This window comes from Erythranthe guttata, chromosome 12, assembly GCF_056151865.1.
Source record: "Erythranthe guttata isolate IM_541 chromosome 12, IM_541, whole genome shotgun sequence".
Lineage (NCBI taxonomy): Eukaryota > Viridiplantae > Streptophyta > Magnoliopsida > Lamiales > Phrymaceae > Erythranthe > Erythranthe guttata.
The window spans coordinates 3715082-3776029 of record NC_142544.1 but is presented as its reverse complement, the minus strand read 5'-3'; the positions used below and the strand labels follow the sequence as shown (position 1 = coordinate 3776029).

Genomic DNA, 60948 nt, shown 5'->3' with positions numbered 1-60948 from the left:
TTTCTTCTTCCAACACCTAAACCCCCTACTTGTCTCCTCCTCCTCTCTCCACCGTAGCAACATCACCACCTCCATTCTTCATCTCCTTCCACATCAACTCCCATTTTTTAAAGAAATCCCAAAATCACTTTAAATTTCCCCTATTTAACCACGGTCATGGAACAACCTAGATCACCACTCATTTGAAAACCCAGACAATCTCTTCCACAATCAAAGTACCTTGGTTAGCTTTTGGTGTTTGAGTGCATCTCTTCTTTCGGTTGTTTTCTTCTCTTCGATTTTAAGATAAGAAATTCCGATTTCTTGCTGGAATTAAATGGCATCAATAGTATTAAAATGGTTTTCAAAATTTTCTAAAAGATTGGGAGTGATTTCGAAAAATTTAGAGCTTTTTGGGAAAAAATGGAAAAGAGGTTTTTAATGTTGATTTCTTGTTCTTGCATGCATCATCTATGTTGGTGTGGGTAGATACAACTTTTATTGGCCAAAAGCATTAAAAATTTCGGATTTCAAAAAGGGGTTTCAAGAAAAATGAATTTTTGAACTTTTATGGGGTTGCATGTGTAAATCGAAAGATTTTTGGGTCAAATCTGTATTTGAGAATACAGTCCTAAATATGTTTTAAAACTGTTTTCCAGCATTTATTGAACAAAAGTTTCGGATTTAAAGATGTTTTGTAAGAAAAAGTGATTTTTGGACTTCTAGTGGTCTTGCATGTGTAGATCTAGAGATTTTGGGGTAAAATATGTAATTTCCGAAATTTCTGCATAAAGTAACTTTTTAACTTGGTTTTCTGCATTTATTAAAGTAAAATTTTGGATTGTAAGGGGTTTTTCATGCAAAAGTGATTTTTGAACTTCTAGTGTGGTTGCATGTGTAAATCTTGAAACTTTGGGGGTGAAAACTGCAATTTCCGAAACATCTCTCATTTCTAAAGTTTGAATCTGTTTTTCCAGCAAGTATTAAATGGGGAAAAAAATTATTTACAAAGTTTTCAAAATAATTAGAGTTATGTTAGAGTTTTGGATTTTTAAATTAAAAAGGGGTTTCTAGTTTTTAATTTCAAGAAAATTCGAAACTTTGTGAAAACTTGAATTAATGTCAGAATCTGAAACTTGGATCAGTTAGGAGTTCTAGGATTTAATTTGGAAATTTTTGAAATTAGTTTGCTATTATTTTGAAATTAGGATAATTTGCATGCCATTTATTATGTTTTGTGCTTTTATTTTAATGTCTTTGATTTAATGACTATGAATGATGAGATTTGAGATTTTATACTTTTAATTGCAGCCTGGATGTGGATTAATTGCTGTGAGAATTTATTGGAATGAATTATTACCTAGATGTGGTAATAAGTTCATTTAATGAAAGGTGAAAAAGTGGTGTTTGCTTTGCAAGCATGGTTTAATATTAAATGGTGATGTTTAATGTGTGACTACATGTGTGTGTGCTGAATATGTGTGAGTGTGTGTGCTGAATGTGCATGTGGTGTGTGCCGTGTGTGGTTGTGTGTTTATGTGTGTGAATTTTGGGGAATTTTGCCCAAAGATATAAATATGTGGTAAATTGTGATATTTGTGTGATTTTGTGGCACTTGATTGTTATTTGTGATGTTATGTGTGGGTCATAGGCATGATTTCGAAAAGTTGCATTAAATGGTTTTCAAATTGAAAGATTAATGGAATACCGGGTAATAAACAACTCGGATATAGTGGGCCGGTATCCAACTAGGATGATGTGTTGTGGTTTGATTCCACTTAGTGAAAACGGGCTCGTAACAGGTTTATTATCCAGGTACATAAATTAATCTTTCACGGATCCGATAAAACGAAAAATATGTTTTTTCATGATTTTCATAAAAAGGGCATTTTAGTCATTTTGCATAAGTACATGATTATGTGCGAATGATGTGTTTCCGTGAATTATGTGATTGTACCATTTGGCTTGTGTTATTAGACTGTGGGTAAGAATGGGTATATAATATTATATATTATGTATAACGTATTTTCAAAGTTCGATATTTCATCGGATTTCTTACTGAGCTTTATAGCTAATATATATGTCTTTTAATTGTAGGTAGTAGTGCTAGTAATCCTCAACCGGGATGGATCGAGTAGCGGATCGAGGTCTTGCCCGGAATTTTGGAAGTCGTACGAGGACCTATGAACGATGCTAAAGTCTTTTGGTTATTTTCTTTTGGTGATGTGACGTTAAAACCTAATTATTTCCTTTTCGTGCCTTTTAAACTCGTTACCGATATGAATCGTACTCAACCCCTATTATAATATAGTAAGTTTCGTAATTTTGCTATTTTAATGCCTCCATTAGTGATTTCCGAATTATTCACCAAAATAACCTTTCCGAACTCTGATTGCTTTTCGAACCGAAAATCGATAGTGATACTGTAGCACTCGAACAAAATACCTCCCCTCGAAACTTGTTTCCAACGAAACCTTTATTCGGCTAAAGTCACCTAAGAAAGTTTTCGAAAAATGCAAAGTTTTAATATTTGCATTTTGGTCCCATTTTCAAAGTTTTAAAAATTACAAAATGATCCTTTGCTTCCGCTAGTTTAATGAATATTCAGATAAACCGGTTCGATTTATCGCCCGTCTAGAAGGGAATGCTACAATATTTACAATAACTAATTAGTTATATTCTCTTACGCCTCATTCGGTTACTATTATTAGATTTTATTGATCAAATATTTGGGCTAATAAAATATTCGGTTGATCATATTTTTATTTACTGAAATTCATTGAAAAAGTAAAAGCATTTGATATTCCTATTAGGTCATTTCAATGGACCTATATTTATTTATTTATTAGGCCACATACCCAATTTAAAAGTTATTACTACGGAGGTCCAATCACCCTCAAATAAGGTTTGGGCCCGATAAATTGGTTTCGGCCACATCAAAGAAGTACAAATAGAACTTAATTCATTTAATCAAGGTAAACCTTATTATCTGAACAATTGTATAATTCGTATTCTCTCAACTACTTCTATAATCCGCACGTCTGACTTGGGCACAGGAGTGGTTTCTGCCGGATCAACCCCCGACCGAATTCACGTGTTCTCTGTTCGGAGGTATCTCAGGACCATCTAGCATGTGATCTAGTTTGCTCTGTCAGCTCCTTATATCTCAACTACTTAAGGTGATCTAATACTAGCATCATCATAATGGCGCCGTCTGTGGGAATACTTACAAGAACGTGATAATGCTAACAACCTCCCATCTCGAGTAGGATCTGGCTTGCCACTTCCTCCTCGAGATGTCCAGATAAATCCCCCGCATGATTCACCACTCCCCGCTCCTCGAACGGTTCAGATAAGCAAAGAGGCCCTCCAACACATGATTGCGGAGGCTTCAGCTCGTGCTACCACTGAAGCACTGGCACAATACATCGCCACAGCGGGAGTCAACGCTCCCCCTGCATCTCCACCCGTGGCACAACGACCTCCACTGCCACCGTATAACACATGCACCTCATATCCCAGGTCTCGGACGCAACAATCTACTCATCGCCATGATGTACGAACTGGGCAACAAGACCCACGTTCACCTCTAAGAAGCAACGCCTCTTGCCAGTGAGCTTCTCCACACAATGGTGGAGAGGATGAAATTAATAGTCGGGTATCTTACTCGAATCACCTTCCCCATATGGGTAATCCTATTGGTGGAAGAGCAATACCTCCAATAATGCGGAGTCCCTTCACTGTCGCGATACTCAATGAGATTCTACCCTAACGGGTAAAGGTATCGATTCTTCCGCAGTTCGATGGAACTAGTGACCCACATGAGCACCTTGAAAAGTTTTACGCAATGGCAGATCTATATGGCCCAACTGATGCGGCGATGTGCAAGATATTTCGCGCAACGCACTCCGAGCGAGCATTGAGCTGGTTCAACTCCTTGCCCATTGGGTCAATAGAAGCTCTCTCCAAACTGACGGATCGCTTCACCCACCATTTCGCTATTAATAAAGAGTACGCTAAGACTCCCGCATACCTCTTCACTATCACCCAGAGAGAGGGCGAAACTCTCAGCAACTACATTCAAAGATTTGTAGAGGCAGCTCATGAAGTTCCTAACGTGGGAGGAAGCATGCTCTCTGGAATGATTCAACAAAACTTGAGGTAGATTCAAGGTATCTATAGCAAGAAGACCTCCAGCCACTCTGGAAGAGTTATTAAGTCGCGTTGGGAAACACGTGCGCATCGAAGAAGCTTCGGCCCTTGCTCCTCCCAATAGGAAAAGAGATGAAGATCACTTCGATACCAGGCGACGAGATGACCGACGACAATTGTCGACATCTCATGGACAATCTTATTCTACGTCTCTGGACTTCCAATGATGTCAATGACACTTGGAGCCTTTCGAGCCCATAACATAGTTAGTGATCGCATCATCCTAAACTGGGTGGCTATCATATCCTATAGGGATGGCAATATTGCCCGACCCGACGGGTACCCGCCCCGCCCCATTTTCGACGGGTAATACCCGCCTCGTTAAAGATTGGGGCGGGTAAGGGTTTTACAATTTATACCCGCAACGGGTACGGGTGTAGTAAAATATTCCCCGTACCCGACCCGTACCCGCTCCGTTTACCACCCATATTTTTTATTTACGTATAATACCCTTATATGTATATTTAATATAATGTATATTATATTTTATAAAATGATTGTTGATTTGCATTTATATTTCAATCGTATTTAGTAATTAGCAAGTATATATATTTGTAATGGAAAAATACAAGGCTATTTTTTTTAAGGAACATAACTAGAATTGATTTTTATATTAAAGTAAGAAGGAAAAGCCAAAATAGAAGAGAGAAAAAAACGGGTCGTCAAACAGGGCGGGTACCCACAGGTGCAAAATGGGGTGGGGGCGGGTTCTACAATTCCAACCCACAACGGGTATGGGGCGGGTGAGGGTTGCTTGATTTTTCAAACGGGGCGGGTGCGGGTATTGCGATACCCGCCTCGTACCCGCCCCATGGCCATCCCTACCATCCTACCCTATGGTGATGCATCATATCACCCCTCTACATCAATTGGACAATGCATCATCCTTAGGGTAGGATAGCCTCCAGTTTAGGATGATGCGATCACGAACTATGTTATGGGCTCGTAAGGCTCCAAGCGCCATTGACATCATTGGAAGTCCAGAGACGTAGAAGGAGATTGTCCACGAGATGTCGACGATTGTCGTCGGTCATCTCGTCGCCTGGTATCGCAGTGATCTTCATCTTTTTTCCTCTTGAGAGGAGCGAGGGCCAAAGCTTCTTCCATGCTCACGTGTTTCGCAGCGCGACTTTAGTTATTTCGAGCGATTCGCTCCCTAAATGTTTATTTCCCTTCGCCTTCAATCAAAAAATATGAGGTCTAACAAGGGGCACGATCTCGACATACTTACGACCTATGAGGTCTAACAAGGGGCACGATCCCCATCAAAAAATCTTGAGAGACTGATCCCCTCGTCAAGTACATCACGCACAATGCTAAATGTATACACATACAAGCAACGAGACAAACCAGTGATATCAAACAATATCAACCCCAGACAAAAAGTAGTGGACATACCCATCTACTCAAAGTATGACGATCTGGAAATACCATCTACATCAACATCATTCTCTACATCGGTGCCCGCATCATCGACCTCCTCTACTTTTTCTCCTTCGTCGAGAATGCTCGGCTCCATCCATCGGATGATACCCTCATCCATCCCACCCGCGTCGCGACGGCGAGACAATTCCCACGAGGAGATAACTCACCCAACATCGCTATCCCATGTCAAGAGAACTCCCACGAAGTGACAACTTGCTTAGTCCCTTAGACTCATTCAACGAACTTGACTTAAGTGATTCTTCACTATCATTCCCAAAATCTACAAATTGGGGTCTAAGACGTCGCCTACTAGTACCAACTTCATCGATAGTATTACAAATATCAACCTTCAATACCAAATTATCACTCCAAGTAGCAGCACGTTGTTGCCCCTGAAAACGCCCGAAACTGCCCTACCCACACGCCCTGGATTCAGCCCCAAACGCGTGGTCAAACGCGCGCACGTGTGGCTTAGCAGCCCTAATCGCGCGTGCACTTCCCTCCCCAATATCTAACATAAGGAAATGAACATCTTACTAATTAACTAAATAATTAGTTAGTCAATAAAAAATTAATCCAATATTATCTAACCCAAATTAATTCAATATATGTAACCGAAAGCCCTAATAATTTTATTCACGAGTTGTAAAGATTTCTAAAAGCTCCATATATTTACATCCTAGAATATAACTAAAATATAAAATGTTCTATAGAGTTACTCACAATCGTAGTATCAAATTATTTTACTTCATCAATTCAAAAGGTGTAGTATATGTAGGAGTAGAATTTTATTTGAAAATCAACCAAATAAACTTATTAACACAGTAAAGCGGTTTAGTGTATCTAAATAAAAAGCATGTGTCAAAGAGATATCTTTCTAAACATGCTTAGTTAGGGCATTAGGAATATCAGGACCGACTATATTATTATTGTTTACTAGCTAGATTTTGAAAACCACCACGAAGAATCTCATACAACACATTTGTCATTATTAAATAAAAAGTATGGCTCAAAGAGATATCTTTCTTTCTAAATATGCTTAGTTAGGGCATTAAGAATATCATGACCGGTACATGGTGCACCTAGTGCTTCTAAATTGAGAAGAAGCCTATGTATTGTGCTCGATTTTAATTATATATATAAAACATAACGAAGTTATGACTTGTAATTTTACATTTCACTATTTAAATTTTCATCTATTTATTTCTTTTTCTTTGTCTATTTTCACGTTTTCAATTAGAAAATCGCATTTCAATTTTGAGATAATATATATCATACATGTACATATTGGACCAATTAACTCCGTCTAGAGATGATCGATTGTCCTCATTATATATATAAAACATAACTTCGTTATGACTTGCAAATTTAAATTTCACTATTTCAATTTAATTCTATTTGTTTCTTTTTCTTTGTCTATTTTCTCGTTTTCAATTAGAAAATTGCATTTCAATTTTGAGATAATATATATCATACATGTACAGATTGGACCAATTAACTCCATCTAGAGATGATCGATTCTCATCATCGACATCTAAAACTAATACATGGTGTATGTTCTTTTAGATCACATCCTTATATAACACCACGAAAATTTAGGCCAAATGTGAACAATGTCCCAAGTCTAGCATACGTTAGACCTCCAGTTTTGATGCATAACAATACCATTCAGAACTATAATCAACCCCCAAAGCTTCAAACATTATAATCTATATTTAACATCACATTATGTTACGTCTTTCGTATGGTTTGCGAGATATTATAAAAAAATGTATATTCACCCAGTGCACCTATATGGTTGGTTGCGGGTTCCTTCATTATTAAAAAAAAAAGTAACATAATATATTTAAGTTGCATTAATGTGTTAACTTCATATCCTAATAACGAATAATAATACACATAAATTCGAATGCAACACCACAATCCGACAAACCCAAAAAAGGCTTCTCATACCCGGTGCTTTTAACCTCAATCACATAGAATCATTTTTAACTCAATTTATTTTAATCGAAAAGTAGAAAAAGAATTTATGTCACAATCTGTGCACCGGCTGCTGCAAGTGATTTCTTCCGCATGGTCCAGAACGCAGCATAATAACGGTTCTGCATTTACAAGAGAGAACTAAGTTATATGCATCATGATGCAAAATACAGCAGTAATATTTGTAGCAACGGCAGTGAAAGGTAGAGTGGTAGATTGTTAATAACAATAATATAATTGTAGTGAAGATTACCATAATAACAATAATTACAATCAACCGTGGCAGAAGTAGTCAAGTTGGACAAAATATAACGAAAACGAAACAATCTTCAAATAGTAAAACCTCATAAAAACATGCGTAGGTACTAATTTTAGGCTACAACTTGATAAGCAATGAAAAAGGAATTGCAAGATTCAATCTACACATTATCAAATTTGACGTGTAAAAAAATATATATATGCACATGAACTTTGATTACAACAGAATCAACCAAGTTAATAATAAGTTGTACATCAATGGCCAATTCTGGACTCGTGATTGGCCTCTTTAGTGTCTGTACGTTGTTCACAATATAGCATTTAGAAAAAGATTTCAATCCTAACTATGCAATACTGAAAATCAAGTTGGTCGATAAATTTGAAAAAAATCACAAATGTAACTTCGTGTGTTTCAAATACATTTATACTATAGATCAGACTATCTAATTGTAAAGACATTGATGTGTAACCACTACAAAGAATTTCAGAGTCAATGCTAATCTAAATCTGCCTCATTAATTCGCTTCAATATGAATTCATCAACCGCTAGAAAAACGTGAATCATTATAGCAAACGAATCCTTGTTGTTTATTTTGGTTAATATATGTAAAAAGAAATACAGCATCTGTTTTCTTTTTCTTCTTCGCTATAAATTAACAGTTTTTTATCATTAATCTGTACTTTGGATCATAATGATATTCATTTCCTAGACCACGCATTGCAAACTTAATAATAACTGTAGCTAGACGACCCTAACCCTAAATATTTAAACATAATCGGAAAACATAAATAGATATATAAAAGCTTACCTGCATCATTGATCTTGGATTCGATGTATAAGTTGTCGCAATTGTTGATTCTTTCTGAAGGAGAAAAGGTTGAAAAATTAAAATATGAAATTGTGAAAAATGTCTTACATAAATAGATAAAATTTCAGAAACTAAATCAGGGACCTCTATTTCAAATCCATAATGATAAGCAACATTCTTTACATCTTCCAAGCTCAGCTCAATCGACATCTCCTAAAAAGCAAGTTTCCAGGAAAGCACAAGCAGAAACACATTAAAAACCCAACTATCGGCTATTTTCTCAGCTTATAAGGAGTGTACGAATTTATTTAGGGATCTATTTAAGGGCCAAAAATCTTACATCTTCCTGATTATACGAATCTGCAAAATGATAAAGCAGGGGCCCCAAATTTATCCAGACCTATCAACCATTTGAAATAAGAATTGCAGGCGGGAATATATTAAATAAGTGACAATGTAAAAATCACTTACACCCCCTGCTTTGAGAATTCTTGATATAATCTCAATATATTCAACAATGTTGTGTGCGGTATCAAGAAAGAAACAAGTCACAACTGCATCCCAAACTCCTGCGAATAAATTACGAGTACAAGATGAGCAGAAATGTAGAAAATATCAAACAGGGAGGTCATTCAAGTTGCTTAAGTGAACGGCATCAATTCTTGACCAATTTTGTACTCTAGGAAGCCCTTAAGTTGTTACGGATTTTTAACTTGGTATTAAAGATCTCACATAGAGTTCAGAATTGGATCGCTAGTGCAACAACAAGTTCTATAAATACTCCAACTATTCTCATTGCATACAAAAATAGTTTCATAACCATAATTAGTTATAAGGAAACAAACAACATTATCATATATATATATATATATATATATATATATATATATATATATATATATATATATATATATATATATATATATATATATATAAAAGAGAACAAGAAAAGCACTTGCTTACCTACTTGACTTGGATCATTATAGACTTCAACAAAATCACCTCCACACATTGAGAAGCCTTCAGTAATCCCTGCACTGTTCAAATGGATTTCATCACAGTCTAGTCTCATAATAATGACAGGAGGTGGCTCAAAACTTATGAGTAGCGACCACGTTGCTATTTTTCTCAGCCAATTATGACATATATAAAAATGTCAGTTGCATAAATACTCAAGAACCACCATATAGTAGCACTCAAGACTTTTTCTAGCCAAATTTAGCATATTTACAGAAGCAAATAAATAAAACATCCTGAGCAAAGCACAAAGAAGTTATACGTGTGTGCGCGCACACACACACACACACAAAAGTTTCAAATTCATTTAGGACAAAGCAAACATCCTGGTCAAAATAAATATCAAAACTCATTCAAGGTGCTTCGATGTACTGTTCAGTCTTTTTCTTGATATATAGAGGCAATAAAGTATCAGTACTATCTTTTTTAAAACAGAAAAGGATTAAAAAAAAAAGTTAGCTTAACGAACCTCCAAGGAAATAAATGGTTACAAAGAGAACAAATCAAAGAAATCGGAAGAATATCCACATACAAAGCAAATAAAATAGTTAGCCAGTACCTAGCTGGATGAATATCCGGAACTGAAACAGGGCGAAGCTGATCACTGTCTGAAACTGAATTACAATTACTGTGTATCCATGGATATATTGTCCACTCATCCGCAACTTGAGAGCTAATGAACTAACATATTAGTAACAAACCAAATCAAATATTTATAAAGAACACAAATTCTAATATCGGAGTATCTTACTGGTTTAGTATAAAACTGGAGCATATCATCATGTAGTACGAAAATTCATTTCCTTGGCTTATAAAACCTGAGATGTAATAAAAATATCAGGATGCTGGCAAATATTTTTTTTTTTTAATATTAGAGTTACTCGACAAGGAACATACCCAGGCATGAGATTTCTAATGCTAACCTCCCAAGTCCAGCTCCAGGAACTAAACATGCAGGAGGACTGTTTGACAAGAAATATGATAACAGCATTTATCATGAGAGAACAACTACTGGATCAATATTCCTGTAAGAACTTGCTATAGTAATGTTCAATAGACAAAAGTATTGCCAACATGATCTGCAAGCAAATCCGACTATCAAGTGATGTTGATATAATAATATCACAAATGAATTACCTGTCTCTAGAACGATGTGGAAAAAGTTGTTCAAGTTCTTGAAGAATTGGCTTATAGCACTCATCACGTTCCTGCTGACCCTGAACATAAGGAAGGGAAAGAAGTTAAAAAAATAAAATACTTCTATTCTTTAAATCTATTTATCCACATATTACTTTTTACTCTTCATTACTTTTAATTTTGAGTGGTGATATTATCACCCTCCGGGGTGGTTAAGAAAATACGAAGCTCTGAGTCAAAATCAAGTTTTCTTTTTGGTAGATGACAAGAAGATGTAGTAAATACCTCTGCTCCCCAGTCTCTAACAATGTTCCTTATGATGCATCGAACCTGGAAAAGATATGATTAATTCAATGGATTAATAAATCCTTGCGAGCAGTAAATTGAACCTCAATAATCTCAAGAATATGTGAGAAATTAACAAAAGATATTGCAAACAATGCGATCCTGATACCTTCCTACAGAACCATACCAATTGTGAGGTGCAGAGTACTAACATCTCACGATACTTACTTAAATGGTACAATTACCCAAACAGTACAAAAAGATCAACCGTTACCTAAAGAAGGAACTCTCACATTTGACGACTTTGAAACTACTATTGGAGCAGTATATGAATGCTCTTTCACCGATAAAGTCAAAAACCATATATTATTCTATAATGGAATCCACCCCAAACCAACTCAGGCCAAGTCCTGACCAAATAAAACATTTGAGCACCACCATCTCATTCTTCTCATAATGATGAATTATATTCAAACAAATTTTATTACCACTCTGATACAGCAAAATAACCACTTCTTTATATTAAATGAATTATTTGGTCACGATCTTAACTCTATTAAGAGGATTATCTGCCAACTATTCCAAATTCTCCCAATCACTGTTTCAAAATTCCCCAGTTGGTAGCCTGGCCACAACAAAACAAACCTCTTCCTACAAATATCAGCATATCATCCTTCTCATTCTGCAAAATTTGACCTTTCCTTTGCCATTTGATACAGCAAAACCACCACTTGGCCGAACTCAGCAAATTAGATGGACATGACCATAGCTCTAACAAGATTGTATTCCAGAGTATGTGTAATGTTCATACTCTATTTAGCATAATAGATCTAATTTTTTTCTTTCACTGAAATGTGTAAAAAGATAGCATACCTTATCTACATCAACTAAAGGAACATGAAACTGCAATGATGGGTCCAACCAATCAGGCGATGATGAGGATACCTGAAAGACGAAGATAGGAAGTGCTTAAATATATAATATAGTAAGTAGTGATGCAGTAAAACCAAATGCGTGTCGTGGTTAAATCAAACAATAAAAAATGATTGTTTATTATTTTTATTCTATAATTTGTTTAGCTTATGTATTATTACCTACAATTTTTTTACTAAATTATACTATGAATGGATGCTTGCAAATAAATACTGGAAAAAAGGAGATGAAGACGTTAATGAGAGAAGATAAAGACAAGTGAAAGTTGGAGAGAAGGGAGAGAGAAGAGAGGCTAGCATTCTTCCCCTAGGAGTCTAGTTAATTGGGCCTTTCAAAGTGCAAGCTTTATGTTTTATTCCAAAATTTTATAGATAGCAAAAAAGACTCGAGCCAACTGCAAACCCTAGACCTGCTTCTCATACAGTAATTTAAAGAAAATTATGTTGCAACAACATGGTAGCCGTTAATGTTTCTACAATGAAAAGAAAACATTGGAACACGAAGACCTTACATGTCTATCACAGTCATGCATAGAAGATGAAGGTGGAGAATTTTTTTCACTCTGACAACAATCAGCATCAGCATTCTCTACCTTTCCGTTACACTCGGAGTCTACACAGCAGTTCCCCGCATTGTTTTGTTCAAAGATTCGATTTTTCTTCTCCTGTTGTTATCTACAGAGGTCAAATTTTCATAATGAAAATGAAATAAACAGATCGAACCAAATGGGCAATGTGAACAAGTTTTTCAAATTAAGATGAAAATGCTAGTGAGACCTCACTGATGGTTTCTGGTTTGAGAATGGCTCCTTCCCTAGAGCTAAGTTCACCAGCATTTGCAAAATTCAGGTCGCCACTTTTTGAGCCAGATTGACAAGGAAGAAGATCCAGTTCACCAGACAAATGACGGTTATCAGAGGCACTCTCCGCCGTGGTTTGATTTTCAGACATATAAATGCCCGCACTCATATCAAGAGGAGGTTCGAATGTCTTGCAAAATCAACAGCAGATATAGCTCTTAGAACAGAATACTAGGTGCATATAAGTTTATGCTCTAAATAAACAATACTAAATAACTAGAGAAACATATGTAAAGCGAAAAATCACCTTAAGCATTTCAAATATGAAATAGGAATTTTGCGAGACACACCTGCGAGAAATGAACAATAGCGAGAATTAGTTCGGATATTATAGAGGCAAAACCTTGGGCCCAGTTTCATTCAAAATCTATTTTGGCATATTTCTTTGTCATAAATCTCCATACTGCATATCCGTATAGCGCATATTTTGTTTTTGCAGTTAATTTCTTCAACCAGAACACCATTATTTTCCTTGTGGAATTTGTGTCCCAACCTCCCAGAGCTCCAACTGCCCTCTTGGGTGAAAGAGGGTTATTTTCCAAATTGAGTTGACTTCGATGAAGTACAAGGACAGAAACGTAATATCCTAATACTAATCATTCTTACGTAGAGCTTAATCTTAGAAATCATACTACTATACAGAATATATAATGCTAAATTAGATTTACCATCTATATTTCTGAAATTTCAGGGGCAGATGCGACAACAACGCCTGCAAAAGTCCAAAACCATGATCAGAGGAACTAACGCTACAATTAGCAATAAGAATTCTTCAAGTAGTAACAATTTCAAAATAACATGATTCCAATACACATTAATCACCACTTAGACTGAGAAAATGACGAAACTAATAACTGGACACAGTAAACAAACACAAATGCAACAGAGATAGAAAAGAACTTAATAAATACATCTGATAGCTTATCTCTAGTAAAACTATCTCAATGAGATTCTTCACAGTATTCATTGCCATCGACATGCAAATCATGAAGATTTTTTTACTGAGCTTCTAAGTTAAAGAACTACTTTCAATTAGTGATTTCTACAAGATTGCATTAACCCTATATGAGAAACATATTCTAAATGTGATTCTTCATGATATTCATTTCGTTAGATGTGCACATCATAATATTTCATGTGGACCCCTTGATAATAAAGAAAACTCTACAGTATTTACAGGACCCATGTTTTAAGTTATGACAACAATAACTAGAAAGCGACCTTGTGGGCGTGTGGAAGCCTTCTAAAGCATCTTTCATTTCTTACAATATCCTCCTCAGCAGCTTCTGGGTAGCTGCATTGACAATCCAACAAAAACTCAGACCATATTACTAGGGATTATTTTTCATCCAGTAATGCTGAAGTATGGACTTGAACAAATAAGGATAAGGACAGGAAATGAATTAGAAATGAAATAACATAAAAGTATAGTTATACTGTGAAACATCACAGCAAAATGTTTGTCAAATCAGGCGCATGTAATGGCTAATCTCTATATACCAACATTTGCGTTGTTATGGTACCAGACATCACATATTATAGATGAAATTAGGTTCAAACCCATTTCCCATAAATTGTTCATGATTCTGGTGGCAGAATTCTGAAATTCGTAATCCAATCCAATAATTCTAACATTTTATTCAGAAGCCCGAAAAGAAATAAACATTCAAGAAGAAATTATGTTTCTCCATGGTGAATGCTCCGGGTTTATAGTCTATACTCATATGCTATTTCTTTAATTATTGGAACCACTACTTTCAATTCATAACTCGAGCCATTAATTGACATTCTAATGTATTGAACTTGAAGGAACGAGTCTTTGTACTCTTTGATTAATTCAATTTAGATAACGGGTGACCTTTTCTCACTTGCTAACTACTACGAGAATATGCTTCTATTAGATTTCCTCGTCCAATTGACAAACTCATTACCTGAGAACGTTCTAATTTGTCAATCTTGATGTTCATCAGCTTCTAATTACTGACTACATCTTCACCGGATTTCCTCACTATTTTATATTCATGTAAGTCAGTCAGTCATACAACCATCTTTTTACGTTTGATTATTAGGGACTCTAGCAAGCTGAACTCAATTAACTAAACGAATACACTCTACAACATCTTCACAAAAGCCCCGCCTCAGAATTCAAGGACGTGTTTCGCATCCAAGATTTAACAGTACATTACAATTTCCTCTCAGCAATTTCCTGAATCAATAGCTAGTAGCTACTCATCCAATTTTTATTTTACCCAACACTCTACTTAACATTTAAATTCACAACAGTTCAACTGCCCCAAAATCAGTATTATAAAAAATGTCAATGTTCACTCACAACAGTATTAGCACAATTTTCTTAATTATAAAACTCCATGATGCATATATTTGCAGCAAATAAAAACTATAATAGAGCAAAAACATCATCGGATTTTAGCAATAGTCGAAATCATGAATCAAATTTCACAGAATTAATCACATAAGAGAGAGAGAGAGAGGCATGTATGTGTATACAAACAAATATACACGCAGCAGATTGTGTGAGTGCGTGATAAAAAAAAAACTAAAATATATATGCATATACTTGAGATAAGCGCTGATGATACGGCGGAGGGATTTGATTTCGAGGGCTTCTTCCAGCTTCCGGCGACGCAATTCCTCATCGACGATTGACGACATCTTTTTTCCCCTTGCGTTTTCTTTCTAATGATTTGAATTGTCACAGATTATATAAAAATTTTATAACTAAATAAATTAAATTAAAATAAGAAGAAATTTATAAATGTTTTGCAGTGTTAACTTTGTAGATTTGGGTAAGTCGAAAAAATGGGCTGTCCACCTGTCAAGTAAATGGGCTGTCTTGATATGGATCAGATCCGTTGGCTGAATTCTTTAATTTTTATAGTAAAAATGAATAAATGAAGACTTTTGATTTATTTTGAAAAACAATTAGGCTCTGATTGAGTATGGATTTCAAAATAGGGGTTTTTTGAGAAAACTCTTTCACTATTTTTTTTAATAGAGGAAAAGCTCACACCCATTTTCAGCCATTATGTTTTCCAGCTTTGTCCCCGCCCGCCACACATCACTGGATCACGCGCTCAGCGATTTTTTTTTTTTCCGTTTTTTTTCCCGTCTTTTCTGTATCAGTTTCCTTAATCAACTAGGAAGCATAGTCGATTAGCCTTAATCGACTATGCTTCATAGTCGATTAAGGAAATTATTTAATTATTTAATTTTTTTTGTTTTTTAAATTTTTTTTTCTATATCAGGTATATTAATCGACTATGATGTGAAGCATAATCGATTAAGAATCTGCTACTAAAAATAACAAATCACAATTGCGAAAAAAATAAAAAACCAACTATATATTACAAAAACAAAAAATATACAAATATTATAAATAATTTATACAATTGGAATCAATAAACAAAAAGTTCAAAAAAAATAAAAAAAATTGGAGTCGATCAACCTTAATCGACTGCAAGAGCATAGTCGATTAGCTTAATCGACTATGAACATGTACATAGTCGATTAAGATTTCAGCATGCGCGAAATTTTCTACCGGCGCCGTCCTCCGCTCGATCCCCCAAAACACCCTAAATCTGCCTCCCCATCGTCACCACACCGCCGCCACAATACACCATCACCACCTTACTTTGACATTATGACGGTTTTTTATTACAAATAAATAAATAAAATCACAACTCACACCACCAACCAAAGCGGAACCACCAACCATCAAAATCAGACTCCGGCGACAAATCGACAATCTTATCTCTATTCGCCTCCAATATAGCATTCCTGGCATTCGAATTCAGAATCGCTATCAAAATCATTTATAATGTTTGATGGGTGCTTCATCTTCTTTCTTTCTCCATCTCCCGGCGGCGACGGCGGCGACAGTGGCGGGGAAGTCACGGAGAAAACAGATGAAAAAAGACAAAGAAGAAGAGAAAAGAGAGAAGAAGAGAAAAGAGAGAAGAAGAGAAACGTGTGAAAACGGCGGATGAAAAAATAAAAATAAGATTAGGGTTTTGAAAGAGTATAATAGACAATTAAGGGTAATTTTGGAATTATGAAAATATCACATGGGTGGAATATTAGGTAAGAGGATTTTCTCTAATTATTTTTTGGAGGAGGTGTTTTCCTAACTCATTTTCCTAGATGAGGGGGTTCTCGCTAATTATCCATATATATATATATATATATATATATATATATAGATTAAGCCGTTACGTACGTGCATGGAACTTCGTTAAGTAGTCTCATGATAATATATAAATGATGTATCAACTGTGTTAATATGTTATTTTGTGTGAAGGCTTGTGTGGAAATTTGTGTAGTTCAAATGTTAATATCATTGTATTTCCGATTCTACGTTGCAAGAAAACTTCACCTTAATGTTTCCACGTTTTGGAAATGTTTCAGGTCGGATATTTGAAGACACGTGCCGAACACTTTTGTGGGCTATTTCGCAATTTCTAAAAAGTTTGAATAGTAAAATTTCAAATATTTTTGTTGTCTTCCAACTTATTTATATGACTTAGTAATCAATTGAAAATTGATAGCTTATAGTAAAATATATTTTGAATATGTTTGTATAAAAATAAATAAAAAACTTATATATACGTTTATATAGAATATTTATAAATATATCCCTATACTTTTAATATTTACACGTTTTCCTAAAGTCTCGTAACCCAATTTTTGGAACATGCCGATTCCACGTATCTGTTCCCCTATTTTCCCGTATCGTCGTTTGTGTGTTCGTGCTACATACATTTTCCATTTATTAATGAAAAATGTCATCTTGTGTGTTCTTGCTTTTAGTGCCGGCTTTATTAATTTTTTATTTACTCAATTAAATAAAACAATTAGTAGACAGACGTTGACATCCTCAATTAATAAAAACACAAATTCCATATATTTAATCTTTCATCTCTTGTTCCCTCTTTATCTTGTGTCTCCCTCTTTCTTTCCGATTCTATTTATTTATTTCCGATCAGCATCTTTTTGATTTTTTTTTTCAGTCACCTTCTTTCTTTCTCTTTCCCACCTTTCTCGATCAACATCTTTCCGATTTTTTCCTATCTTGTTGAATCCTGCCATAGCTTGAACCTTCAACAAACTCTAGCCAAATACTTTGTTTGTTGTTTTGTTGTGGGACCTATTTGCTGGTTCTTCATTTGCTATTTGGAGACCTTGTTTGTTATTTGTAATTTCAACTCTAGGTTGCAATTTCTACTTCTTCTAGTGGTTCAAACACGTTTGAGTCTCGGTAAGCAACATTCAACTAATTTTTTTGACCATGAACGCGCTCTATACATATGATTTTCAATTTTTTTCTCATAAAATCAATTTATTTCCATCGAAGCGAACAAAGATGATGGTTCCAAATCATCAAAATCAGGTACAAATTTGAGGTTTGTTGATATTATAAGTCTGTTTATGTTATAAATTTATTACCTTATTGTTTTTTTTTTCATTTTTGTTGTTATTATTTGCATTTAGATGATGCATATCTCATTTTCATTTTGTTATTTGTAATTAGATGATGTTGATTTGTTTTCTTCACTTTGTTGTTTGCATTTAACGAAGTTATAGGTAGTTTGTTGTTTGCATTTTGCAATTCAACAATACAAGTCTAATTTTTCAGTTTGCTATTTGCATTTCACGGACTCATAAGCGGTGGCGGGACGGCTGCCGGTGGTGGTTTTTTAGGGCTTGAGAATTGTAAAATAAATAGTATATTTTCTCTTTTACGAATTAATTTTAGTTTTTAGTTAAAATTTGGAAGAGAAAGATTTAGAGGAATTTGATTTGGTAGAGAATTTTTAGGAGATTTGATTTGATCTTAGTGCGGGTATTTCTGCCACAATAAATACATTGCACTCCAAAAATAGTTACACTTTTAGAAACTAATAGCCATTTTTCTTTGGGTAAATTACAAAAAACCCCTGAGGTATGGTCAAATTACAAAAATCCCCCTCTTGTTTGGATAATTACATTTACCCCCTCAACTATGATTTTTTCTTAGACCTCCACCTTTATGGTGCCAAATTCAACATATTCATCTAGATTCCGTGAAATGCGCTCTAGTTTGTACTCGTTTTGTGTAAAAAATACAGTTTCCGATTCACCACAAACTGATATATACAAGCTAAAAATCACATATTATGATCATCTTGCTTCATAATGTAGAGTTTGAATGGGATAAAACGGGTACAAAAGTGATAATATGCCATATAATCTCGAAGATTCCACTAAATTTGAGGAGTTGAGGGGTGGTTGTAATTATCCAAACAAGAGGGGTGTTTTTGTAATTTGACCATACCTCAGGGGTGTTTGTAATTTACCCTTTTTCTTTTAATCTTAACTTGAAACTAAATACATTTATTGAAATATGCATAGTCCCAACTCTCAAGCACCCAAACAAGAACATGTAACTTTCTTGAATAAAGGTTTACATACCGAATTACATGCACTAATAATTCAAAAAAGAATAAAAAAAGAAAAAAAAATCTCTAAATGGACTGACAATATTAAAACTTTACTCAAAATTCGTTACATGGTCTACGCCACTGCATATCCAATCGTTCAAATAATTTCGTGACGAGCTCCCACATTTCGCACCTGGTTAGAATCGATCATCGAAGCTGAAAACGATCTTGATCTCGACCTCCCAAACTTACTATAATTACCAAACGCCACCGCATCCCGTTTCTCCACCACCAAAACATCCCACAACAACTTATTACGGGTGTTTGGCCGATGAGGAATATCGTGCGTGACGGAGTTCCTCCACGGTGGAAGTCCCCCATTGGGCCGTAAAAAATTTCCCCAAAATGACCTCAACCTAACCTGATCAAACGTAAAAGGTAGTCTGTGGGTAAATACCTAATTATAACACCTACATTATATCTATATACAAAAAATTACAGTTTCCATCCCTCAAATTTGCACCGATTTCACATTTGATCCCTCATGTTTCAATAATTTAACACTTTTGGTGTTTTCCGTCAATTTACCGTTAGTCCGTCAGTTAAAGCAGTGATGGCCACAACATTGATTCCGTTAGTACTAACGAAAAATTGACGAAAATGGTTGAATTTATAAAACACAAGGAACCAAATGTGTTTTTTTGCAAACATAGGGTGTCAAATATGAAATTAATGCAAACTTGAGGTATAAGAACTCTTTTTTGCAAACATAGGGTGTCAAATATGAAATTAATGCAAACTTGAGGTATAAGAACTCTCTCTCTCTCTCTCTCTCTCTCTCTCTCTCTCTCTCCACAGTTTTCACATTTGGTCCCCATATTTAAAAAAAAAACATATTTGGTCCCTTATATTTAAAAAAATCAATACTTTTAGTCATTTTCGTCAATTTTTCGTTAGTACTAACGCAATCAAGCTTGTGTACATCACTGCCTTAACTGACGGACTTACGGTAAATTAACGAAAATGACCAAAAATGTTATATTATTGAAACGTGAGGGATCAAATGTATTCTTTGTGTAAACATGCGGGACCAAATGTGAAATCAGTGCAAATTTGTGGGACGAAAACTGTATTTTTCCATATACAAAAATTGAATTCTAACCTGCATTCCATCTCTGAGGGGCTCCCATTCGGTGGCGGGATCGCAGTAATCAGATGGCGATTTTTGGACAACTTTTTTGCCGGTGACTCCGGGAAGAAACGGCGAGTTTGAGGCCGTTAGGTACGTGCCGTAACAGCTTTTCAGGCGGATTAAATTATCCTTATTCTCGACTAATTCGACTGTCCAAATCGATGGTGACGATTTAATTTTGTTGCTTCGTTCTTGTGTGGTGATGGTTTCTTGGTCGATTTGGATGATGGTTTCTTGGTCCGACTCGGCTACTAGGTATTTGTCCTTGTAGCTTATGAGCCTCACTGAGTTTGCTTTCTGGAAAAATTCCATTTCTTTCTTTTTCCTATATATATATATATATATTTTTGTTTCGTGTTTCGTGTTTCGGAATTTATCAATACACGTACCGACGTACGTGATGTGATACGTATCGATGATTTTGAAATAAGAGACGAACAAAGTTTACAAGAAGATCTAAGTATTTGGTCTGAATTCTTGCAAGATAGTTTCTTACCTGAAATCAATCAAACAAATTGAGGGATTCTTCTTTCAGGAAAAAATGGAGGTCGAAAAGCCAACATTCTTGGGATGACGATCGTTGATAAATAAATATTTATCAAAATATTTTATCATATTTTTACATTTTGTTTTTGTAGTTCATTTGTTATACCATAGAAAATAGAAAAAAAAATAAAAATAGAAAAAAATAGAAAGGGAGAGAGAGAATAGGTATCAACGAAATGTGAGGGCAATCCTACAATCTTTCTGGTAAGTTGTTTAAAAAGAATGTGTATAACTATTAATTTCAAATTGGGATGTGATAAATGTCGTTCGAACTTTAATTTAATAATACCGTTACGACTTCAAACGTGATTTTGATTATTTTTAATTCCAAATTTTGCAAAACCCGAAAAATAGAACTTGTAGTATTATGAGTTAGTTTTCTAATCCAACTTGAATCACCAAAATTGGATGTCGGACGAGAAACATATACATGAATCAATGGATACTGCCCACAACTTCGATGCATTGAGGTATCTAAAATTCAAAATGTGACTCATTCATGCGTAACTTTGTCACACGGCATCCAATCTAGCGGATTTAAAATGGATTAGAAAGCTAACCTAAAGGGCTACAGTTTTCGTGTTTCGAATTTTGCCAAAATCAAAATAGAAACACGTTAAAATCAGGTTCGAAGTCAAAACAACATTAGTAAAATTGAAACGACGACATTTAACATTTCAGTTTCAAATTTTGACTAATTATGTAAAAAAAAAAGGGGGGGGGGGGGGGGGGGGGGGGGGGGGGGGGGGGGATTAAGGGTAGTTGTATAACAGTGCGTGGTTTTTTAAACCATAAAACCATAACCATAATCGATTTAGTGAGTAGTTCTTCCACGGATGTTTTATCCTATTCTACAATAACCTAGATATCGAGTAGTTAAATGTATATTGTTGTCTACGGGTAGTTGTACAATAGTTGGTATTTTTTTAACGTGAAAACCACAAGTATAATCGATTTAGTAGGTAGTTACTTCCGAAAAGTTCTATTCTATTCTACTAATAACCTAAACATTGCGTAGATATGATTTTTTTTCCCCTGTGGGTAGTTGTATCGTCTGTGAATCCATGGCCATTTTTCGTGGTGTTTTACCAGCAAAATAGCCCAATAAACAAATGTCAAATGTTTCCTCGATTTCACTTTCATCTTCGGGCTGAAATATCATGTCTTCTTCCACTTCGTTGGAGAAGTCGGGGAGCTGGATTCCGTTCTTGGGCACTCTATTCTTGGCGAAAAAAGAATTATATGCAGCTTTGACAGGTACTGCATGTTTTTTTTTTCGGAATTGGTTCAGACATTTTGTCGAACACCTTCTGGGCAGGTTCTGAAACTGCTGAGTTGGGTAGAATTTGTGCCGTCTCCATCCTTGTGCTCGCTTCATCGAGACCACAAGGGGCACAAGCATCAGCAGGTGAAGAATCACACGACCCCAACGTTCTAGACACGGAGTTGGGAGATGAATTAAAGCTTCCTCTAAAATCTTTTTCAGAACCAGAAGAGGAGTCGCGTTTACCTTCTTCCTCTCGATTGCAGGCTTGTGTTTGCACGTGAATCTGCTGTTCTTTGAGAAGGGAAAAACTCTTCAAATGTGAGAATGTTTGGATTTTTTATGGGTTTATGACTTCGATTTTACTATGGGTTCGAGCAAGAATGCAGATTGGATTGAAAATTTGGGAATGTGAATGAAACGTGATTTGGGATTTGGGATTTGGGAGATTGAGTTTGAGGAAATTAGTATATTCTTGTGCCACGTCAACATTTAATATTCAATATATTATTCCACGTCACATTTAACGGCCACATAGATGTCAAGTGAGCCACGCGTGCTATTTCCGTCGAAGTTAGCTGCCGACGTTAACGGCAGAACATAAAGTGATCAAAAGTGGCAAGTTTGAGGACATATTTCGTGGATTGAAATGTTTGAGGACATAAATCGTTTTAGTGGTAAAGTTTAGGGACATAAACTGTAATTTTCCCATTTTTAACTATTAAAAAAAATGGATTTCCCTTTTGGTTATATTGGAGCCTAAATTAATCTGAAAATTATTATCAAGCAGCAACGGATTTCCCTTTTGGTTATATTAGAGCTAGGGATGGCAATTTGACCCGCCCCGATGGATCCCCGCGCCCCCGCCTTGCCCCGAAATTTTCGGGTATTACCCGCCCGAAAAAAAATGGGGCGGATGTTGGAATTGAATTTTTTTTTTACCGGGTACGGGTACGGGGATGGGTTTACCTATACCCGCCCCGTACGCGTCCCCGTACCCGCCCCGCATTATTTATATATATATAATATATATTTATTAATTATTATATTAAATATAAATAATTAAATAATAATAATATATTAAATATTAACTATAAATGGGGATTTTTAGGTTTCGATTATATAATTAAATATTAGTATTATATTTAAATATTATTTTATTTATTGAAATAAGCCTTTAAATTATAAGTAGATTGCATATTTATTTATTAAAAAAAAGGAAAAAAATGGACGAGGATTTTTACCCGCCCCGATACCCGTGGAGATTTTATGGGGCGGGTATGGGGATTCTTTTAATAGCCGTTGGGACTTTTGACGAGGACGGGGATGGGGATTTCCATAGCGGGACGGGGATGGGGATTGCAAAACCCGCCCCATACCCGCCCCATTGCCATCCTAATTAGAGCCTAAATTACCTTTCTCAAAATTGAAGAATTTTGCCTGAAAGTTAGTGATATGCCTATTGGCCCAGCCCAATAGACTCATGTTTACTGGGCCACAGGCCCAACTTAATAGCTATTTACTCGAAGGCCCAATCACACCCAAAGAAAGTGGGGTCCGATAAATTGATCTCGGCCCAATCAATAAAGTATAAATACAACTTAAATTCATTTAGTAAAGGTACGTTATTATTATTCAATCAATTCTTCTTGAGGAATTCTCTCTACAATTACCAACTATCTTCACGTCTGACTTGAGCGTCGGAGGGGTTTCCGCCGGATCAACCCCCGGCTTAGATTACGTGTTTTCTGTTCGCAGGATCCTAGAGCAAATTAAAGTTCTCAGGACTATCTAGCTCGTGAGCACGTGAGCACGTGACCTACTTTGCTCTCCCAGCTTCAACACATTAGGTGATTTATTTTTTACGTCATCATTTTGGCGCCGTCTGTGGGAATGCAGACCAGATCACGTAGCCAGCAAGATCCTCCTGAGTCCACTCGGAGAGAGAATGACACTGCTAACAACCTCCCAGTTCGAGGAGGCTCTGGCTTGCCACCTCCTCCACGTGCTCCGGATCCACCACGTGAGGTTCAGGTGATTCCCCCTCGGGATCCACCACTCGCTGATCCTCCACTACAGGCTCCACCTCTACCTGCTTCTCGAACGGTTCAAATAACCGAGGAGGCACTCCAACGAATGATAACATAAGTTTCTACTCGCGCCGCCACTGATGCGGTGGCGCAATATATCGCCACGATGGCAGCAAATGCTCCCCCCGCGATTCCAGCTAACGCTCCCCCCGTGATCCCAGCTAATGCTCCACCCGCAATGCCACCCAGGGTACAGCAACCGGCCCAGAACAATGACGATCGGATAAGTGTATCCTCATCCACCTCAGATCCAAGATCCCGGATGCAGCTATCTACCAATCACAGGGAGCCACAACCCAGACAACAACGCCACCATTCGCTCCAACGGGGTGATGCGTCTCTACGAAGAGCTCATCTCTTTAATGAAGGGGAAGACGAGATAAATAGTAGAGTATCTCGCCAAAACCAGTTCCCCAGATTGAACAATCCAATTGACGGAAGAGCGCCAGTCCCAACAAGGCGCAGTCCTTTCACCCTGAACATCCTCAACGAGGTATTGCCTCAAGGAGTGAAAGTGTCAGGCTTACCTCAGTTCGAAGGAACTACCGACCCGCAGGAACACATAGAGAAGTTCCACGCTATGGCAGATTTATATGGCCCAACAGATGCAGCAATGTGCAAGATGTTCCGCACCACTCTTTCCAAGAGAGCCATGAATTGGTTCAATGCTTTGCCCACATGATCAATTGACACTTTCGCTCAGTTATCATTGCGCTTCACCAACCAATTCGCCATCAATAAGCAATATGCTAAAACACCAGCACATCTCTTCTCTATCGTACAGAGAGACAATGAAACACTCCGCAACTACATCAGGCGTTTCGTGGAGGCTGTTCATGAAGTTCCCAGTGTAGGACAAGATATGCTTTCAGGGATTATGCAGCAAAACCTGAAATCGGGTAGGTTCAAAGAATCTATCGCAGGAAGACCTCCTGGCAACTTAGATGAGTTGTTAAATCGAGCTGAAAAATACATACGCATAGAGGAGGCTTCTGCCAATGCTCCTCCCAAGAGGAAGAGAGAAGATGACCGCCCGGATATTAGGAGACGAGATGATCGACGTCCTCCACCCCCGCCTCAAGGCCAATCATCTTCAACTTATAATAGATTCACTCCACTCAATACTCGCCTCACTGAAATACTTCATGTGATTGAACAAAAAGGTCTGGCAGAGCCTCCATGCCCAATGCAACCCAATGCGAAACGAGAAAGATCGGATCGCTATTGTCGATTCCACAAATATAAAGGGCATACTACCGAGGAATGTGCGCAACTCAAATTGGCGATTGAAAGGTTGATCAAGCAAGGCCACTTGAGCGAATACATTGATAAGCCTCGAAATAAGCGCCGCGATGATCTTCCACGCCGAGATAACAATAGAGATCAACAGCAACGACGAGAAGATGGGGGTCATCGGCGCGACCCAGATAACAATGATAACCAACCCACCCGAGGAATCATCTCCTTTATCTCCGGAGGACCGGCAGGTGGCGACTCACAAAATGCGAGACGCACCCTCGCTCGATCAGCACGTATGAATCAAGAACATGCTTCTCCATCCGCATCCGTCTATCAAATACGAAGACCTGATCATGGCATAGTCTTCAACTCCTCGGACCTTGAACGTCCAGATGAAGATCATGTCGATGCGTTAGTGATAACAGCAACGGTGGCCAACTTCATAGTTAAAAAGATATTAGTGGACGGTGGAGCTCAGCCGACATTATGTATCTCCACACATTCAAGCAGCTAGGCATAGACAACGCACGGTTCAGTCCCATCACTACACCACTGAAAGGATTCACGGGAGAAGGTGTTTTATCCATGGGGGAAGTAGAGTTACCCATCTCCTTAGGGGAAGATCCTTGTCGAGTGACGAAAATGATAAAATTCCTTATCGTCGACAAACCATCCCCTTATAACATCATCGTGGGAAGGCCCGCGATCCATACATTCAAGTCTGTGCCTTCATCTTACCACCAAAAGTGGAAATTCCCCACTCCTTACGGGATGGGAGAGGTACTTGGAGATAGGCGTCTCGCTCGAGAATGTTATGCAAGAGCTCTACGTGAACCATCTAAGAGACCTATTCCTCTAGGGAAAGGAGACGACACCCCGAGACAAGATAAGCGAAAATGGGTCAACGCAGTCATCGAAGCTGATAAAGAAATCCTAATCAGCGTACCCGACGACACCGCCAAGCTAGCCGCGGTTGAAGAGCTCAAATCAGTAGAACTCATACCCGGAGATAATTCTAAGCTTCTCCGCATTGGCTCTGATCTAGATCAAGAAGTCGAGAATCAGCTAGTTAACTTCCTTAGGCAAAATGGAGACGTATTTGCTTGGAAAGCTCAAGATCTAACGGGAATTCCTCCGAAAGTAGCATTGCATCGACTAAACGTTGACAAAAGATTGAAACCGGTCAAGCAACGTAAAAGGACTTTCGGTCCTGAGCGCAACAAACATATCAAAGAGGAAGTGGCAAAACTCTTAGATGCAGGCCACATTAGATCGGTTCAGTATCCCGAGTGGTTATCCAATGTGGTATTAGTACCTAAACCCGGAGGCAAGTGGAGGCTATGTGTAGACTTCACCGACCTCAACAAGGCATGCCCGAAGGATCCATTTCCCTTACCAAGGATCGACCAGCTCATAGACTCAACCTCAGGATGCGAACTTCTCAGTTTCCTTGATGCATATCAAGGATACAACCAAATATTGCTCGCCCCAGAAGATCAAGAGAGAGCTAGTTTCATTACTGACCAAGGCATCTACTGCTATCGAGTTATGTCGTTCGGTCTCAAGAATGCAGGAGCTACTTACCAACGCCTGGTGAACACGATGTTCGCGGACTTGATTGGTAAGAACATGGAAGTGTACATTGATGACATGCTAGTCAAGAGTATTAAAGTCGCGGATCACCTAACCGATTTAAGTCAATGCTTCTCCATCTTACGTAAATACAAGATGAAGCTCAATCCCCTAAAATGTTCTTTTGGAGTTCGAGGCGGAAAATTCTTAGGGTATATGATATCACAACGGGGAATTGAAGCCAACCCAGCAAAGATTGAAGCTATCACCTCCATGGCCCCTCCCACATCGATTAAGAAGGTCCAACAACTTAACGGTTGCTTGGCAGCCCTAAACCGATTTATATCTCGATCAGCTGATAAGGGCCTTCCTTTCTTCAAGGTACTAAGAGGTGGGAAAAAGTTTGAGTGGAATGAGGACTGCCAAAGAGCCTTCACATAATTGAAAGCATATCTCACTTCCCCACCTCTACTAACGAAGCCCCAACCAAGAGATACTCTCTTCCTCTATTTGGCTATTTCTGCTGATGCCATTAGCGCAGTGCTCATTCGGGATGGTGAAAAGGGTCACCAACCAATATATTACATAAGCCGAGCTCTCCAAGGCCCAGAGCACCGTTACACCAATATGGAGAAACTTGCTCTCGCGCTCATCAATGCAGCCAGAAAGTTACGTCCGTACTTCCAATCGCACCAAGTGATAGTTCTCACCAACTATCCCCTTAAACAAATATTGAGAAGTCCTGAAACTTCCGGACGATTAGCTAAATGGGCTATAGAGCTGAGTGAATATGGGGTTGAATTCAGACCACGCCCAGCCATCAAAGCTCAAATCCTGGCAGACTTTGTAGTAGAGATGACTACATCGGAGGAGAGCACCTCCATACCCACTTGGACCATCAATGTCGATGGATCATTCACCGCTACAGGAGGAGGCGCGGGTATTGTATTAACAAGCCCAGATGGCGATGAATTAGAGTATGCTCAACGGTTTGACTTCAAAGCCTCCAATAACGAAGCCGAATATGAAGCTTTGGTCGCTGGTATCCGCCTCGCTTTAGCAGCGGGAGCTCGCAAACTCATAATACACAGCGATTCCCAGTTAGTAGTCAACCAAGTCCTTGGGACCTATGAAGCCAAGGAAGAATCCATGGCAAAGTACCTTGCTCTTGCGCATACCCTCCTCTCAAGATTGGACAGCTATGAGATAAAGCAAGTACCACGAGCCAACAATATTGATGCAGACAAGTTGGCTAGACTTGGAAGTTCCATGGCAAGCATTGGAAGCCGGAAAATCACCCTCCTCACGGCTTCCCAACCAGAAATAGCCTCCACCGACGGAGTGAATTGCGCTGAAGAGAGCGAACCCTGTTGGATCACCCCCATCGCAAACTATCTCAAAAGCGGGGAACTTCCGACTGACATCGCCCAAGCGAAGAAAATAAAGGTAAGGGCGGCTCGTTTTCTAATGATAGGTGAAGATCTCTACAAGCGAGGGTTCTCCTTCCCCTATCTTAAATGCCTTAACCCATCAGCAGCAGACTATGTGCTTCGGGAAGTACATGAAGGCATTTGTGGTAATCATTTAAGTGGAAGAAACTTAGCTCTCAAAATATTGAGACAAGGTTACTATTGGCCCACCATGCATGAAGATGCAAAAAAACTAGTGCAGAGATGCAAGCCTTGCCAAGAACACGCTAACATCCTTCATCTCCCAGCAGCACCGATGCAACCGATTGACAGTCCCATACCTTTCGCTCAATGGGGAGTTGATTTGGTCGGTCCTTTTCCACCAGCAACAGGAGGACGCAAGTTCCTCATTGTAGCTGTAGATTACTTCACCAAGTGGGTAGAAGCAGAACCTTTAGCTCGCATTCGAGAAGAAGACGTCATCCAATTCCTTTGGAAAAACATTGTGTGCCGCTTCGGCATTCCCCGTTCCATTATTTCGGACAATGGAACACAATTTTGTGGAGACAAAGTCAAGAGTTGGTGCCTTGGCTTATCTATTAAGCAATTCTTCACTTCGGTGGCAAACCCCCAAGCAAATGGTCAAACTGAAGTAACCAATCGCACGATACTTCAACATCTCAAGACAAGGCTTGGAAGTGCCAAGGGAAAGTGGGTTGAAGAATTACCCAATGCTCTGTGGGCATATCGAACAACCCCACGAACAGCAACAGGAGAATCTCCATTTAACCTAGCTTTTGGAACAGAGGCTGTAGCACCCGTAGAGATTGGCGAACCCTCTTGGAGAGTCATCAATTATTCACCAGAGGAGAATGAAGAAGCAATGAGGGCTAACCTCGATCTCGTCGACGAGCTAAGAGAGATTGCATCCATCAGACAGCAAATGTACAAGAGTCGCATGGCGAAAGTTTATAACTCCAAAGTCCGCCCTCGCTCTTTCCAAGTAGGAGATTTAGTTCTCCGCAAAGCCGAAGCCTCACGCCCAATCGGTAAACTCGACCCGAAGTGGGAAGGACCATATAAAATCACACAAGTGATTAACAATGGAGCATATCGTCTCGAGAACCTCGACGGACACCCTATACCCAGAACCTGGAATATAGGGAATCTCAAAAGGTTCTACGCTTGAGGTATACATCCATCTTAAATCAAATTTGTTTAAGTTTGCATCTACATCTTCCTCATACAAAAGTCGCCTTGCAGGCTTCACAACCTTCCACGTCTCTCTTCATGCAAAAATGTCTCTAAAAGCTCGAGAAGGGACTCCATAACGAGGTGTGTAAACATCCCTCCCAAACTGGGGGGCTAGTGATATTATCTACATCAACCTTCCATAACACGTCTCATCATCTTCTTACAGATTAAGAGCCAATTACGAGAGGATGCTTACCGACCACCATTCACCCAAAGAGAGAAGATACTCTGTACTATCTCACTAAGGGTAACACCACTTTTACTAAGTCATATCACAAGCACATTAGTGGGTCTCTATACTAAACAATAACGCCATCTCCTTTGACAGGCAGGGTCGCGCAGCAATCCACCGCAACTCATGAGTTGTTCTCATATCTCGGAATGCGAGGAACAGAAAAAGTCCCAATATTGAGTACGTGATCCTAAATACGCATCACTCCAACTTATGAAACTATTAAGTCTTCAATACAAGTACTTGAATTTTTTTTTACCCCGATACTTTTCAGGCAAAGAGACACCAAAAGACAGTAGACATACTACCCTACACCAAGCACAGATGAGCAAAGGATCATAAACCAAAGGAGCATAAACCCCAGCTATTGCTCGATCTTCGATCATAGCTCGACAGATATCACTCTTCTGAAAGCGACGTTCCCCTTCTAACATAACCGATTCCTTATAAGCTGCTCCAGCCGAAGAAGCCAAAAACCTCTTCCCCGTAAACTTCTCGGCATCATACTTCTCCTTCAGCTCGTCATAGCACCGATCTAATTTCATCAGTTCAATTTTACTCGCCTCGGTCTCGCTCCTACTAATCTCCAATTCATCGGTCCTCTGAATGAGCAGAGTCTCGGCCACCTCTAGTTTGGTTTCCGCAGCCTCCAATTGAGCCTTTAGCTCTTTCTCCCTTGCCTCCCAACCAGCACGCTCCTCATCATGGGTCTTTTCGACTTGCTCCTCCTGCTCCACTAGATACCTCCACGTAGCTATAAGCTATATCAAAATTCAAACAGAAAACACGTAATCTAAGCCGGGGGTTGATCCGGCGGAAACCCCTCCGACGCTCAAGTCAGACGTGAAGATAGTTGGTAATTGTAGAGAGAATTCCTCAAGAAGAATTGATTGAATAATAATAACGTACCTTTACTAAATGAATTTAAGTTGTATTTATACTTTATTGATTGGGCCGAGATCAATTTATCGGACCCCACTTTCTTTGGGTGTGATTGGGCCTTCGAGTAAATAGCTATTAAGTTGGGCCTGTGGCCCAGTAAACATGAGTCTATTGGGCTGGGCCAATAGGCATATCATCATTATGGAGACTTATAATCTAAAACGAAAACATATTAAATTAAACAAATATTTACCCGACACATGTCTCCGCCAGCCAACGAAAGCATATGAGCACGACCTTTACCCGACATCCGACTTCGGTCATACTCCCCAACGAAACCCTCAGTCTTCTTCAGCGCGATAGTATGATCGGTCGTATCCCAAAAAGAATCCTTCCCCTCTCGGTTCACCCCATACGTGAACAAGCATTTGCCTGCACCCCCTGGAGGCACATGAGAAACCTCAGGATCCACTCGAGGCCGTTTCGGTGCAGGCACATACTCGATCTCAACCATCTCATCCTTCCCATTATTAACCAATCGATCCAGCTCATCCCCCTCAACATTATGATCACGATCATCTCCGCTTGCATGCGAAGCCTCCACGCGGGTCACTTCGCGCGATTTGCTACTACTTGATTTCGCTTGCTTCAAAGGATCCCTCTTCGCTTGCTTTTTCGCACCTCCAGTAGCTTTCTTCCGAAGAGCCGCAAAATCAATACACCCATCTAAAAAAAAAAAAAAAAAAAAAATCATTCGCTCACGGATAAAATAGAATAGCAGAGACAACACAAAATAAGGCACAAATGCATAAAACATGTAGACTACACGCAACGGTGTAGGCACCTGACCCTTTGGAATAAGACAACTCGGATCGAACTCCAAAGCACACAACCCCGACTCCTTAATACGTTTCTTCATATTCTTCATTATCTTAAAAGATTCGCATACCGGATTCCAAACAAGGGGAACATCGGACGTCGGAGCCCTTACATAAAAAAATAAAGTACTCCATTTATCCCACTTCAAGTTAATGCTCTTCAAAAATTTTAAAGGAACCCGAGGATGTGGGCAGAAGAAGGGTAAATCGCTTGAACGATGTAGAGTAAACAAGGCCTTGAACATCTCAACACTAATCGGTAATCCTACTTCGATCATTCTTTGTCGAAAAGCTTCGAACGTGAGAATCACGTTCGGAGTTAATTGACTATATCCTACCCGAAATTCCTCACATACCTTCAAAAGAGTGGAGTGAGGCACAATCTGCGAGGAACATGTCAAATATGCGACGTATTGGGTGTGAAACCCTACGGGGGGTGCATACAATCGTTCACCTTTTTTAGGTAAGAGCATCTCAATATTCCTCGGAGCCCCAACTAGCTGACGAAGAACACCGAATTGAGATTCGGTTAACGAAGTATCATAATCCACCAAACCCAAATTAAGTGGTTTTATTTTCTTCCCTCTATTTTTATCTATAATGACATCTTCTCGTGGAATATCATCACCATCTCCCACATCTCCATCCGGAATTACGTCACTCTCGGATCCCTCAGATCCCTCGAACTCATTAGAAGAACCCGACTTAAGCGATTCTTCACTATCACTCCCAAAATCCACAAATTGAGACCGGATACGTCTTCTACTAGTACCAACATCATCACCAATATTAGGAATACCAACATTTGAGGCCAAAAAATCATCCGGAGAAGAAACGGGGGGACACCCCTCGAAAACGGCCGAAAACAGCCCTCCCACGCGCCCGCACGCGCCCCCCAACGCGCCCCCACGCGCGGGCGCGTCTGAAACCACCCCTCCCGCGCGTCGCGCGGGTACCCCCCGCGCGATGCACCCCGCCCTACCCCCTACCCCCTTCCTCCTCTCTTTCTCTCTCCAGCCTACCCCCACCCTTACCAACCTCACCTACCCTCTCCACCTCTCTCTCTCTCTCCTCCCTACCCCTACCAACCCCACCACCACCCACCCCACCCACCTTTAACCTTCTCTCTCCTCCACCCCCACGTGAACAATCTCCAACAACCCCACCTACCCCCTTTCCTCTCTCCTTCTCTCTCTCTTCTCTCTCCATCCCACTCCGGGCTCCGTGCCCGACTTCACCCACACACACCGATCGCGCGGCTCCACTTCGCGCGGAGCCAAGCCGCGCGGCTCCTCCAACAACCTCGAGCTGCGCGGCTTCTTCTACTGGTTCCGCAGCAATTTCTCCGGATAACCCTAATTGCGTGCAATCGGAACGCGCGGTTTCTTTCTCCGGTGCAAGTTTTTTACCGGAACTCGACCCAATCACCTTCCCTATGGTTCCAAATGTCATCTCGGTCTCTACAATCGACTTTCGCAGGATAATTTTCAACTGTTTCGCCTTCACCACTTGGGACATATAATTATTTTATCGGTTGATCTCCTCAGCCAGAGAATATATTCTTTTCTACAACGAAGTATATGGAGCAACATAAAAGAGATAGATATATAAAAGAATAAATTTGATTACTCACCCATATTTATTCGACGTGGTTCTTGATACCCTCCTCTACTGATTTCACAAGGACTTACCTACTACTAAGCAAATTTTTATATTTGTGCACTTTAAATATAAATCCGCTCACGACTCCGGGCCACACAGTAATAATAATAAATTATTATTATTATCCCTCCGTCAACGACACAAACACGATGAGCGAAATATTCTACTCTCGACACGATCCGGCACTTCACCCCAATTCACTCCCACATCGACTCGAGAGTGGGGGGCTTAATGATATGCCTATTGGCCCAGCCCAATAGACTCATGTTTACTGGGCCACAGGCCCAACTTAATAGCTATTTACTCGAAGGCCCAATCACACCCAAAGAAAGTGGGGTCCGATAAATTGATCTCGGCCCAATCAATAAAGTATAAATACAACTTAAATTCATTTAGTAAAGGTACGTTATTATTATTCAATCAATTCTTCTTGAGGAATTCTCTCTACAATTACCAACTATCTTCACGTCTGACTTGAGCGTCGGAGGGGTTTCCGCCGGATCAACCCCCGGCTTAGATTACGTGTTTTATGTTCGCATGATCCTAGAGCAAATTAAAGTTCTCAGGACTATCTAGCTCGTGAGCACGTGACCTACTTTGCTCTCCCAGCTTCAACACATTAGGTGATTTATTTTTTACATCATCAGTTAGGTTTTTCCTCATTTTTGCACAGGAATGATGTCAAAAATTTTATTTGGATTTTGTGGAAACCGGAGATTGATGTTCAGTGTTTGAATATTTTGCGCAAGCTATCACGGTGTCTATAGCAATCCCGCAAAATCCCCTTTTTACGGCGATTTTTTTATATGCGAGTTGCTCCCATTGAACTAGAAAGGACCTTTGGGCTCATCTTGATGACTTGAATGGTACTATGGGCACGCCGTGGCTAGTGGGTGGCGATTTTAATACAATCTTGGATGTCTCGGTGAAAAAAGGGGGTCTAGCAGATGTTTCCCGCATGCATGATTTCCAGGACTTTGTTATGCAAGCCGGGCTTTTGAATGCAGGTTTTATTGGTAACCCATTTACGTGGAGCAATAATCGATCGGGTCTTACTAGGATACGGAAGAGATTGGACAGAGTGTTAATCAATTCTGATTTTCAATTGTTATTTCCATCTCTGCAGGTGCTTCATCTAGAGAAAACAATGTCCGACCATGCGCCGCTTAGTGTTCGTTTTGAACAGGGCCAGCAAATGGCTGGGAAAGGGTTTACGTTTCAATGTATGTGGGTTGACCACCCTAGTTTTCAAGCTGTGGTTTCTCATGCATGGTCCATTTCAGTTCACGGTTCCCCTTTTTATGTATTTCAACAGAAGCTTACGTTCGTTCCGAAAGCTCTCCAACATTGGAATTGGGAGGTGTTCGGAGACATTACTAATAATATTCGGTGTCGCCAAGCTTGCGTTGAATCTCTTGAAAACGAATTGCAACAAGGCTGGAGCGAATCAATTTCGGAAAATATTACTTTGGCTAAAAACAGCTAGTTCAGTACGAAGACTGGGAGTTGGAGCTGTTTAGTTCAAAGGCACGTATGGCTTGGAACAAATCCGGAGATCGTAATACTGCCCTCTTTCACGCGACCATCAAAGATCACTGAAAGAGAGCTCTTATCCAAGTCATTGTGGTGATGGCTCCACATCGACTCGCAGATAATTTCTTCTCCAATCTATTCAAGGCATCAGAGTATGATCTGGACGAGAATCTATTTCTTGGGGTTCAACCTTTAGTGTCCGATGAAGTGAATGAAGCCTTTTGCCGTCTCCCAGATCTGGAAGAACTTCTTGAGGCGGCCAAAGGGTTGAACCCGAATAGCTCACCTGGCAGAGATGGTTTTACCGGGCATTTCTATGTCGCCTGTTGGGATATTATTAAAGTGAAACTGTTGAATTTTATAATAGACTTTTTTCGAGGGGGTCACATTCTTAAAGAGATGAATTTAACCACTTTGGTTTTAATTCTTAAGATTGAGAATGCTCGGACCGTTGGTGATTATAAGCTAATAAGTCTCGGTAATTTTTCTGGAAAACTCTTATCTAAAATCATTGCTACTAGATTGGGGAAAATTCTACCGTTTGTAATCTCAGAGGAGCAAGCAGGGTTTGTCAAAGGTCGTAATATTATGTCGCACATAGTCATGTCTCAAGAATTAAGCGTGATATTAATCGAAAGTGTAAGGGAGGCAATGTTATTTTTAAATTGGACATGGCAAAAGCATATGATCGACTAAAGTGGTGCTTTCTTCTTCGGGCAATGCGTGCTTTTGACTTCTCTCATGTAGTCTGTGATTTAATTTACAGAAATATATGCAATATATGGTACTCCTTTCCCATTAATAGGGAAATGGTCGGCAATTTCAAATCTTCGCGTGGGGTTCGTCAAGGGGATCCGCTCTTGCCTCTCTTATTTATTCTCACCCAACAGATATTAACGTTCAACGTTAATAGAAAAATTGATTCGAAAGAAACATCACAGTACAAGGTTGGCCATAATGAACTCTCGGTTTCACACCTACTGTATGTGGATGACATCCTCATATTTACAAATGAGGGCGCCACTCTGTACATCGGCTAATGGAGATTTTTCATTCGTATGAAAGGTCCTCGGGGCAGCTCGTTAATGTGACTAAAAGCCATCTTTACGTGGGTAAATGAGTAGAAGTAGAGAGTAGCAATATTGAGCAAGTTACGGGGATCCGTCGGAAAACCCTCCCTCTCAAGTATCTTGGGGTTCCCATTATGGTAGAACTAAGGTGTAATTTTTTGAATATCTTGTCACTCAGATTCGAGGTAAACTTCAAGGTTGGAAAGGGAAGTTTCTTTCTTTTGCAGGTAAAATGATGTTACTCAACGCGGTGTTGAGTAGCATTCCGATTTACTCGTTGGCTTGTTCGAATGTGCCTATATCGGTTATTAACACGGCTTGAGCAATCAATTGCTGCCTTTTTATGGAGTTCTGGCGGTGAATCGAGGACTCACTGGGTGAAATGAAAAACTATTTGTACTCCGGTTGAAGAGGGGGGTTTGGGTATTCGGCCCCTTAATCAGGTGATGTGGTGTTTGCATGTGAAGCTTTTGTGGCAAGTTATGCAAAGAAAGTCTTTGTGGGCGATGTTCGCTAATGCCAAGTATTGCAATCAACGTCGGACATTACCGGACAACCGACCTCTCCTTTATGGAGGTCGATATATAGTCATAGTGAGTCACTTGCCGAGTGTACTAATGTGGGTTCAGGAGATATAATATTTTGGGCGGATAATTGGGTAGGTAAAGTGTTTGTCAGGCCTCTTCCAAATGACCACACTTTATCTGTTGCAACCGCCATGCAACATCTTTCGGAATGTCTAACACTAATTCCTCCTTCCCTGCATGAGTCGGTAAGGAAAGTTACGTTGGAGCCTGATCAGCCGGATCGGTTGATATTCACTCTTACGCAATATGGGGATTTCTCGACTAAAGAGTATTGGAGACATATAAGGGTTTTGGGGCGACGAGAGGCGTGGACAGATCGCATATGGCACCAGCTCTTGCCACACAAGACGGGCCGATTCATGTGAAAATTGATGCATCATGCTCTCCCCGTTGATCAACAAATTATCTCTAGAGGAATTTCGATGGTACCCAGATGTGTTTGCTGTAAAAATCCTCAACAAGAAGACGTCCAGCATCTCTTTTTCCAATCGGAAGTGGCGGGGCAATTATGGCAGCACTTTAGCCCGCTATTTCATCTCCCATCACAGTGTGTGTCGTCGAAGCATGCTCTTACTGTTTGAGTCCCCAAACCACAAATACAAACGCAGTACACAATGGTTAGAACATTTACCGTGTATCATATTCTTTGTGAGCTGTTGGTGGCTCGATGCAAAGTAATTTATAATGGGGGAGTGATGCATAGAGAAAATATTATTCGTCGAGTGTTTTCTCACATTCATCACCTGGTCATCAATCATGTTCCTCGACAGCCGTCTACGAGGCTTCAAAGTCTCCAACTCCAAGCCATTGGAGTCCGTTTAGTGCAGCTTAGCTATAAGCGTGGAAAATGGTTCCAATGGGAGCGGCCCAAGGGTGGTGCTTTTAAACTTAATACTGTTGGTTCTTCCACGGCGAAGGAATGTACGGGCGGTGGGATTGTTAGGGATTCAGAAGGAGGTGTAGTCGCTAGTTTCTCAAAATATTTTGGGGTTGGCACCAATAACTTTGCGGAATTCTCGACGGTGGTTCATGGTCTTAGATTGTGCAAGCTTTTGGTCTCTCACAAATTACAGTGGAAAGTGATTCCTTACTGGTCGTCAATGCAATTCGGACCAAGAACATTGCATGGGAGCTTGAGTATATTTTTCGACAATGCGTGAAGGAGATGGAGCCTTCCTTCTCATTCCAGCACGTCGTGAGGCAAAAAACACGGTCGCGGATTGATTGGCTAATTGGGCGTATTCTCATAAGTCAAATCAAGAATATTTCTCTGAAATGAGTTTACCGAGGGAGGACCGGGCTGCATATATAGGTGATAAGTTGGGTGTTTTCAATTTTCGTCCATAACTTTCTTCTACAATTGGTTTGGAAGTGGAGTTTGGCGGATATTGTATCTCTATCTCTTAGGGTGCAATCCACAATTTTCGATTCTAGAGTTGGGGTTAATATGCAATTTCAGGAGTTCGCTTTGGGAGTTTGCTGAATGAGTAAGCGGAGTTACATGTTTACCTCCATCAAGGAGCACTTTTGCGATTTTAAAATTTCTAGCTTTAGAGTATGTCATTTTTACCTCGCTTTGGGGCTTACTCGTAATAGCTTCAATAGAGTAGCTTCTGATTTTTTTATTACCATTGTCGGGGCACTCTGCTTCCTTGTGTAGACCCACAAAATTAAAAAAAAAAAAAAAAAGCTATTAAAAAAAATTAGCAACAGTAAGTCGTCTCTCTCTCTCTCTTTCTCTCTCTCTCTCCACCATATAGATGTAGTTTAGTGGAATTTTTATATTTTAGCTTTTCCATTGTATTGGCTACATTTATTTTTTTTTATTATTATTTTTTATTATCATTTATTTACATGTATTTATTTTGATTTATTTTTTGTTATTATTCCTCCGTGCAATGAACGGGTCAAAGTATTAGTTAGACTAATGCATAATTAATTTTTCCCTCTCGTGTAATATCCACCTAAAAATTTAATTGTAGATTAAGTGTCACTACCAATTATATTGAACAGTGATGTTTTATTGCAGACTTTAAACGTCGGTTAAATAACACTATGTCACTATTCACTTCAGATCTCATCAAACATTTATTTTAGGGGTTTTTGTGATAAAGTCACCAACCAAGCGTGTTTATTATTCTAGGTTTAGGGGCTATATCTCTTTCACCAATAAGCTCACCCCTTTAATATTTATTATAAATAAAGGAAACACTCATGTATATCCCAATATTACCCTCAACCATTTATACTCAATTCTTAATTGTAACCCCAATTTAATCAATTTTGTCCACAAAAATCAAATTTTGACCACAAAAATTCAATTTTGACTTTTTTTTTTAGCATACTTTAATATGCTCCAATTTCATCATTTAACTTAATTTAATCTCAATTTGACCCCAAATTTCACAAATTATTCAATTTTGACCCAAAACTTTTTTTTTTCAAAAAAAAAATTTTTGCCGCCGGATTCCGGCGTTGACCGCCGGTCTACGCCGTTGACTTTTTTTTTTTTGCTTTTTTCGTTTCCTTTCTTCCGGATTTTTTCGCCGGTCTCCGGCATTGACTTTCTTTAGTGTTTTTTTAAGTTTTTTTTTTTTTTTGGTTTGTCTTTTTTTTTTTTACGTCCGACGCTAAACGTTGACCGTAATTGTGCTGTCACTGACAGTAAATTAACGTAATTATACTGTCAATGACAATAAATTAACGTAATTGTACTGCCATTGACAATACATTTATATAATTGTGCTGCCGTTGACAGTAAATTAATGTAATATTATTTTTTATTTTTTGTTGTTTTTTTTTTATTTTGTTTGATTTGTTGACAAGTCAACGTTATTATATTACTGTAGTTGACAGTAAAATAACTGTAAACACAATAATATTACTGTCAACAACATCAATATTATTATTTTTTTGGGTTTTTTGTTTTGTTTAAGTTATTCACGGAGTAACGTAATAATATTACTGTATATTATTGTAATATTACTGTAAACACAATAATATTACTGTGGTTGACGGTAATATTACTGTTGTTATAGTAATATTGTTGTCAACCACATCAATATTATTATTTTGTTTGGATTTTTTGTTTGTTTGTGTTATTCATGGAGTAATGTAATAATATTACTGTCTATTATTGTAATATTACTGTTGTTATAGTAATATTACTGTCACTCACAGTAATATTAATTCTTTTGGTTTTTTATTATGTTTACATTTGTTGAACGGTCAACATAGTAATATTACTCTATTACACAATAATAATGAGTTTTGTTATGTTAATATTACTGTGCTAGAGATTAATATAGCAATATTATTGTGTTAAACTGTAGTTTAGTTTAATTTTACTGTGTTTAACAGTAATATAGTTAATATTACTGTCAATCACAGTAATATTGTTGTTTAAACGAAAAAAAAAGGTTACAGAAAGATAGAAAAAATTGAAAAGTCAACGCCGGAATCCGGCGGGAAAAAAAAAGTTTTTGAAAAAAAAAAATTTGAAAAAAAAAAGTTTTGGGTCAAAATTTAATAATTTGTGAAATTTGGGGTCAAATTGAGGTTAAATAAAGTTAAGGATGAAATTGGAGCATATTAAAGTATGAGGGGTTATTTTAGTTCTTTACAAAAATCTGGACCATGTGTGGACTTAATATTGGTAAATAAGTTTTTTGTCTTGATCTCTTTATAAATAAGTACCCATTGATGGGCTTATTTGTAAAGACCCCTTTATTTTACCACTGAATAATACATAGTGAATTATTAGTCAATTATGCATGTCGTTAGCAACAAAGCACTAACTTTAATGACACATAGAATAAGTAAACTTCAAAAATTATCCCGGTATAATCTCCAAATAGCAAAAATCTCCATGTAATTAATAAACTAGTAAAAACCGTCTTGTGAAATTTAGTCAAATGCAGAAACCCCCTTCTGGTTGACTTTCGTGTGGCTCACTCGCAGGATGCGCGACTGGTAGTTGATTTTTAGACGTGAAATGACGAAATTGACCCTCAAAATTGAAACTAGGGTTAAAATTGGTTAATTTGTGAAATTTGGCTAAATTGGAGTGTAAATCATGAAATTGAAGTTGAATTGGATTTCAATGAATTTAGGGTAATTTTGGTATATATAAAAGGATTTTCCTTATTTGCAAATAAATTTGAATGAGCTGGATTTATTTGGAAGACAAAAAAGTTAGATATCCCTCTTTTAATTAAGTGCACATTGTCATGGGCCTTTTTGAGATTAAGCCAAAAAAATATAAGAATTTATTAATTGTAAAACCCCGGAGCTATTTGCGTCTTTTATATCAAGTTAACATTCAAATAAACATAGACTAAGTGTGCTATATAAATAATTTCATAGGAGTTTTTTGCTAGTTTATTTATCATAGAGTCTTTTTTGCTATTTGAAGATTAGACAGAGGTACTTTTTGTCGTTTACTCTCCCATAAAATCCTAAGCTTTGACTGTATGATTATATGATTTATACTCCAAGTGTCTTACTAATTAATTCTGTCTGATTATATGATTTTCCAAAGACATGTCACATGTGCTTTCCTTAAAAAAAAAAAAAAGTCAGCACATTGGTATATGGATTAGGTGGGGGAGATTCTGATTTATTAAACATATCAAAGGATCATAGTGTATTTTAATCTCAAATTAAATAACATAACATGTAGTTTGTTCAGAAAAAGACAAAATAATCAAAAAAATAAATATGAATATGATGCAAAGATGAAAATTGTAATGAATAGAGTGGTATGGTAGCATTAGTATTAGTGTTTCTTTTGTGGTTTTTTTTTTGGGGAGAGGTATAGTTACATTCTCAGTTTCCGAAGAATGGATTTGCTCGAGAATCCGGAACTCTGTCATACGTTGCGGCGTCTGAACTCGAAAATATTCAAGAAATTCTATACTTTCATGTGGAACGGAAGCCATGTATCCGCCGTCGTTCGCTACTTGCAGCGATCGCGTTCGTCTGGCGACATCTCCATCAAGCTGCTAGAGAGCCTCGAGGCTTCAAGAAACACCTCTCGTTTTCCCGGGATGGTCCTCTCTTTCACCGAAAATCTCGGGGGTTTCTTCAGAGTTCCAGAAGTGGTGGACTTGTGTGCCGATTGCAGTAATTACAGGCCTAACGAACTTCTCGCCAGCTTTCTCGACTTTCTCCTCGATAGAGTGGAGGAAATAGTGAAGTGCCATTCAGATTTGACCGATCCACTCGAGGACGAAATCGGTATTATGCAGGAACAGCTTACGTTTCTCGCCGCCATTCTAGGCGATACGCCCTTTACCTGCACCGAGATCGAGAGAACCAACAACAATGTCTTGAAACAAGTGATGGATGTGGCCAACGACGCGGCAAGGTTCTTGCATCTGTACTTCTTCACGAACGAATCGCATCTGAGCAGGGTCGATCTTTCGCTTGCTGAACTGCTCAAGATGTTTCAGCGCGTGGAAGCGAAGATCAAAGAGCATTGTTCCCTCGGAGTTCCACTCTTGCCGAGTTCTACGGCTCCGACCGCTGACGTGGATTCTCTTTTCGTAGTGAATTCTCTAGTCAATGGCCTGAAAGAACTACTCATGAGTCGGGATGGTGGTCCGATTGCTGATGCGTGCAACGGAATAGTGACGACTCTGCTCGAGGAGCTAATGCTCGTGAGTTCATTGCTTGAAGTTTTCAAGGAGGAGCAGCAGCCGCCGCCTTACGTGGAGCCTGTATTGTGGATTATAGACTCGGCATATGAAGCTGAATACCTAATCAACACATTTGTCGTAGGAGATATTCCTGTATGGTATCTCACCCTCAGGCTCCCTCATGTTATCCAGAAGATTAAGCTGATCGGGTTCGGACTCGAAGAAATCAAGGAGAATTGCAACAATGTCAAATATCTTATCGACTCGTTCAGGGTTGGAGATGTTCCCGTGTGGTATCTCAAACCTAGGCTTTCGAACGTTATCGATAATATTAAGGAAGAGATCAAGGTCAACGCATCCGTCGATGATGGCATTGTCGTGGGAATCGAGGACGAGGCAACGGTAATTGTTGATCAACTTACGGGAGGAGTGAGACAGCTAATGGTTATATCCATCTCCGGGATGCCTGGAATTGGTAAGACGACTCTCGCGAAGAAACTGTACGACGGACCAGCTGCGCTGTACCGATTCGATCGCCGTGCCTGGATTGTTGTCTCCGAGAAGTATCAGAGGAGACGTCTGCTGGCCGATATCCTGCAGTCGATATGTGACCTTGACCGCGATAGAATGTCGAGCATGGATGCCGAGAGTTTAGGCGTAGAGATACACAAAACCTTAAAGTGGAGGAGATACCTTATCGTGATGGATGATGTATGGGCCTCGGCTGTGTTGGATGACGTGGGAAGGTATCTCCCGGACGATGGAAACGAAAGCAGAATACTAATCACCAGCCGGCTTAAAGACGTGGCGCCACCGGGTAGTACCGTTCGCACTCTCCCTTTTCTGTCGCACGAGCAGTGCTGGGATTTACTCAAGCGGAAATTGTTCCGGGGCGGAGATCCTCCTCCGCAAGATTTAGTAGACGTCGGGAAGAAAATCGCAGCGCTTTGCCAAGGACTACCGCTCGCGGTCGTTGTGATAGCTGCGGTTCTTGCAAACATGGGGAACCGCAAGGGGTTGTGGGATGAGGTTGCGGGAAATCTGAGTTTTAAAATTTCTACAGACTCTAGTATGTGTATGAAGATACTGGAACTTAGCTACGAGCACTTGCCAGCTCATTTGAAACCGTGCTTTCTTTATTTCGGAGCGTTCCCGGAAGATAGAGAAATTCCTGTCGGCAAGTTGACGTCGCTCTGGATAGCGGAAGGATTTGTACTCGAACAAGGTCAGAAGAACGCGCGGGATGTAGCGGAAGGATATCTGACGGACCTAGTCGACCGCAGCCTTGTACTAATAGCCAAAAGTCGATCGGGTGGAGGAGTCAGAGCTTGTAGTATTCACGATCTTCTGCGCGAATTGTGCTTGAGAAAAGCTAAACAAGAGAACTTTATGAACGTAATCAAAGAGTAAGCTATCTCTGCTCCTTCTGTTTATTTACTTTTTTTTTTTTCGTTTTTGTAATGCTAATGCTGCTGCCTGCTGCTGTGATGATTTCTACAGTCGATTTTCAGTGTACGAGAGGAACCATCGCGTGTGTATCCCACCTGAATCCATCGATGTTGAATCGAGACCTTTCGGCCTGCACATCCGCTCTTGGCTGGGCCACTGGCCAGGTATCTCGTTCATTTATTCGAGAATGAAACTTCTACGGGTCTTGGATTTGTCAGCGAAAAATGATCCGATCAATGTAAGTGGTATCGAGCAGCTGGTTCACTTGAGGTACTTGGCAGTTAGAGTTACCGAAGACCACATACCACCATCGATAGGCCGCCTTGAGAACCTTGAATTTCTTCTTCTCTACGGTCCCGGAAGTGTCGAGATTACGGAGGATTTCCTAAATTTGGTGAAATTGAGACATCTGCACATTGCAGAGCACGCCACATTCGGCGAATCTTGCCATAGACGAGCGGCACTTGTGGAGAAGAGCTTTCGAATGGATAGCCTCGAAAGCGTTTCCGATATTTGGATTATTCATGAAGACGACGAGAAAGTATTGAGATGCTTCTTACCCCGTGTTCGCAGACTCAAGTGCGCAACCAAGCCGTTATGGGACTCGTCGGAGAAGTGCCATCGTTATGTCGCGTTGGATGATTGCCTTACGATGCTTGAATCGCTTAACATATCTTACTTAGGCGGTGAGTACTTGAAGTTGCCGGACACTCTTAATCTCCCATCCAGCCTAAAGAAACTGACTCTGCATGACTTCAAATTGTCTCGGGACGAGATGTCGATGATAGGAAGACTGCCGAAGCTCGAGGCTCTAAAGCTGCTCTACACCGTGTTTGATGGAAAAGAATGGAAGACCAACGACGACGAGTTCCGGGAGCTCAAATTCTTGAAACTCGATGCTCTGAAGATCCGCAGATGGAACACATCTGACGATCATTTTCCAAGGCTTCAACGACTCGTTATGCACAAGTGCTGGAAACTAAAGAAGTTTCCTAGTAGCTTGGGGGATATTCCGACGTTGCAGGTCGTTGACATACATTCGTGCAGCAAATCTGTCGCAAATTCGGCATTGGATGTTCAGAGGGAACAACTGGAATATGGAAATGATGAGCTTAAGATCATCATTTCGGGCTCTTTATGGTAAACATAGCAGCAGCAGCAGCAGCAACAGCAGCGTGTGTTTGGTTTACATGCAATGCAAGTTAAAAGCTTGAACCACTAGTTAATGCTTAAGGCTGCATGCAAACTGAACAAAGTTTCCTTTTAGCTTTTTTGTATGAATCATTGACTTTTTTATACTTTATATCTATCGATCTAAAGCTGATAAATGGATAATCATTCTACAAAAAGCATAGCAGTAGTAAAATATATATTCTGCTTTTACAACTATTCAATCAAGTGAATTCAAGATAGGAGAGAGAGAGAGAGAGAGAGAGAGAGAGAGAGAGAGAGAGAGAGAGAGAGAGAGAGAGAGAGAGAGAGAGAGAGAGAGAGAGAGAGAGAGAAAATCATTCAATCAAAAATCCAAAATATGTTGCCACGTATGTATGTTTTCAACAAACAAAAAAAACCCAAAACAGGGGAGGGGGGCCACATGAAAATTTTGAACCCAAGTGGCAAGTATGTAATATGTATGTTTTCAACCTAAGTGGCACGTGTGTGATATGTACGTGTGTTTATTTCCTAGGAGAGAATTATTACAAGAATTGCTATTATATACTAGTAATACTCTAAAACTTGGTAAGTAACCAATTCCTCTCCGTTAGATAACCAGGGATCACCCTAGCAAAATCAATAAATTCAGAAATCATATGTATTGAGCAGTAAAATATTGCCAATCTTTCTCTCATGGATGGCATATGTCAACCACTAAGAGAAAAGTAACCCCATCTCAAATCCTCTCTCCAAGTATGATTTAATACTGAGGATGAAGCCGATCAATGAGAGAGAAGGGGCTACCACATGTAGCCATGAAGCTCCACCTGTTGTTTACAACCAATAGTAGGATCACTTCACGGACCAACAGTACACAAGTAATGCCAATCTGAAATTTAAGGGTGGCCTAGCGGTTGGAGCAAGGGAGCTTGGGTCAATTGACCCAAGTTCGAATCCCCTTGTCAACGGTTGCTAGGTCGAGCTTGTCACACATGGTTAGCCTAGTGTGGTTTACATCTCTCGTATGGTTTGCAAGCTATTATACGAGAGTGTAGGTTTACCCAGTGCACCTATATGGTTGGCTGCGGGTTCCTGCATTACCAAAAAAAAAAAATAATTAGTTAATTAAATAAGTATATCATAATGCTGAAGCACGGGATATAGCTCGGGATATATCAGCTCAGTTAATGCTGTATGTATCAACTATATCAGACATGCTTGATAAAGAGCGTCGTACGCCCAAGCATAATACATAATTTGAGGCTCGAATTTCGCTCGGGAAATACCTGATCGACTAATAGACATTCTTTAGATAAAGAGTGCAAGTATATTTACAAAGAATAACATAATTTGAGGTGCATATTTAGCTCGGGAAATAGCTGAGTTAAGTCCTTGTCAACTAACAGAGACATGCCTTGATGAAGAGTGTAAGTGCAAGCATAAGACATCAAGTATCTTCAGAAAGAATAACATAATTTGAGGTTCGAACTTAGCTCGGGAAATAGTTGATTGAAGGCTTGTCAACACAGTGTGTAAGTGCATGCATACAACGAGTATTTCTAATAAGGAATAACATAATTTGAGGCTCGAACTAATTAGCTCGGGAAATAGCTGAGTGAAGGCCTTGTCAACTAATAAGGAATAACATACAGAGTGTAACGAACTATGAATCTGACGGAGAACAGCTAGGGTTGGAGCTATGAAGGCGGTTGTGAAGAAAAAAGGGGTTTTAACAAATTGCAAAATCTTTACTGTCCTAATTCGAAATAAATTAGAGCTCAGGGGTGTTTAACAAATTACCCCTTATATATATATATATATATATATATATATATATATATATATATATATATATATATATATATATATATATATATATATATATATATATATATATATATATATATATATATTGATGGGAATCGGACACGTGTACGCAGCGGAAAACAAAAATTTTATGCGATTTAAACAAATTTAAAACACATAAACACACGCCCGATAATTGAAATCAATTAATTGCGTACCTTTGCGCTTCCAGCGAAATTAAAACACAACATACATGCTTAATTACTTAATTGAAATTAAATCAACTAGCATTCTCGCGTTTAAATCAAATAACATGCTCGTAGTAAATAAACAATTTCATGTAGTCACATAAAATCATACAATTATTTTACATAAACGAACATGCATATTATAATTTAAACGTAACCGAATCTAACGACGATGGATTCGAAAGTTTACCTCTTGAAGCGTGAGGTAGACGTACTAAGCAAAGCTAGATTGCCGCAGAAACCAATCCGTGCAATCCGGGGCAGCAACGGTGAAACGGCAGCAACGGCTAGGCGAGCTACGGCGGCGCGTGTGGCTCACGCATTGTCTTCGGGCGGCGCGTGGGATTGCGTGCGGCGTCGGCTCGTGTGCTGCTCCTCGATTATTCGATCTTCGATCTTCCTCCTCTCGGATTTCACCTCGTATACTTCGATCTACTAAATACGTGGCACTAGATGTTAGAGTAGGTGACCAACCAGCCAACACGTGGCTGTGGTCTTTCGTATTTATTATTGTAATAAACGAACCTTTATTCGTATTAATGATAAAACACATTGGCATTCTATATCTTTGTCCCTTTTGTCACAAGCAAAGATATAGTCCTTACAGTTATTACAAGTACTAGTAATTGATCGTTACGATCGTGAGATATTTACTTAAGTATTATAACTGTTAAACGTGTTCCTAGTCGAAGGGTTACGCCACCAATGAGGATATCGGCCTTTCCCATTAAGAGACTAGCACTTAGTGTATGTGTACTGCATCTCATCAGTAAACGGTATTGTGATATCGGCATGCAAAAGTGGGTGCTCGTAAGTTGACGAGTTCACTGAACTCCCTCACCCTAGAAATCTCTAAGTGGTTCCCAATAATCGAGTAGATATATCTATGGTATAGTTGTACACCATTAGTCCTTATGACCTAGATATCACCGTGACTTCACTAGAGGACCAGCTGTATCGTGACCTGTCCCTGAGTTCCACCGAGGACCATCCCAAAGGCCAGTGTTCATGCAGTCCGAAATCTAGTGGGAGGTCTGTGCATTGTAGTCGGGGATTCGATCGCTAGAATAGTCTTAGATGTCCTGTGTGTTCTGATAGTTTGTAATCATTCTAAGTCTCTGGCCAGAGCTGACTAAGTGATGATTAGAGAATTCGATTCTCTAAGTCATGCACGTAACGATTACAACACTTAGAACGATCGCACCGTCATTGAACAAATAAAGAGGTCTCGATGAACCAATGCCTCTAGATCAATCGGGACATATGAATCGAAGGGACCGTACTGTACGTTAACTATATCTGAAGGTTCTTGCAGGCACTTCATTTGTATCTAGGGAATCATGACGCGTAGTTGCTAGAAGCCACTCTTGATTCGTTGGGTGATTAAGGTGAAACGAGCTTCATCTTAATCGTAACTCTAAGGGACGAGTTTTGACCACAAAGGGTTGTGGGCCCACGGCTAGCTTACACCTGAACCATCGAGGGTCACACTGCTCGTGCACATGAGATCTTTGAATAAACGGTCAGAGATAAAATGGTTTATCTTTGCATGATTGGAAGTCAATATGATTGGGTCCAACATTCGTAATATGGAATTATGAATGAGAATAAGAAAAAGGAAAAGAATAGGCAAGCGTATTAGTGAACTTTCTAAATCGGGAAGTTTCCAAATTTAGAAAGTGCACTGAATTAGGGTTTCCACTTTTGGAAAGTTGGAAATCGAGAGTTGGCACTCGTAATGACGAGGACATTATAATGATTCCGAAAATGTAATCGTTACAATTTTTCGATCATTGAATTGAGGGAGACGAGCAAGTAAAAGAACTAACTAACTTAAGCTGTTGGGCCCGGTCCAACTTAAGCCCGCTAGGGTTTTATGCAAGACACTATAAATAATTGATTTATAGGTCTTACACACAACACACAACACACAACAAAAAACCTAACCCTAGCCGTCCCTCTCTCTCTCGGCCACTCTCCACCGCGGCCACCCGCGCCGCGTCGCCGGAAATTGCCGGAATCGGCCATCCGTTGACCGATCTCTTTCGGTATTCCTTTCCTTCTTTCTTTTCTTCCGTTTTTCTAACTATTACGTGTCTAGTGCCACGTGTTTAGTAGATCGAAGTATACGAGGTGAAATTCGAGAGGAGGAAGATCGAAGATCGAAGAATCGAGGAGTAGCACACGAGCCGAAGCCGCACGCATCCCCACGCGCCGCCCGAAGACTGCGCGTGAGTCACACGCGCCGCCGTGGCTCGTCTTGCCGCTGCTGCCACTCCACCGCTGCTGCCCCGGATTGTACGGATTGGTTTCCGTAGCAATCTTGTTTTGCTTAGTGCGCCTACCTCACGCTTCAAGAGGTAAACTCACGAATTCATTGTTCCTTGATTCATTTACGTTTAAATAGAATGTTTATGTTCGTTCTTGTATGATTTTATGTGAATACATGGAATTATTTATTTATCGCGAGCATGAATATTTGATTTAAACGCTAGCATGCTAATTGATTTAAATTCGGTTGAATTATTAAGCATGAATGTTGTTTTTAAATTTCGCTGGAAGCGCAAAGGTACGCAATTAATTGTTTCAATTATCGGGCATGTGTTTATGTGTGTTTAAAGTTGTTTAAATCGCATAAAATTTTTGTTTTCCGCTGCGTACACGTGTCCGATTCCCAATAGTGGTATCAGAGCTCGTTGCGCAATTAATTGCGTTCGTTTTAATATGCTATGATTTTATGCATGTTCGATTTATTAAAGTAGTGATTGTTGTATTATGTAATTGGGAGTTTTCGTAAGTTTAAAATATTTTTGAAATATTGTTTAGAATTTTTCCAGCTTTAAAATTGTTTAAAATTGGAAAATCGGATCTGAAATTATTTTTAAAATGTCGGTTTTTAATTTGTTCGGATCGAACCGGTCGGACCGGCCGGTTCGATGGTTATGCACGATCCAATTGACCGAATCCATGTGGATTCGGGTCGGTCAGACCGGTTCTCGGTCCGACTGACTCGGCCCACTTATTTGGGTCAACTGGACCGGGCAGAACCGGACCGCTTCGGTCCGAACCGGTCAGACCGGTTGGGCCGAACCGGTTCACTGAAAAAAAAAAAAAAAAATTTATTTCAGATTGGTAGGTTAGACTTGACACACGACGATTTTGATATTCGCGAGATTATCTTAGGTCATTATCAAGTGTGAGGAAAATTAATTTAGGGTCATATTGTGGATATGATTGATTGTGATCTACCTTTGGGCAAATATAATCGGGCTAGATTAACTACGGGTTATATTTGTCTATTGGACCTAAAGCCCATTAAGAAAAGTCAGTTTTCTCGTTTGTCTACTAGAGGGAAGTGGAACTCGATAAAATTAGTGGGAGAACAATTAAATAACATAAGGCCAAACATTTAATTGCAACAATCATTTAACGCGAATCTCTAATAATCCTCTTCTCTATACCTCTCAGATAATCATGTCTAAGAATCCCATAATGTCAATCCTCGACAATAAACTCAATGGCCCTAATTACCTAGATTGGTTGCGTAGTCTTAAGCTTGTGCTAACCGTTGAGGTGCGTCTCTATGTTCTGAACGAGAGACTTCCCGCCACTATACCTGCAACAACGACTGATGCTGAAAAGGAAACTTATGAAGCATGGAAGAAAGATGACACACATGCTAGGTGCTATATGATAGCCGCCATGGAGCCCGCGCTTGCGAGGAAATATGAGTCTCACATGCATGCTTTCGATGGGGAATGGAGCAAGAGTTTCTGCTGAAGCCATTGGCACGATTTACTTAAATGTTTTGGATTCTAGTTTTCCTATTGTTTTGAACGATTGTTTATTTGTTCCGTCCCTCATTAGAAACCTTATTTCTATTCATGTATTAGATATTGAAGGTTTTACTTTTGTTTTTGGAAATTCGATTTGCATTATACAAAAGAATGAGAATTTGATTTGCAAAGGACGACTGTTAAACAACTTGTATGAACTAAATCCAAATGAAATACCTATTAATGTTATATCAGCAAAACGTAACGGGATAGATCAAAACCTCGCACAACTTTGGCACGCTAGATTAGGTCATGTCTCTTTAAGAAGGATGAACGATTTTGTTATTGAAGGATTGTTCTCTTTGGGGGACGTGAAATCACTACAAACTTGTGAATCTTGCCTTAAAGGAAAAATGACCAAGTCACCCTACAAAGGGAAAATGGAACGAGCCGAGGGTCTATTGGATTTGATCCATACAGACGTATGTGGTCCACTAAGTGTTAGTGCGAAGGGTGGATACAACTACTTCGCTACCTTTACCGACGATTATTCTAGGTATGGGTATGTGTACTTGATGAAGTACAAGTCTGAAACATTTGAAAGGTTCAAAGATTTTAGACATGAAGTAGAGAAGCAACTCGGACGAAGTATTAAGAAGTTGCGATCCGATCGTGGTAGAGAATACTTGAGCATCGAGTTCATTGACTATCTAAAAGAAAATGGGATACAATCTCAATGGACTCCGCCTGGAACTCCTCAACTTAATGGAGTTTCCGAACGTCGGAATAGAACCTTATTAGATATGGTTCGACCAATGATGGGGTTTACGAACTTACCGGCATACTTGTGGGGTCATGCACTTTGCACTGCCGCGTATTTACTGAATAGAGTTAACACCAAAGCAGTTAAATCCACACCTTATGAACTTTGGCATTCCCGGAAACCCAACTACAAACATATTAGGATATGGGGTTGTCCCGCTTATGTGAAGCGATTAGTGGGAGACAAGTTAGATAGTAAATCCGACTTATGCTATTTTGTGGGATATCCCGAAGACTCAATGGGGTACGAATTCTATTATGTCAAGGAAGCAAAGACGTTTGTTTCGAGAAATGCCACCTTTTTGGAAAGGGAGTTTATATCCGATAGAAAAGGCAGCATGATAGAACTTGAAGTAGTTCAAGAACCACAAAGTGAAGTTCAAACGCAAGAACAAGTAATCGAACCAATACAAAAAACCACTAATATACCTCCTGAACCTACAGTACGTAGATCCGAAAGAGTTCGGAAAATGCCGGATAGGTTATTCCTCCTCGAGAATGATGAAGATCATGTGTATCTTGGACAAGATCCAAGAACATACAATGAGGCCGTATCGGATGCGGACATGGGACATTGGCTAACTGCCATGAAATCCGAGATGGACTCCATGTACTCCAACAAGGTGTGGACATTGGTAGATCCACTCAAGGGAATTGTTCCTATAGGGTGCAAGTGGATCTATAAGAAGAAAATTGGAGTGGATGGAAAGGTATCGACCTATAAAGCTAGATTGGTAGCGAAAGGATACACTTAAAGGCAAGGTGTTGACTATGAGGAAACTTTTTCGCCAGTCGCGATGCTGAAGTCCATTAGGATTTTGCTGGCCATAGCTGCGTGGTACGACTACGAGATATGGCAAATGGATGTGAAGACCGCCTTCCTTAATGGAGATATTGAGGAAGAAATTTACATGGCGCAGCCGGAAGGCTTCATATCTTCTAGAAGTGAGCAAAAGGTTTGCAAGCTCCAGCGATCCATTTATGGATTGAAACAAGCATCCAGTAGTTGGAACATTAGGTTCGACTCAACTATCAAAGAGTTTGATTTTGAGAAGAATCCGGAGAAACCTTGTGTATACAAGAAGGTTAGTGGGAGGGCAGTGATATTTTTAGTGCTTTACGTTGATGACATTCTACTCATTGGGAATGACGTAGGAATGTTGCAACAAACGAAAGCATGGTTGTCCACACGTTTCTCAATGAAGGATTTGGGAGAAGCATCCTATGTATTAGGAATACGCATCTATAGAGATAGCGCAAGGAAGATGCTTGGATTATCCTAAAGCCCGTACATAGACACCGTTATGAAACGGTTTAGCATGGAAGAATCCAAGAAGGGATTCTTGCCAATGTCCCATGGGGTTCGTCTCTCGAAATCTATGTGTCCTCAGACACCTAGTGAAATCGAGGAGATGAAAAAGACGCCTTATGCTTCTGCCATAGGAAGCATAACGTATGGCATGCTATGTACGAGACCCGATATAGCGTATGTTGTGAGTGTCACAAGCAGATATCAGTCTAACCCCGGCCCGGCTCACTAGAAAGCCGTGAAAGACGAAGGACTAAGGATATATTTTTGGTCTATGGGGGTACCGGGTTGAAATTAGAGGGTTTTACCGACTCTAGTTTTCAATCGGATGTGGACGACTCAAAGTCGAATTCGGGATTTATATTCACGCTTAATGGTGGTGCCGTGTGTTGGAAGAGTTCCAAGCAGAGCACGACGGCTGATTCCACTACCGAAGAATACATTGCAGCATCCGAAACTGCAAAAGAAGGGACTTGGATAAGGAAGTTCATCCAAGATTTGGGTGTCATTCCTAATGCTAGTGATCCAATACCGTTGTACTGTGATAACACCGGAGTCGTGGCACAAGCTAAAGAGCCGCGATCTCATCAGAAGTCGAAGCATATTCTGAGGAAGTATCATGTGATCCGAGAGATCATTGATAGATGTGAAGTTAAAGTAGAACGAGTCACCTCAGAAGAGAACGTTGCAGACCCCTTCACGAAGCCTTTACCGAAATCGGTCCATGAGAAACATCGAGAGTCGATGGGATTACGATTCATGGGTAGTTGGCTTTAGGTCAAGTGGGAGATTGTTAGAGTAGGTGACCAACAAGCCAACATGTGGCTATGGTCTTTCGTATTTATTATTGTAATAAACGAACCTTTATTCGTATAAATGATAAAACACATTGGCATTCTATATCTTTGTCCCTTTGTCACAAGCATAGATATAGTCCTTACGGTTATTACAAGTTCTAGTAATTGATCGTTAGGATCGTGAGATATTTACTTAAGTATTATAACTGTTAAACGTGTTCCTAGTCGAATGGTTACGCCACCAATGAGGATATAGGACTTTCCCATTAAGAGACTAGCACTTAGTGTATGTGTACTGCATCTCATCAGTAAACGGTATTGTGATATCGGCTTGCATAAGTGGGTTCTTGTAAGTTGACGAGTTCACTGAACTCCCTCACCCTAGAAATCTCTAAGTGGTTCCCAATAATCGAGTAGAGATATCTATGGTATAGTTGTACACCATTAGTCCTTATGACCTAGACATCACCGTGACTTCACTAGAGGACCAACTGTATCGTGACATGTCCCTGAGTTCCACCGAGGACCATCCCAAGGGCCAATGTTCGTGCAGTCCAAAATCTAGTGGGAGGTCTGTGCATTGTAGTTGGGGATTCGATCGCTAGAATAGTTTTGGATGTCCTGTGTGTTCTGATAGTTTGTAATCATTCTAAGTCTCTGGCCAGAGCTGACTAAGTGATGATTAGAGAATTCGATTCTCTAAGTCATGCACGTAACGATTACAACACTTAGAACGATCGCACCGTCATTGAACAAATAAAGAGTTCTCGATGAACCAATGCCTCTAGTTCAATAGGGACATATATATCGAAGGGACCGTACTGTACGTTAACTATATCTGAAGGTTCTTGCAGGCACTTCATTTGTATCTAGGGAATCATGACGCGTAGTTGCTAGACGCCAATCTTGATTCGTTGGTGATTAAGGTGAAACGAGCTTCATCTTAATCGTAACTCTAAGGGACGAGTTTTGACCACAAAGGGTTGTGGGCCCACGGCTAGCTTACACCTGAACCATCGAGGGTCACACTGCTCGTGCACATCAGATCTTTGAATAAACGGTCAGAGTTAAAATGGTTTATCTTTGCATGATTGGAAGTCAATATGATTGGGTCCAACATTCGTAATTTGGAATTATGAATGAGAATAAGAAAAGGAAAAGAATAGGCAAACGTATTAGTGAACTTTCTAAATCGGGAAGTTTCCAAATTTAGAAAGTGCACTGAATTAGGGTTTCCACTTTTGGAAAGTTGGAAATCGAGAGTTGGCACTCGTAATGACGAGGACATTATAATGATTTCGAAAATGTAATCGTTACAATTTTTCGATCATTGAATTGAGAGAGACGAGCAAGTAAAAGAACTAACGAACTTAAGCTGTTGGGCCCGGTCCAACTTAAGCCCGCTAGGGTTTTATGCAAGACACTATAAATACTTGATTTATAGGTCTTACACACAACACACAACAAAAACCCTAACCCTAGCCGTCTCTCTCTCTCTCGGCCACTCTCCACCGCGGCCACCCGCGCCGCGTCGCCGGAAATTGGCGGAATCGGCCATCCGTTGACCGATCTCTTTCGGTATTCCTTTCCTTCTTTCTTTTCTTCCGTTTTTCTAACTATTACGTGTCTAGTGCCACGTGTTTAGTAGATCGAAGTATACGAGGTGAAATCCGAGAGGAGGAAGATCGAAGATCGAAGAATCGAGGAGTAGCACACGAGCTGAAGCCGCACGCATCCCCACGCGCCGCCCGAAGACTGCGCGTGAGTCACACGCGCCGCCGTGGCTCGTCTTGCCGCTGCTGCCACTCCACCGCTGCTGCCCCGGATTGTACGGATTGGTTTCCGTAGCAATCTTGTTTTGCTTAGTGCGCCTACCTCACGCTTCAAGAGGTAAACTCACGAATTCATTGTTCCTTGATTCGTTTACGTTTAAATAGAATGTTTATGTTCGTTCTTGTATGATTTTATGTGAATACATGGAATTATTTATTTATCGCGAGCATTAATATTTGATTTAAACGCGAGCATGCTAATTGATTTAAATTCGGTTGAATTATTAAGCATGAATGTTGTTTTTAAATTTCGCTGGAAGCGCAAAGGTACGCAATTAATTGTTTCAATTATCGGGCATGTGTTTATGTGTGTTTAAAGTTTTTTAAATCGCATATTTTTTTTGTTTTCCGTTGCGTACACGTGTCCGATTCCCAACAGTAGACACGTAATAGTTATAAAAACGAAAGAATAGAAAGAATGAAAGAATTACCAAAAGGGATCGGCCAAGGGGTGGCCGATTCCGGCAAGTTTGCGGCGGCGACGGCAGTGGTGGCCGCGGGAGAAGATGGCCGAGAGAGAGAGGGAGCGGCTAGGGTTAGGGTTTCGTGTGTCGTCTTTGTGCAAGACCTATAAATCAAGTTTTTATAGTGTCTTGCATAAAACCCTAACGGACTTAAGTTGGACCGGGCCCGACAGCTTAAGTTCGTTGGTTCTTTTACTCGCTCGCAGGGCCGATCCTATGAATTTGGGGGCCCTAAGCAAGATTGAAAAACGGGGCCTTTTGTAGTTCCAATTTTAGTAAGTTTTTTTTTCGCCGAACATTAAGATTAATACAACTCGTCCATCGTTAATTTTATTTTGCAAGTTTTTATTAAACTACCAAAACAAAAATAAGGTACTACTAACAAATTACATTATCCCTAAAAAAATTACATTTAGTGAAGAAATAAATATAGGCCGAGAATAACTTCAGTAAGCGAAAAATGTGTTTCGAATAAAAATAAATACATTATAATGAAGGAGGATAAAACTCATAAACATTCAATAAAAAAAGTCACTTAAATATTACCCTTCTAGCATTTTTTGAAGCAAAATCATTAATAACACTTGAATAATCGATCTTCCTCTCGATATCCTTCTCAATAGACAACATAGCTAGTCCATTTAGTCTCTCTTGTGACATGGTTGATCGAAGGTAAGACTTAATCAACTTCAACTTTGAAAATGTCCTCTCAGCAGATGCAACCGTAACTGGAATTGTTAACAATATCCGATAAGTAATCCATGTATTTGGAAAACCACCGTCTATAACCTGTAAATAGTTCAAGACTTCAATTGGCCTTTTCATTTCTTCTGGTAAAACATATCTCAAAACTTTCAACTCCATCGATAAATCAGTCCCGTCAATATCGCAAGTGTCATGTGTTAGATATTCTTCAAGTTTGACACAGTAAGTATTTAATGTCTCATCATCAATTGATTTTAGCCTCTTGAAATCAAACAAAAAACCAAACTTCTCATCATATTTCTGAAGTTGTTCAAATCTGGTACTAAGCGATAAAAGAGCTTGATCCACCACATAAAGAAAGTACTTCACTCGAAAGCATTCTTCAACCGATTGTACAACGTCTTCAGTAGAGCTCTCATCAAAATGTTTTCTTCTATGAATGATGCGCTTTTCAGAAAACACGGGATCAATTCCCATCGTATTTGCAATTTCCTCAGCTTCTGCCTTGGCCTCTAAAAACCCAGTTTCTCTATACTTCTCAAAAAAAGAAATGAGCCCCTTAAGTTGTTTGATAGCAACATCAATATCCATATCTTCAGCTTGAAGGATTTTGCTAACAACATTTATAGCGAACAACACATTATGCCAGGTAATCATGCCAAACAAGAATTCAAAATTCTCAAGTTCGTGAGAAACCAAAGAATTAGCTTCACTCTTTGTTTTTGCATCTTCTCTACTATTTGCCAAGTCTAGTAATGCATCTCTTATTTTTGGCGCTTGATATCTAATAACTCTGAGACTTTCAACACGACTTTCCCAGCGAGTTTGAGACAATGGCTTAAGTGTAAGTTCTTGTACACGACGTTTCAAAATATCCCACCGCTTTGTAGAAGACGCAAACAAAGTATAAATACGCTGCACGACTCCAAAAAAAGATTATGCTTTGGTACAACAACTAGCCATGTCACAAAGTGTAAGATTTAGGCTATGACAACCATATGGTGTATAAAATGCTGTCGGATTCACTTCAAGTAATCTTCTCTGAACACCTTTGTGTTTTCCCTTCATGTTAGCCCCATTATCATATCCTTGACCTCGTATATCCGCAATATTAAGTTCAAGAGTGCTTAATGCATCAACAAGTACATTAAAAAGTCCCAAACCTGTTGTGTCATCCACTTTCAGAAATTGCAAAAAAACTCTTTAACTGTTATTGGCACAACTGAAATATCTACGCACCGAACTACCAAAGTCAAGTATTATGGAAAAGTATTTCGCCTCTTTCACAATTTTCACAATTGTACTCTTAGTTTCACTGGCCAACATTTGAATCAATTCGTTCTGGATTTTGTGACTAAGATAATGATGGTGAATTGATTTATCCTTAATACGCCGAAGGTGATCTTGCATAACTAGATCAAACTCTGCAATCATCTGGATAAAGCTTAAGAAGTTGCCATTGTGCGCTAGATCAATTTTCTCATTATCTCCACGAAATGCTAAATTATTATTAGAAAGAGTTTTTACAAGAGCAATTATCCTCAGTAATACCTGTCGCCAATGTTCCCTCTCTTTATTGATTTGCTCTTGTAAACTCTTATCTACTGTCTCGTGCTTTCTCAACCTCATCTGCAGATCAATCCATTTACTCATGCATATCAGGTGCTCTTTACTTGTTTCATGACTTTTAAGTCTCTTGCTAATATTCCTCCAATCTTTATGTCCACCAGTAGTTAGATGAGAAGTGGTTTTATCATGTTTGAACAATTTACATCAAAAGCAAAATACTTTGTCTTCAACAAGTGAATATACTAACCATTTTCTATCTTCTTTCTCCCCATTCGAAAGACCTCGAACATAAAGCGTACAAGAGAAATGTCTACCACTCTCATCTTTAGGAAAACTGACATCATTATCTGTTATTCTTATCGGTCCTCTTTCCACCAAAATATTTCTCAGATAATGATCAACCTTAGCCCAATTTCCAGGATCATAAATGTTCAACGGCCCCACTTCACAACTTTCGTGAAAATCTTTATCCTGATCATCTTCATTCAAATTTTCGTCATTCTGTTGATTAGATTCTTCATTCACCAAGACCTCATCTTCTTCTTTCACTTGATCTTCATTATCGCCATCAACATTCGAATCATATCCTGCCTCAACTGGAAAATCAGTGCTCATCGAATTTTCAATTGATGTTGAACCCGAACCCATTGTACTAATATTGCCGAATGTTACAAACTTCTTTATTGTTGGTAGAGATTGCACAAATTTCTCAATTTTTAGTTTTTGTTTCTTTTTCTCATTCCCACTCATATGTTTTCGAGGACCCATTACTAGCAATTGTATGTCGAAAATCAAAAGATGTAGTCCGTAGCCCTCTCCGTGAAAACACCAATTTTTTTGATCAACTTCAGTCTTCAAAGATTTATAGCCTAGGAAAAACGACAAAAAATATATAATATAAATCTACACTTGTAAATAAGAACCCATATCCCCTTTTCCTAAAATTTTGATGCAAGACTAGAAATTGAAACTAATTTATAGAATAACAGAAAACATACCTTTTAATTTTGGGGAGGCGCACAAAAAGTGTTACAGTGAGTACGATTGAGAGATATTGTAATTTCAGTAGAAATGTTTTCTACGTTTCCTTCTATTAGGGATACATCCATTTTTTATGTTTTTCTCTTTTTACTTTTCTTTAAGCCTCAAGGGGCCCATTAGATTAAATGATTTTTTATTTAAGTTGCAGGAGGTGTTGGGTGGTGTCACTACCAAAGTAAACCACATAGTTGTTATATATATATATATATATATATATATATATATATATATATATATATATATATATATATATATATATATATATATATATATATATAATAATAATAAATTTTTTTTTGGGGCCCTTTTGGAATTGGGGGCCCAAAGCATTGGCTTCTTTGGCTTCCTGTAAGGGCCGGCCCTGCTCGCTCGTCTCTCTCAATTTGATGTTTGGAAAATTATAAAAATTACATTTTCGGAATCCTTATAATGTCCTCGTCATTACGAGTGCCAATTCTCAATTTCCAACTTTCCAAAAGTGGAAACCCTAATTCAGTGCACTTTCTAAATTTGGAAACTTCCTGATTTAGAAAGTCCACTAAGATGTTCGCCTATTATTTTCCTTTTCTTATTCTCATTCATAATTCCAAATTACGAATGTTGGACCCAATCATATTGACTTCCAATCATGCAAAGATAAACCATTTTACCTTTGACCGTTTATTCAAAGATCTCATGTGCACGAGCCGTGTGACCCTCGATGGTTCAGGTGTAAGCTAGTCGTGGGCCCACAACCCTTTGTGGTCAAAACTCGTCCTTTAGAGTTACGATCAAGATGAAGCTCGTTTCAACTTAATCACCCAACGAATCAAGATTGGCGTCTAGCAACTACGCGTCATGATTCCCTAGATACAAATGAAGTGCCTGCAAGAACCTTCAGATATAGTTAGCGTACAGTACGATCCCTTCGATTCATATATCCCGATTGAGCTAGAGGCATTGGTTCATCGAGATCTCTTTATTTGTTCAATGACGGTGCGATCGTTCTAAGTGTTGTAATCGTTACGTGCATGACTTAGAGAATCCAATTCTCTAATCATCACTTAGTCAGCTCTGGCCAGAGACTTAGGGAGATCACAAACTATAAGAATACACAGGACATCCAAGACTATTCTAGCGATCGAATCCCCGACTACAATGCACAGACCTCCCACTAGATTTCGGACTACACGAACACTTGCACTTGAGGTGGTCCTCGGTGGAACTCAGGGACAGGTCACGATACAACTGGTCCTCTAGTGAAGTCACGGTGATGTCTAGGTCATAAGGACTGATGGTGTACAACTATACCACATATATATCTACTCGATTATTGGGAACCACTTAGAGATTTCTAGGGTGAGGGAGTTCAGTGAACTCGTCAACTTACGAGCACCCACTTATGCATGCCGATATCACAATACCGTTTACTGATGAGATGCAGTACACATACACTAAGTGCTACTCTCTTAATGGGAAAGGCCGATATCCTCATTGATGGCGTAACCCTTCGACTAGGAACACGTTTAACAGTTATAATACTTAAGTAAATATCTCACGATCCTAACGATCAGTTACTAGTACTTGTAATAACTGTAAGGACTATATCTATGCTT

The 60948-nt window shown here is 39.2% G+C and overlaps 6 protein-coding genes and 1 pseudogene across 7 annotated transcripts; 3 read left to right on the top strand and 4 right to left on the bottom strand.

Moving 5' to 3' along the window:
* Nucleotides 1-7436: 7436 nt before the first annotated feature.
* LOC105964868 (uncharacterized) lies at nucleotides 7437-15633 on the bottom strand. 2 transcript variants are annotated; one of them, XM_088826263.1, is made up of 18 exons: nucleotides 15473-15633; nucleotides 14116-14188; nucleotides 13563-13606; nucleotides 13142-13184; nucleotides 12812-13024; nucleotides 12547-12699; nucleotides 11976-12047; nucleotides 11103-11147; nucleotides 10818-10897; nucleotides 10578-10642; nucleotides 10432-10498; nucleotides 10240-10353; nucleotides 9627-9700; nucleotides 9135-9232; nucleotides 9004-9063; nucleotides 8808-8876; nucleotides 8664-8717; nucleotides 7437-7718 (listed from the first exon to the last, which is right to left on the bottom strand). In XM_088826263.1, the coding sequence occupies exons 1-18, from the start codon at nucleotides 15565-15567 to the stop codon at nucleotides 7644-7646; spliced, it is 1494 nt and encodes a 497-aa protein (XP_088682389.1). In that variant the 5' UTR covers nucleotides 15568-15633; the 3' UTR covers nucleotides 7437-7643. The 2 variants fall into 2 exon arrangements, with proteins under 2 accessions (XP_088682389.1, XP_088682390.1); XM_088826264.1 differs by having other exon boundaries at nucleotides 12628-12699.
* Nucleotides 15634-19311: 3678 nt separating this feature from the next.
* Nucleotides 19312-21184, bottom strand: LOC105964869 (uncharacterized). The gene is made up of 2 exons (XM_012989381.2): nucleotides 20494-21184; nucleotides 19312-19752 (listed from the first exon to the last, which is right to left on the bottom strand). Exons 1-2 carry the CDS (start codon nucleotides 20833-20835, stop codon nucleotides 19489-19491), a joined length of 606 nt encoding a protein of 201 aa, XP_012844835.1. The 5' UTR covers nucleotides 20836-21184; the 3' UTR covers nucleotides 19312-19488.
* A 3345-nt stretch (nucleotides 21185-24529) lies between these two features.
* On the top strand, nucleotides 24530-26176 carry LOC148766253 (uncharacterized). The gene is made up of 2 exons (XM_088827203.1): nucleotides 24530-25006; nucleotides 25127-26176. Exons 1-2 carry the CDS (start codon nucleotides 24530-24532, stop codon nucleotides 26174-26176), a joined length of 1527 nt encoding a protein of 508 aa, XP_088683329.1.
* An 8246-nt stretch (nucleotides 26177-34422) lies between these two features.
* Nucleotides 34423-35037, top strand: LOC148766252 (uncharacterized). The gene has a single exon (XM_088827202.1). It carries the CDS (start codon nucleotides 34423-34425, stop codon nucleotides 35035-35037), a length of 615 nt encoding a protein of 204 aa, XP_088683328.1.
* A 6344-nt stretch (nucleotides 35038-41381) lies between these two features.
* LOC105964871 (putative late blight resistance protein homolog R1A-3) lies at nucleotides 41382-45178 on the top strand. Its single transcript, XM_012989383.2, has 2 exons — nucleotides 41382-43786; nucleotides 43881-45178. The coding sequence occupies exons 1-2, from the start codon at nucleotides 41583-41585 to the stop codon at nucleotides 44971-44973; spliced, it is 3297 nt and encodes a 1098-aa protein (XP_012844837.2). The 5' UTR covers nucleotides 41382-41582; the 3' UTR covers nucleotides 44974-45178.
* Nucleotides 45179-56545: 11367 nt separating this feature from the next.
* Nucleotides 56546-57645, bottom strand: LOC105964480 (uncharacterized). Its single transcript, XM_012988987.2, has one exon. It carries the CDS (start codon nucleotides 57398-57400, stop codon nucleotides 56570-56572), a length of 831 nt encoding a protein of 276 aa, XP_012844441.2. The 5' UTR covers nucleotides 57401-57645; the 3' UTR covers nucleotides 56546-56569.
* Nucleotides 57646-57679: 34 nt separating this feature from the next.
* LOC105964481 (uncharacterized) lies at nucleotides 57680-58960 on the bottom strand (annotated as a pseudogene).
* Nucleotides 58961-60948: the final 1988 nt, after the last annotated feature.

Bases quoted from the DNA above. Each gene is read 5' to 3' on its own strand.
- LOC105964869 (XM_012989381.2), bottom strand. From the start codon at position 20,835: ATGGAATTTTTCCAGAAAGCAAACTCAGTGAGGCTCATAAGCTACAAG. The intron at 19,753-20,493 runs GTTAGAATTCAA...ACGTTTGATCAG, and splicing joins CCCTCAGAGATGGAATGCAG to GTTAGGTTGAGGTCATTTTG.
- LOC148766252 (XM_088827202.1), top strand. From the start codon at position 34,423: ATGGGCACGCCGTGGCTAGTGGGTGGCGATTTTAATACAATCTTGGAT.
- LOC105964871 (XM_012989383.2), top strand. From the start codon at position 41,583: ATGGATTTGCTCGAGAATCCGGAACTCTGTCATACGTTGCGGCGTCTG. The intron at 43,787-43,880 runs GTAAGCTATCTC...TGATTTCTACAG, and splicing joins TTTATGAACGTAATCAAAGA to TCGATTTTCAGTGTACGAGA.
- LOC148766253 (XM_088827203.1), top strand. From the start codon at position 24,530: ATGGCAGCAAATGCTCCCCCCGCGATTCCAGCTAACGCTCCCCCCGTG. The intron at 25,007-25,126 runs GCAGATTTATAT...ACTTTCGCTCAG, and splicing joins TAGAGAAGTTCCACGCTATG to TTATCATTGCGCTTCACCAA.
- LOC105964480 (XM_012988987.2), bottom strand. From the start codon at position 57,400: ATGATTACCTGGCATAATGTGTTGTTCGCTATAAATGTTGTTAGCAAA.
- LOC105964868 (XM_088826263.1), bottom strand. From the start codon at position 15,567: ATGTCGTCAATCGTCGATGAGGAATTGCGTCGCCGGAAGCTGGAAGAA. The intron at 13,185-13,562 runs GTAAATCTAATT...CATTTCTCGCAG, and splicing joins AAATTTCAGAAATATAGATG to GTGTGTCTCGCAAAATTCCT. The intron at 12,048-12,546 runs GTAAGGTCTTCG...TTCGTCTTTCAG, and splicing joins TGCATGACTGTGATAGACAT to GTATCCTCATCATCGCCTGA.